The 72,089-nt window shown below is 38.3% G+C and overlaps 3 protein-coding genes and 1 pseudogene across 4 annotated transcripts in view; 2 read left to right on the top strand and 2 right to left on the bottom strand.

The window, feature by feature from the left end:
- Nucleotides 1-26,630: 26,630 nt before the first annotated feature.
- Nucleotides 26,631-29,736, bottom strand: LOC125409750 (olfactory receptor 10J1-like; annotated as a pseudogene).
- Nucleotides 29,737-48,293: 18,557 nt separating this feature from the next.
- Nucleotides 48,294-49,235, top strand: LOC125409698 (olfactory receptor 10J3-like). The gene has a single exon (XM_048448836.3). It carries the CDS (start codon nt 48,294-48,296, stop codon nt 49,233-49,235), a length of 942 nt encoding a protein of 313 aa, XP_048304793.3.
- A 16,121-nt stretch (nt 49,236-65,356) lies between these two features.
- On the top strand, nt 65,357-66,298 carry LOC125409697 (olfactory receptor 10J3-like). The gene has a single exon (XM_048448835.3). The coding sequence runs from the start codon at nt 65,357-65,359 to the stop codon at nt 66,296-66,298; it is 942 nt and encodes a 313-aa protein (XP_048304792.3).
- A 4,837-nt stretch (nt 66,299-71,135) lies between these two features.
- The window catches only part of LOC125409706 (high affinity immunoglobulin epsilon receptor subunit alpha-like), a 4,979-nt gene continuing 4,025 nt past the window's right edge, over nt 71,136-72,089 (bottom strand). For both annotated transcript variants that reach the window (XM_048448853.3, XM_085687682.2), the window contains one exon: nt 71,136-71,496. In XM_048448853.3, the coding sequence (XP_048304810.2) occupies nt 71,345-71,496 (152 nt within the window). In that variant the 3' untranslated portion in view covers nt 71,136-71,344. The remainder of the gene's footprint in view (nt 71,497-72,089) is intronic.

Here is a 72,089-nt window from a genome sequence, read left to right as displayed (position 1 = left end):
GAACCAGTACGTGATAGAATGTGTTTGAGCACTTCCTTTCTGCAGGAAGAAACTCATCCTTCTGCTGGATGTCCCTAAAAGTTCTGCCTTGGGTACCCAGAGTCAGGACACAGTAGTTAGGTAAAAATCTAGACTTCAGATCTTGGGGGCTGTGAGAGATAGAGCACATGATTCTTACCTTTAGGAGCATTGCAGGTGTAAGGAGTGTCTGAAGCAGCCAAACAAAAGAAAAGGAGATACATAGATAGTCAGGAAGCAGTAAGGTCTACAGCACTCATTAAGTGGAGAAATTGGAAGGTTGCCTGAGAGAAGAGCCACAAAGGGATAATATAGAGAAAGACAGACAGATGATGTAAATGCTGGCTTACCACTTAAAATTCAAAAGGGACACACAGATGGATCTAGAGTTGGTTTTCGGTCTTCAGTCTATGTTTGGTAAGCTGCTCCATTAAAAAAAATGATAGGAGAAATGTTTAAAGACTTTTGCCTACCAGATCTCCCTTTCTTCCTCACAAGTAGCTACATGGTAGACATGTGATGAAATAGTTCCAAAAAGGACAAAATAAATTTCCAATATCACAGATATGGCAGAACTAAGTCTGAAACCTGGATACTCTGACCTTTAGTTCCAAATCCTCTGCTACTGAAAAAAAAATCAATACCAGAACAAAAAAATTCTGTCTCAGGTGAGGGACTGACAGATGGAATGCTGATGCCAGAAAGTGAGTGCATTCTCTTTAGGAGAGTGGTATTAGACATAGGGATTTGTTTATTTTCTTAGGGGTTGGTTTGGATGTTCTCTGAAGAGGACTTGATGTACACTTGTAACACAGATATTAATACCTGGTGAGAAGGAGGAGATCAGGGAAGAATGTTGTTCCCTTTTTTGTCTTCTGCTCCAAGTGTGTATAGAATCCCTGAGGCAATATATCATATATTCACTTACACACACACACACACACACACACACACACACACACACACACACACACATGGCAAGGAAACATAATTTTTTGGACATAGCAACTAGATGACCAGATTATCTTTCTGAGAAGATACTGAACAAACCCCCTGAGCCAGGACTGTCATAAAAAATGGATCAGAGTAGCTTATGGATGGTAAAAATTGTTAGAACTACAAATTTTATACATTAACTAGATATCACTGAAATAGTTAGAAACACATATAGTAAGTAACGTTCAGTTAAAATGTGTTATCCAATGAAGACGGGGTACATGATTTAAACCTTTAAAATTACTCTGCAAGTGTCCAAACCATTCTTAATTTTTTGATAGAAAAATTGAGGCCTGGTGGGATAAAGCATTTGCCAGACACACATATCTACTAATTGGCAAGAAAAGTGAGGCCCTGGCATATATGACCATACATGTGAAGTATTTCCATTGGGAAAAAAAATCCTGCAGAATCAATATTCAAGCAAGATGTTTATGCTAGAAAGAAGGAGACACTGACTGTGAGAGCAATGTTGAATTATCAACATTGCTGCCTCCAAAGACACCCAGGCCCTGAGTAGCAGATGACAACTCTGGGATTACAAAGGCAGTTTTATTTACTGTCTTTGCCTGACGGTCAACAGATTGTTCTATTATTTAAAAGAAAACCCGCAAGGATACTATATAACACTTTAGGTCTCCACCAGCCATTGTGAAAGTTGTTGGGAAAGTCTGAAACTTCAATATCATTAAAATAGTTAGGAAGAAAAAAAGAGGGAGATGGAAGAAAACCAGAAAATCTAAAAATCAATTCTCTTATGCTTTTTTATTTTATTTTGTGGTGTTCCAATAAGCACTTACTTTTTGAAGACTTGGGATAGGACATCATAGGTATTTACTTAGGAGCTGGGGTGCCTGCAATTGAAAACAGAAAGACCTGGGATGGATGTTCCACGAAGTCAGAGTGGGAAAAGTTAAAAACCCCAAGGTCAGCAGATCAGCTTTTTCGGAGGGTCAGAAGGGTTTTCACAGTGCAGTGACAAATTCCAGGCTAAAGCTTTGGTTCTGTTGGCCCCAAAAGGTCTCTCAGCAGAGTAGACAGCTCTGGAAACCCTAAATCTGAGTGTGATGTCTGGGGTTTACCCTGAGAAACAGGCCTATCAAATCCAATATTGTAAAGACGTCCCTTGAGAATTGTTCCTGGGTACAGGAGAACTAGTGCAAGGCTCTACCCCAGGGGCCTCGTTAGGAATTTCACGATTAGTAGAGTAAAACTTTTTGTCTTTGATTACTGACTCACAGGAACAGCCCGTATTTTATAATCTGAAACATGTTTTGTTAACAAACCAGTGAACCCAGAATAAACATACCAAAAAAGTAATTATCTGTTATTCTATGTCTGGGGATGGTTTCCCCATTTACTGAATAAACAAATATTATTGAGGATCCACTTTCTGGCCAGGAAGTATGTTGGCTGGGGATACTAGCACAATAAATCCCTTAATGGTACTTGCTCCCATAGAGTTAACAAGCAGGGGAGCATAGCAAGCTGTAGTTAAGCCATCACTATGTTTGCATAAGTTTGAAGAAGGTGCATTGTTAAGCAGATGCAGTCCCTGTACAAACTGTTTTGTTACCAATGCATTTATGCCATTAGTATAGGGGTTTCCCCTCCTTTATCCAAAGTGAGTTGTCTAAGATTCATGGTTTTGTAGGAAGCTGCTAGTTCATTTCCCGACCACATAGTAGCTCAGACCCAAAATAATCACCCAGAAACCATATTATCTGCAATACTGTTTAGCCATTAGCTTAAGTGTATTTCTAGCTAACTCATATCTTAAATTAACTCATATCCATTAGTTTGTGTATCACCACAAGGTTGTGACTAACCAGGTAAAGTCCCAGTGTCTGTCTCTGGTGGGACTACATGGCTTCTTCTGCCTCTGCCTTCTTTTTCCAAGCATTCAGTTTAGTTTTCCCCACCTACCTCTATTCTGCTCTGCAAAGACCCAAGACAGTTTGTTTATTAACCAATGTTATTCATAGCATACATAGGGCAATCCCACATCACCTCCCCTCTTCTGTTTAAATAAAGAGGAAGATTTTAACTTTAACACAGAAAAATTACATATAACAAAACAGGTATCAAGCAAAAATTACAGTTACAATATTTATATCTACTTTATCTTTTATCATAACTAAGAAAAACTATAACTATAACTATCTATTCTTCAACTCCATCAAAGACTCCAGAAGGATATAATATTACCTAAGTTAGCAGCAAGTGCATTGTAAGCAACTTCCAAAACTACTACAATTGACAGAGAGAGTTTGCTGCCTGGACAGTCACCCAAAGTTCTTCTGTACCATCGGGGCATCCACCTTTAGCCTACAGGCCCATAGTATCTGGCACACTTTTCCATGAAGTAGGAAATTTCAAAGTTCATTCAGTCTATATTGGCAGTTTGTTAGTCACTTTCTTCTGTGTCTTGCAGAATGTCTGGCAGACTATTTCATGAAGCAGGAATTCCAAAGGACTGTCTCACTTTTAGGCAAGATCAGCAGTCATTTCTCTGTGGGTCTTTATTGTCCAGTTCATACAGTATACCATCAAGCAGTTCAAGCAGAAGCAGTTTCTTGCCCAATTGGCTAACCAATGCCATAAGAAGCCTCTTTGGTGTCCATCATCCTCTTGAAGTAGATTGGTGCTGCTAGGAGAAGATGTGCTTCATAGTCATAAAAAGTCCTAAGATCTTAAAACATTTTAAATCCCATATTCTGAAGGTCTCTGAAAGATTTGAAGAATACCTATCTATCCTAAATAGATCTCTGAATATCTAGAAAATATAACAAACAAGACTACAGCCTGGACTATTATAGATGATTATCTATTAACCTATTTTAGTTATATATTATATTTTTAAATGAACTTCACAAACATAATTTAATCAAGAGCAGAAATATATATATATATATATATATATATATATATATATATATATATATATAACAAAACTGATCTTAAATTTGTATCAATAAACCAAGATCCGTATCAATGCAAAGTATCCATCCTTATAACATAACCCCCTTTAAATTTAAACAAGCATTTATAAACAATAATTTAGGGAATTTGGGCATATTTCTCTCCAAACTGTTTCTTGTTATTTTGTGGAGGCAAACTAATTTTTTAGAGGGATGTTTACAGCAGCCTTTCAGAGGATCTTGGTCCATCAAAGCACATTAGTCTTAGAGGATTCCGCAGGTTCTTATCCTCTGTGAAAACAAAAGAAGAACCTCTTTTCCAAAGCATATTTTTAGACCCAAATTTTGAAGTCAAGATAACTTTATGTGAATTTATCTTAGCAGTCTGCACAATGAAATGTCTCTTTTTACTTAGCTCCTTCAGAGCCAAAAATTTTTTTAAAAACACAGTAATATACATGATCCAGACTCTCTGTGTATATTCCATCTTATTTTTCTGTACTTTATTATCTATGACTATTTGTACTCTGTCTCTTTAAAGATTTTGTTTTATTTTTAAAAACCACTTATTCCTTTTTATAATCCTTTATACTCTTTGTCTTCCCTCTCCCAAGCCTATGTGCATTTATCCAACACTGTGAACCATTTAGAGGTCTTTTAAAACTGAGTCTGTCTTTATTGTATATCTGTAATTATTTTTGACCAGGAGAACTTCTTAAAATGCTAAGCATCCTTACTAAGACAAAAGCTGTTTTTCTGTTTGGTCCACCCAGTCCAACATGGCAGGGGAGGGCAGAAGTGTGTTTAGTGTGAGCCATGCTCATAGCCCCAGTTTTCAGGCACATAGTGGATCTATGTTGCCATTAAGCAAGTTGAAGCACTCTGCTCACAAACCCCATTTAAATGCTCCATATCTGGACCTCTCCAAAGATTCAAAGTTCATACTGACATCACAGCCCAGGAAGCCACCATTTCAAAACTGCACACTTGTTTTTTGCTGCTGCTGAATCAGGAAGACTTCTCTCAAAGGAGCTGTAGCCATCTGAAAAAAAAATGTGACTAAGCTTTGTTTTTTAGTGTATACAATACCTTTTTAATCTTTCTCAGGTTTTATGTGGATTTAGTCGACCACGTTGGTATACCAATTTGTTGTAGGTAGCTGCTAGTTCATTTCACTACCACTTGGCAGCTCATACCCAAAATAGTCATACAGAAACCGTATTATCTCCAATACTGTTTGGCCAATGGCTTAAGCATATTTCTAGCTAACTCATATCTTAAAGTAACTCATCTCCATTAATCTCTGTATCACCATGAGGTTGTGGCTTACTGTGTAAAGTTTCAGCATCTGTATCTGTTGGGGCTACATGGCTTCTTCTGACTCTGCCTTCTTTTTCCCAGCATTCAGTTTAGTTTTTCCCACTTATCTTTATTCTGCTCTGCACAGGCCAAGAGTGTTTCTTTATTAACCCTTGGTATTCATAGCATACAGAGGGCAATCCCATATCTTTATGACTTATAAATTGGACTGTGGTCTGGATTTAGAAGATGGTGTTGTTTAAAGTATGCACTGCCTACCCAGTCATTCAAATTTAAAACTAAGAATATAATAAGGGTATTACTAGAAGGAAAAATTAGTACTGTAAGGGAAAAATATAGAGAAAGAGTTGTACTAGTGTCGCTATCTTTCAATGTTTTTCTGAGTCATGTAGTTTAATTTGGACTGTTGAAGGCAGGCTAGTCAATTAGATGAAGTTAAAGAAAGAAATTTAAGCCAGAGGGGGAAAAAGATGTGAGAAAGAATTGATGAATTAATAGAAGCTCATTCCAACATGTGAAGCACTCCAAAATGTGCAAGAAAAAGGTGACAGAGAGATGATGTTGGAACTAATGGTACTGAGGGTGCATAAGGCTTTGCACAGCCTCAGGCTTATTTTGAGCTAGCAAAGTTCTAAGGAAGTGATGACTCAACCATACATAAACTTCTAATTGAAATCCAAGAAATGAAACCAAGAGTGGCAGATTAGGACTCAGAAAGACAATTAGGCTACTACTGTGGCTGTCCAGTATGAATGCTTTGAGCTGGAGTGTTGGTAGATAACTCAGTGATGACACTGGATTGTTGAGACCCCAAAAGCTAACCCATCATAGGAATCTTAATACGTGGTCCTGAGTCCTGCCTTCAACCACCTGTCGCTTAGGAGCCAATTCTGAGAAAGCCATTATCTATGGAAGGTGTGGCTTTTCATAGAAATCCGAAGGGGTTGCAGTCTGAGCCTTTTATGGTAGCTTGACAGAATAGTGTCTAAGTCATCTTATAGAAAATCATAATAGTATCTCGCAATTCCTGGAGTAGAGATCTTGAAAAAAAGGTGGATCTCTCTCCTTGGAATATAATCTTGACACACATGTAAGTATAGAATATAGTGCTCCTATTGGGTCATAAGACATTAGTGGTAGAGCTACTCACATAGGATTCATTATAGAGCCTTTTCTTGTTCTTTATCTTGCTAATCACTAATAGTGTCATGGTTCACTCACTCACTCATTCACTCGCTCACTCACTCAGGAAATGGGTTAAAGTGGGATATATTCAATACATTGCCACAGTTCTATTTCATTTGATACATTTAGAAGTGATTAATAAATCACAATATGCTTGGCAATCACTGAACTCTCCCTAAAGTGGTTATTGTAAAAATGCTAAGGACAAGATTCCATTTCTTAATGTGACACTCAAGAGTCTTTAAGCAAAATTTTGCTTGTTACTTAGGGGCAAAATATTGACCATTAATATCCTGAATATAAGTGTGTTTTTTAATATCTGCCACTTTGATGATTGGATAGATGCAGTTCTCTTTAGGCAAGGCTACAAAAATCATCTATGACCTGGGTTTGCATCAATGTCATAAGAGAAATACTCAAGAGGATATGGCCAATCATGAGTTCTGAATCTATGGGCTAACTCTAGAAGGAGATTAATGTGATTGTTCATGATTCCCCATTATGGTAACAAAAGTCAGGATTTATTTCACCAACACTAGAGGTTAAAAATTATTATTATCATTGCAAAGATCCACTTTTCATTCTCTTTTTACTTTCAGCATATCATGATCAATTAAATAGCTTCAAAGAATTCTATAAGCCATTAATGCTAATTACTATTTTTACCATTTTCATTAACTACATATACCTTGCACTTCTGCTAGATGTATTGAGCCACCTGATTCTTGACTCATTGAGATTTTACTCTACCTAGAGAGTTCAGGTATTTTGTTATGGCTAACTCAAACATATTGAACCATAGTTTTCAGGTAAAAGCCTTTACTAGGATTCCCAGAGCTTAGTCCACACTTAAGTTAACCAAATGTGCAAGTTGCAAGAGCTATTCCAGTCTCCATGAACAGCAACATAGAGCTCAGAATCACTGTCTAAGTGCACACATAATACATATTGTTTATGTTAATTTCTGTCCCACAAATTTAGAATCAATTTTTTGCATTTACCATGCTGATGATACTATGGCTTAGAACCAGTTATGGATTAAAAGACAGTGACAAAAATTATAGTAGATAAAACATCTATAAAAGATGACAAGAAGAGTGGAACAAATGTATAAAATTTAATTACATTGTAATAATCATTTTTAACAAACAGAAATTGGCTAAAGGCATATAAATAATTGAAATTATCTTGAGTTTCTAGTTGGAACATCAAGAGTCTGTAAACATTTATCTGTGGGACTTCTCAACATCCATTTTTTAAATTTTTATAAATAAAAATACAGTTATGTAATTTTTTACTTTCCTCATTAAATTGCTTCTGGGTTCCTCCCATAAAACTTTCTCAAATTCACAGCCTTTAACATTTTTAATTGTTGTTTTATACACATAGAAATTATATATAAATATATGTGTGTGTTTGTGTATCATATATTCCTAAATATATGATATAATATAATCTGATCAGTGCATATGTTGCTTACATGCATATGACTTCTAAATATTTCTCCTAACAGTCACAGAAAATAGTATGTCTCATTCCTCAACAATGAAACTTCTCTTCACAACATATGGAGATCATTAGAGATAGCAGAACTAATCAAATGAAAAGAAAACAAGTGATCCTGCAGTGTCTAGCAATGCCTAATCCATTTGATCAGCCCCATCGGATCCTCACAACTAATGCAGCTAAGGCTCAGGGAACATCATGTAAGTGGGGGAGGAAAGAGTATAAGAACCAGAGGAACTGAAAGTTTGCTGTGATATTATTTCTCCTAGAAATGTTAGGGGAACCACACCTAGGAATTCTCAACAATGTGGCTGCCTAAATAAGACATGATAAGTATAACAAGTCTTGCTAATGCAGAAGGGGTGAACCTCATGATGCCCAAATCTAGACCAAAAATAAATGATAGGTAACTAATGAATACTTAGGGTGGGTAAAAATAATATTCTCCAGGGAAGAAACCTCCAATTTCTTATCCCGAACCAAATGGTCTGCCACCAAATTTTTACCCACATAGTAAAGTGATTAGGACCTTTTATTCTTGTTGCTGAAAGCTTTCTCTACACAACAATGCCTTGGTGTCTGAGGAATTAGTCTTTATTTGCAGTGGAGGCTGGGTAAAACCTGAAGATACACTCGCTCAGTGTGGTGAGTTCATTTGGGAGAGAATGGAGACAGCCATCAGCACTCAGATGTATATCTTGCTTCTGAAAAAACAATTCATAAGCCATAAGTTTAGCTTGCAGATATTGAAATAAGACAGGCACAGCTGAATACCCCATGCATTCCTATCTGTGAAGAAACAATGAATGTATAATGGAAAGCTTCAAAAACCTGAGTAGATGTGAAAACCTCCACCTGCCTCCATGCCAAAGAACTCCACTTTTATGACTGAGTTTCTCCTTGAAGGTTTCTCCAGCTTTGGTTGGGTAGAACAGGCTTGTCTTCTTTATTGTTTTCCTGACATTGTACCTTCTGACTCTGTCAGGCAACGTGATCATTGTGACTATTATTTGTCTGGGCCATCCTCTCCATACATCCGTGTACTTTTTCCTGAGCATCCTCTCCATCTCTGAGACTTTCTATGTTATGCCATCATCCCTCATATGTTTTCTGACTTCCTTTATCCCTACTAGTTCATAGATATCCAAGGCTGTGCAACCCAGTTCTTCTTTGATCTTTATCTTTTGGCATCAACTATTGCTATCTTCTAACAGCTAAGGGTTATAACAGCTGTGTGGCCACCTCCAATTATGTAAGGTATTCATTATCATCATTACTATAATGATCTACACTGTTATTTCTCTGCTGAACTCTTTGATATAAAGTTTAAGAAACAAGACAGTAAAATATTCTCTACAAAAGACCCTGGGTCTTAGGTCTTTTTCCTCTTAATAGGACTTTTTAAAGACATTTTCTTTGGTAATATATGTATGAATTAATTTTTCTACCATTTCAATAATGCCTTTACATATAGAGTCAAGAAGGGCAAATTAGATTGCAGTGATTGATAAAACTGGAGCTTTCTTCTGGGGCAGTAATACTTAACTGGGTCCTACTCTAAACATACATGAAAGTATGTGATTAAAAAAAATTCTTCATTTGTGCTACTCACTCCTCTGTACTTTTATATGCATTTGTGTGGAACTGAACACATTTTAACAGTGTTTTTGATTATTTGTACAAGTGAAGAAAGACTCAAAGTCCAGCAGTAGCCTAAATGACATGAACAAATGATTTTGAACACATATTGACAAAACTTCTTTGGTGAAGCTAAAGGTATCAGGTTGCAGACTTCGTGATAAGTAAATGAGGACACAGGAACATATACAGCTCTCTGTCAAAAGCACCTTTGTGTTCTGGTGTTGCAATTTTTTAATACTGCATTATAGTAAGGGTAACTTTAAAACTATGGAGGTACATCTTAGAAGAAGATGAAATGTTTCAGATGACCTAAGAATAGTGAGCACACACAAGGAAGGAAAAGGTATCAGCTACAATGAGAGGTGTGCTGTCCACAGTCCTGAGATTCCTATTTGACTGTGAAAACACAGACTGAAATGGAGGCCACATCAAAAATTGAATGGGTTTTGATCAATTATGGTTTTCTGTAATGTTTTCAGTATGTTGCAAAGATATATTTCTGTTGAAGGAGGTCACTTATTTGTTCCCAGCCACTTAGACCTGAAATGATCATACAGAAACCATATTAATTAAAACACTGTTTGGCCCATTAGCTTTAGTTTCTTAGTGGGTAACTATTGCATATTAATTTTACTCATTTATATTAATCTGTATATCACCACATGGCAGTGACTTACCGGGTAGTGTTCCCAGTGTTTGTCTCAGGTGGAGGATTCATGGCATCTCCCTTACTCCACCTTTCTCTTCCCATGCTATAGGCTAAGTCAATTTCCTTACTCATTAACCAATAAAAGCAATACATAGACAGATGGTGCGGGAGAATTGTCTGTAATCTGTCAATCATATTTTAAATAAATGCTGATTGGCCAGGCAGGAAGTATAGGCAGGAAAACCAGACAGGAAGTAGAGGTGATGCAATGAGAACAGGAGAATTCTGGGAAGCAGGAAGCTCCCTCCACCACTCCTGTGCAGACCACCAAAGAGGCAGGATGTAACCTGCCCAGCTGAAAAAGGTACTGAGCCGTGTGGCTAACGTAGATAAGGATAATGGGGTAATATAAGTTATAAGAACTAATAAGTATCCTGACCTAATGGGTCAATCAGTTTAAAACCTAATGTAGACTCTGTGTAATTTTCTTTGGGACTTGCCGGCTGTGGGGTATCGGGTGGGACAGAAACCCCAATAAGCCAGCCCTCATGTTACAGACAGATGGAACTCTCACATCATTTCCCCTTTTCTGTTTAAACAAAAAGGAAGGTTTTAACTTTAATATAGTAAAATTACACATAACAAAACAGTTATCAAGCAAGAATTACAGTTATAATATTAATATCTACTTTATCTTTTATCATAACTAAGGAAAACTATAACTATAAGTTCTTCAACTTTATCAAAGACTCCAGAAGGTTATAATATTATCTAAATAAATAGGAAGTGCATTGTAATCAGCTTCCAAAACTCTAGAATTGACAGAGACATCTTACTACCTAGGAAATCACCCAAAGTTCTTCTGTATCATTGGGACATTCATCTTCAGCCTATAGGCCCATAGTATCTAGCAGACTTTTCCATGAAGCAGGAAATTTCAAAGACAGTTCTGCCTATATTGGCAATTTGTCAGTCACTTGTTTCTGTGTCCTTCAGCATATCTAGCAGACTCTTTCATGAAGCAGGAACCATGAAGGACTATCTCACCTTTAGGCAAGTTCGGCAGTCATTTCTCTGTGGATCCTGTATGTCCAGTTTATAAGTCAGTCCAGGAAAGAGCTGTTACTTGCCCAAATGGTTAGCAAACTCTATAAGGAGCCTCTTCAATGCTCATCTTCCTCTTGAAGTAAAAGCAACACACAGACAGAAAGACCTCCCACACTATATTCACTTGATGAAGGGTGAAGTCTACACATAGGTCTGAAGATTTGTCCAGTGAGAAAGAACATGCAGCAAAAAAAAATGAAGAAAAAAGAAAGAAACCACTTCACTAATTTTGAGGAAAGCCAGATAGCAGGACAGGTTTACTGTTGCCACTCCTGTTTAAAAATGAAATCCTGAAATCCATAGCGATCCAAGGACACAGACCCAGAGACTGCATCTGAATTTGCATCATTCATGGCTTCTCCTGTGTGGGTTACCCTTTCTAAATAATGGTTAATCAAGAGGCAGAAGGTTTATTCCATTCACTCAGTGATAAAGGCCTGTCATTGCCATGAAATAAAGCAAATTGGAAAATAATCCCAAACTGTCTATTTTCAGATATGAGAGTTCTCATTATGATGAGTATGTGGTATTTTTCCATGTTGTATAGAGAGACATGATACAAACTCAGTAACTAAAATTGGTCCCTTTTTAATGGGCATTTCCATGGGTTTGGAACTCATTCAGGATCTATTTTCTTTCACCACTTTGAAGATGTCCTTCCATGCATTTTTATTTCCCATCACCAGTTTAAAGCATTCAGTTCACAAGTCCATTATTTTACATCCAATACTATTCATTGTAGTTTTTTATTGCTATAAAACAAACTCAGTGCCTTAAAATAACACACCATTTTGGCCTATTTCCTTACACAGATATCTGGGTATCATCTCCCTCTGTCTTCTGCTCAAGGAATCATGAATCTACAGAGTATGTACAGGGATGTGGCCATTGCTGCAGAATGGCATGCACTTCCAAGCTGCTGAGAGAATTAGGTCCTTGTGATTAGAAGACTGAAGTTGTTTTTTTTTTCCTTTCTGGTTGTCAATTGTGAGTATTATGTTTTAGAAATTTCTCAGGTGTTTTGCACACAGAATTCTCACTGGTATTCTTAAAACACAACACCTTGCTTCTTCAAAGTGACTGAAGAAGTATGTCTGCCTCCAGTCTGGTTACATGGACCTATCATTGTATACAATGTATAATAAGACAGTTTTTTTAGCATGGAAATGATGTCCTATCATCTTTGCTGTATTATATTAGGAATTGTTAAGTCCAGTTCTGTCCACAGTATAATGAAGGGCTTTACACACATGTGAGACTCATTGTGGACCATCTTTGGGAGAATCTGTAACATTTGAAGTCATGTTAAAGTTCTCTTGTCGAGTCCACAGAGCAATTTTTGTTGGTCTGTCCCTATGGTGTGCTTTGCCTTCTACTTGACTTTTAGTTCTTTTTTTTTCCTTCCTTCTGCTGCATCTGTAAAGTTCTGTTGCATTCTGAACACTCTATCAGGAGTCTAAGTTTTTCCTGATTAGGGACAAATGGTAAATAATTTAAGGGTTTGAACCATAATCTCTGCTGTGTTAAATTTTTCGAAGGTAACCACAATATGGCTATAGATAATATGTAAATTAATACTTATGGTAGTCATTGAAAACCAACTTGTATGGTTAATAAAATTAAGAATATAATATACTTTCTGTATTTTTTTTAAAAAAACTTTCATTTTATTTACTTTTTAATTGATTAAAATTCTGAACTCTTTTACATCTTGCTGTCTGTACAAAAACAGATGGTGGTCACATCAGCTGGCAGGCCATAGTTGCTTATCACTGCTTTATATAAATAAATTATAAAGACAAATTGAAGCTCTAGATTACATTATCTTCCTGTAGTAGGGATTTTATTGTACTCCCTGGCAGGTGGTAGTAGGGACAAGATCCCATTTATCTAACTGGGGACTAAGTTAACTTGGATCTAGTTTCAATCTTTGTGAGGATTAATTTGTTTCCACTGACTCTTCCATGTATAAGCACATATGGGGACTGCAGATGCTCTGTCAGTTTCTAGGTTCTTTTGACCAAAGACTACAAACACTAAATGACAGTTCCTAAAAGAGACCACAGAGAGTTGAATGTCAGACAAACACATTTATTTACATCCCTTCTTTTTAAATGTTTGATTCTTAAAGAATGTAATTATCTCTATATCACTCAGTGATGATAGCATTGTTTTAGGGATGCACTAGAATTGATTATATAAAAAATGATGCTCTTTTCTCTCTCTGTTCCCCTGGATCCAATCTGCTAGCCTTATCCCCAGTTCTGCAGCACATCAATCTTGATAGCCTACCCTGCCCCCAATTTCCATCTTCTATGGATTTCACATATCATTCGCCTCCTAATCTCCCTCCCCTTACTCATTGCATTGCCCTGGCTCTCAACCCCAGCAGTCACCCCCTGCTAACCCAAAAGTCACTCTTGCCAAGGAAGCAGGTAGACAGAGAATTTACACCATTTCTCGTGCTCCTTCAGATCCAATCACCCAGTCTTACCCCCAGATCTGTAGCATATAATCTACTGTAGTCTTCCTTTCCTCTCTGACCCTATCCTCGAGAGATCATGAATACTGTCTTCAACCTTCCTTCTTCCAGCTCATACCATTATCCCTGTTACCAATACCAGCAACATGTGAACACACCAGCTGTGTATCCCAGGGAAACTGGTCCATGGAAAATTTCCCAACAGGCAACACACAGCTGTAACGTTCCTCTAAAGTCCAGGGAGGAAGCAGAAACCAAAAATCAAAACATTCATCCAGTAGAGACAAAACCCGATATCATCAGCTGTAGCTGAGTCCTGATGGCTCCCTGGGTGGAGGGGGTGAGATGGCACGGAGTCAACATCATAGACTCTGGGAGTCAGGCAAGTGGCAAAGCAGACTCATTTATTGAGCAGTGGGGAGAGCCTTATATACCCTCCTCCCAGCACCCAGGCTGCATTCCAATCCATTGCCTTTGCATGGTTGCCTCTTGTTGACCAGGCATGATCAGAACCTCTGACAGTGACTGTTACTAGGCCCTCAGGCAGACTCCAGGTTGATTTTTCTCTCAACCTTGTAGGCCTTGTCTTCCTACATATGAACCCTTTTTTGCATGGTTGCTCAGCTGGAACCAGAGTTCTTTGCTCAGGCCTTGTTGACTCTGTCTCAGCAGGGCTCAGCAACTGGACTGTGCCTGTCTTAGACTGGCCTGCCAAACAGGCTCTGACCAGTCTTTTACTACCAGCCCTGGAAGAACATTCACTCCTCGAAAACTGCCAGGATGGGGGGATTAGAAGGTACCTTTTGAATTTCAGATAACCAGGCATGCATAACCTCCTGCAGGGAACTTTGAGAACGATGCCCAAGGACCACTAAAATCTGCAGAGTTGCCTCAGTTGTTATCCACTGCTGTTGAATATGCTGCAGAAGATATTTAAAGAGAATGATAGGATGTGGAATAAGAGGAACACTCATCCATTGCTGGTGGGAATGCAAACTTGTGCAACCATTTTGGAAATCAGTGTGGTGGTTTCTCAGGAAATTGGGAGTCAACCTACCTCAAGATCCAGCAATACTACTCTTGGGAATATACCCAAGAGATGCCCAATCATACTACAAAGCATTTGTTCATCTGTGTTCATAGCAGCATTATTTGTAATAGCCAGAACCTGGAAACAACCTAGATGCCCCTCAATGGAAGAATGGAAGAAAGAAGTGTGGCATATCTACACATTAGAGTAGTACTCAGTGGTAAAAAAAAAAACAATGACATCTTGAATTTTGTGTGCAAATGGATGGAAATAGAAAACACTATCCTGAGTGAGATAACCCAGACCCAAAAAGATGAATATGGTATGTACTCACTCATTAGTAGATTCTAACCATAAACAAAGGACATTCAGCTTATAGTTCACAATCCTAGAAAAGCTAAATAATAAGGTGAACCAAAAGAAAACCATATTTAGATCCTCCTGGAAATTGGAAGCAGACAAGATCACTGAGCAAAAGTTGGGAGCATGGGGGTGGGGATGGGGTGGAATAAAGGGGAGAGAGGGGGAGAAAAGGGAGAAGGGAGAAGGGGAGGATTGGGGAGAGCTTGGGGAGTGGGATGGTTGAGATGGAGGGAGGGTGGATATGGGAGCAGGGATATCTTAATTAAGGGAGCCATTTTAGGGTTGGCAAAAGACTTGGCTCTAGAGGGGTTCCCAGGTGTCCACAGGGATGTCCCTAGCTAGGTCCTTGGGCAGTAGAGAAGAGGGTGCCTGAACTGGCTTTCTCCAATAGTCACACTGATGACTATCTTGAATATCACCATAGAACCTTCGCTGGCTATGGATGGAAATAGAGACAGAGACCCACACTGGAGCACTTGACTGAGGTACCAAGGTCCGGTTGAAGAGCAGAAGGAGGGAGAAAATGAGCAAGGAAGTCAGGACTGCGATGGGTTGGTCTACCCACTGAGACAGTGTGCCTGATCTAATGGGAGCTCACCAAAGCCAGCTGGACTGGGACTGAAAGAGCATGTGATCAAACTTGACTTTCTGAATGTGGCTGACATTGGGGGCTGAGAAGCCAATGATAATGGCACTGGGATTTGTTTCTACTGCATATACTGGCTTTTTGGGATCTTAGTCTGTTTGGATGCATACCTTCCTAAGCCTGAGTGGAGCAGGGAGGGCCTTGGATTTCCCACAGGGCAGGGTACCCTGTCCTATCTTAGGAATGGAGGGGGAGGGGAGGAGGGGGAGGAAAATGGGAGGAGGGGAGGAAGTGGAAATTTTGAATGGTATTATTATTTTTTTGAAAGTAATTTTATTAAATTATACAAGTTTCCATTTCCGCCCCTCCTCCCACCACCCTCCCACTCCCCCCACTCCCTCTCCTCCTCCCTCTCCATCCCTAAGAGTAGTCAGGGTTTCCTGCCCTGTGGGAAGTTCAAGTTCCTCCCCCCTCCCTCCAGTTCCAGGAAGGTGAGTGTCCAGACAGACTGGATCCGCAAAATCCAGTATATGCAGAGGAAACAAGTCCCAGTGTCATTGTCAACGGCTTTTCAGAACGACTCCAGGCCAGCACATTCAGAGAATCCGGCCACATTCAGAGAATATGGTTGGATTGCATCCTCGTTCAGTCCCAGTCCAACTGGCCTTGGTAAATTCTCATTAGATCCGTCCCCTTGTATCAGTGGGTGATCGCATCCCTCGCAGTCCTTATTTCCTTTTTCATTTTCTTCATCCTTCTCCTCCTCATTTGGACCTTGGGGGGCTCAGTCTGGTGCTCCAATATGGGTCTCCATCTGTATTGCCATCCATCGTTGGATGAAGGTTCCCTCTGGTCTTGCCTTCTTTGCTCATGTTCTCTTTCCTTCTGCTGTTTGGACCTAGGGAGTTAAGTCCAGTGTTCCAATGTGGGTCTCTGTCTCTATCTCCATCCATCGCCAGATGAAGGTTCTATGGTGATAAGCAAAATATTCATCAGTATGGTTATGGGCCTAGGCCGTTTCAAGCACCCTCTCTTCTGTCCAGAGAACAATCTGGGGATCTCTCCTTGGACCTGGGATCCCATTTATAATCAAGTCTCCTGTAAACCCTAAAATGACTCCCTTAGTTGAAATATGTTCTTCCTTGATCCCATATCCATCCTTCCTCCCTCCCCCCCATCCCAGTCCACCGAGCTTTCCCCATTCCTCCCCTACTTCCTTCTCTCTAACCCTCTCCCCTTCCAACAACCCTCCCACCCCCCCCCCATGCACCCGAGGTTACCTTATTTTTAAATAATAAAAATTAAGAAAAAGAGAATACGGATTAACAATACCACCCTGCCAATAAAGACATATGATAGCACACAGGAGGGATCACACAGCCTTTTTATATTATGTCAAACTTTTCCAAAACATGAAGAGTCAAAAATAATAACCTCAGCCCTTATCTGATCTAGTTGAAAAAATTCATGTGTTAGCTCTAATGAATAATACAGAAATTTAGTTGGGCCCTTAATATATTTAGCCAGCTCCTGGCATGCTGGACTAGCGTTCATCATCTTAAAAGGTGTCATACAAAATGAGGAAAAGAGAGTCACAATTGAGTCTCATCAAGGTATTTAAAGTGCCAGTTTCTTCCTCTAATAATAAACCAGTTTGTTTGGGAGAGCAATGAGAGCAAGAAAGGGGAGTATGTACATTACCTATCCTAGGTTATTTTCTCCTTGGTGGAAACAGGCTGGTTCATGGATATATATCTGGACATACATCTCTTACCAGGACCCATATTGGTGTTATGGCAGTGTGAGGAAAAACACAATCACACCCTCTCCCACGGGTTAGCGGGGGGGGGGGGGCGGCTAGCCATTGCCATTGGAGAAAGATAGGATCTCTCCATCTTACCAGGCTCAGCAGTGTGTTCCTTGGCAGAGATGTACAATGAGTGTAGGACAGACTGAGCCCCTTGTCATCAAAACTGAGAATGTCTATATAGAAAAGGCCAGATGGAAGAGTCCTGTTAAAGCCAGATGAGGATGTCTCCTAGCCTCTGGCAAGATAGTCCTGGTCAACAGCTCCTTAAGAATGCTGTTTGTCCTTTACACAATGGCTTGCCCCTGTGGATTGCAGGGAATGTCAGTGGTATGGGAAATCTTCCAGGACCACAGAAAGTCTTTGAATTGTTGAGAGGCATAGGCAGGGACATTGTCAGTCATAAGTGCCCAAGGTCTAGCAAATATGGGTGTCTATTAATTTGAAATTCTTAATAACCTATATAGCTAAAGACTAATGCTTCATAATATAAAAATGAACAATCTTTTACCAGATATGCAGAATGAGAACAATAACCTCAAAATTATAATAATATATAAAGATATCTTGGTCAAAGTTAGAACTGTATAGTGCAATATGACAAAAATACCTTTAAATTATATCAATATACTAAATATCTTAAGTAGATATGGAAACATGCATACATACAGTATAACAAAAATACTTTTACATTTGTGTACAGAAACATTGTAAACAGAAATAGGAATATACACAATAGAACAATTTAATTTTGAATTTGTGTCAATATACAAATTACCTTAGACAGGAATACAAAAATAATTTTACATATGTATCAATAAAGAATAACTATACCAACATAAATTGTCTATAATTAATAACTGCTAAAAATAGTTCATAAGTAGATGCACTAATCTAACTTATCATATCCCATCTTTTCCCCTCTTTTCTTTCTTAAAAGAGATCCCCAAGTTTAAACTTCAATGCTCTACCTCAACCCTATTACAACTTATAATCAACCTTTAACATAACAATTATCTCTCTGTCTCCTCCATAAACCTAAGAAAACAAAATCTACTGGGAGAGGGAGCAGTGTTTTCTTAATACTACTTCCAGTGGTCTCGGTAGCTACGATATCTCTATGGGATCCTATAGATCATGTGTGTGTATATATATATATATATATATATGTGTGTGTGTGTGTATATATGTATATGTATATATGTATGTATGTGTGTATATTAAAGCAAAACACTAAAACAAGGGTTAGATCTCAAGAGCACGAACTGTAATATTGTAGCCCATCTCTGATGGGTAAGGCTTTTCTGAAGTTCTAATCAGTAAAAAGTTCTCCTGGCTCTTTAATGAGACTGTGGAAGTAAGCTGAAGGTTCCCATGGGGTACATGCCTGTAGTGAGGAGGGCGCCACTTATTGGTTCCTGGCTGCTTGGCTAGCTTAGACCTGAAAAATCACACAGAAACTGTATTAATTAAACTGTTGCTTGGCCCATTAGTTCTAGCTTCTTATTGACTAACTTTTATATTAATTTAAACCATTTCTATTAATCTGTGTATCGCCATGTGGCAGTGGCTTACCGGCAGTTTCCAGCATCTATCTCTGGTGGCTCCATGGCTTCTCTCTGACTCCACCTCCTTTCTTCCAACATTCCAGTTAGCTTTTCCTGCCTAGTTTTGTTTTGCCCTTACCATAGGTTCACTAGCCAATAAAAGCAACACATAGACAGAAAGACCTCCCACACCACAGCCTTAAAGGCCTTGAAGGTCAGATAAGAAACCTGTTGGTAGTAGACTTATTGGATCAACTGTGCCTGATAGATAGAATGAACAAAGTTATCTTGTCCAGTGAGCGTGTCAAGGGTCACTGGAATATTAGCTAAGAGATTTGTTCATGCTCGAGTTTCTGCCTGATCATCGTAAGCCAGTTTTCCAACTAAGAAACGTGGCTGGCTCCAGAACAGCTTGACTATAGTGGAGGCGTAGCCTCCTGCTGCAGGAGTGGAGCTGATGGGTAAGTGGCACCTGTGGTCTTTTAACTGTGGCTGTGCTCTCAGAAGTTTCGTGGGGCTTGAACTGTCTGTCTCCTCATCATCAGATGTCGTAGAGAGATCAAACATGGAGGTAAAGGAGAGGTTACCCATTTTGTTGAGGGAGATAGCAGGCAAGCAGCAGTCAGAGAGAAGATGGCGGTCAGCAGGAGTAGATCGTTGTGTTGGACATTTATGCTTTATGGTTAATGGGGGACTTCCATGGTTATTTATGCTACGGCTGTATGCCCACATGGTGTCTCCAGATGAGGGACAGTGTTTGGGAGCCTAGGAGCCAAGCCTTGGTTCCCCCTCCACTATGTGGAGGTACCTGGTGAACTGAAAAACAAAAAAAGTTCCTGAGAGAGAGAGAGAAAGAGAGAGAGAGAGAATGTCCCCCAACACCTTTTTGCCAGAGGGACTGAGGGGTCTTCTCACTAAAATACACCATCTTGGGGGAGCTGTCCAGAGCTGCCAGTAAGGAGAGAGAGACTCCTTGTTTCTCTCTTGTTCTAGTCTAGGAGACTAGAACTTGTTTAGGCACCAGGTGTAGCTGGGTCCTAACAGCTCCCTCTGGGAGAGGGTGAGAAGGCACGAAGTCAATGGCATAGACTCCGGGAGTCAGGCAAGTGGCAAACAGACTTATTTATTGAGCAATAAGGAGAGCCTTATGTACCTTCCTCCCAGCACCCAGACTACATTCTGCTGACATTATATGGTTGCCCGTCATAGGCGAGGCATGATCAGAACTTCTGACAGTGCCTGTTGCTAGCCCCTCAGGGAGACTCCAGGTTAAGGCATCTCTTGGCCTTGCAGGCCTTATCTTCCTACAATCACCTAGACCTATAACCATCCCAATGCCAAATGCCTAGATGTTAGTGTAAAAATGTAATCAGTAACAGCCAGGACGTGATATCTCCAATGGAGCCTAGCTGTAACCCATGAAAACATCTTCAACAATCTATATGAAGATGACAGAGGCCATTAAAGAGGGAATAAATAAATAATTTATATAAATTCAGGAAATTACATACAAGCAGAGAAGGATTTGAATAAAATTGCTCTAGATCTTAAGACAGACGTGGAATCAATGATAAAGACCCAAACTGAAGGAAGACTGGAAATAAACAAAATTAGGAATTTGAACAGGAACTATAGAGTCAAACTCCAGCAACAGGATTCAGGATATGGAAGAAAAATCTCAGGCACTGAAGATATGATAGAAAACATGGATATATTGGTTAAATAAAATGACAGTGAAATTTTCAGGCAAATGGATGATGACACTAGAAAAACTTATCCTGAGGGAGGTAACTTAGACTCAGAAAGACACACACGGTATGAACTCACTCATAAGTGGATACTGGATGTAACGAAAATGGGTGACCAGACTACAATCCACAGCTCCAGAGAAGCTAGGTAGTTAGGAGCACCCTAAGAGGGATGTACGGATCTCCCTGGGAGGGGAAATAGCTGAGATCTCCCAGGTAAACTGAAGGAAGAGGGGACAGTAGAGGGGAGGGGGTGGAGGATGAGAGCATGAGGGAACAGGATAGTTAAGTTGGGGGAGGGATGGAGTGGGAGAGCAATGAAATAGAGATCTTGACAGAGGGAGCCATTATGAGGTTAGGGAGAAATCTGGTGCTGGGGAAGTTACCAGTAATTCACAAGAATGACCCCAGCTAAGATTCCTAGCAATAGTAGAAAGGCCTTTCCCTGTAGTCAGATTGGTGAATGCCCTAACTGTCATCATAGAGCCTTCATCTAGTAACTGATGAGAGCAGATACAGAGATCCACAACCAAGCAAAGCACCAGGCTGAACTCTGAAAATCCGGACAAAGAGAGAGAGAGGGAGAGAGAGGGGAAGGATTATATGAGCATAATATAATGTGGGCATCAAGATAATGACAGAAATCCAGAGACAGTTGAACAAAGTTCCTGCAAACCTGGGGGTGCTGAAAGCAGCAAAACTGATCCCCTCTCTCCGTGTCTATCATGTGGTGGCATAAATGAGGTAGCAATTTGGAGAGATGGCCCTGCACCTAGCCTGGGCAAAACAGTGGAGCTGGCCCTGGAGGTGTGAGTGAGAAGGACCCCAGGGTATGAGAACAGAAGAACAGGCTGCCTTGGAAGGGATGACTGAGGCAATCATCATCCCATGGAGAGCTTGTACACAGGGACGTGATGGGGTGGATGACAATGGGAAAGCTGGTGTTCTGACCAGTCTAGCTGACATCTAGGCCTAATTTTTTTTTTATGCTTTGAGGGAAGAGGTTTTAAGGATGATTGTTGAAGCAGGGGAGGGACAGATGGGCGAGATCAGAATGAATAATGTGAAAAGCACAAAGAATCAATAAAAGTTAATAAGAAAAAAGAAAGAAAATAAGGCCTTTCCTAACGTGCAGATCTAACCAACAAATTCTGAAAACACAGTCATCTCTTCTTTCTTTTCATTTTTTATTAAGAAATTTTTAAATACAATATTTTTTCATTTTACATAATTATCCCCATTCCCACTTCCTCCCCTCCTCTTGCTTCTGCTTCCCTCTCCACCTTCCTGACCCTACCTCCCCATTGATTCCTCAGAAAGTGTAAGGCTTCTCATGGGGAGTCAACTAAGTCTGACGCTTTCCCTCCTCCCTCCTCTTCCCCCCCTCCCCCTTCCCTTCCACCCTCTTTTCTCCCTGCCTCCTAATTATCTCAGGAGGTCTTATCTGTTTCCTTTTCCGGGGGGAATCAATGTATGTCTCTCTTAGGATTCTCCTTGTTACCTAACCTCTTCGAATCATGGACTATAGGCTAATTATCCTTTGTTTACATCTAATATCCACTTATGAGTAAGTACGTACCATGTTTGTCTTTCTGGGTCTGAGTTACCTCACTCAAGATGTCTTTTTTCTAGTTCTATCGATTTGCATACAAATTTCAAGAGGTCATTATTTTTTTACCACTGAGTAGTACTCCATTATGTAAATGTACTACTTTTTCTTTATCTATTCTTCAGTTGAGGGCATCTAGGTTGTTTCCAAGTTATGGCTATGATGAATAATGCTGCTATGAATGCACCTGAGCAAATGTGCTTGTGGTATGAGTGAATCCTTTGGGTATATGCCCAAGAGTAGTATTGTTGGGTCTTGAGGTAGATTGATTCCCAATTTTCTGAGAAACTGACATACTTATTTCCAAGCTTACACTCTCACCAGCAATGGAGGAGTGTTCCTTTTACTGCACATCCTCTCCAGCATAAGCTATTACTGGTATTTTTGATCTTAGCCATTCTGATCTGTGTAATGGTATCTCAGAGTTGTTTTGATTTGCATTTCCCTGATGGTTAAAAATGCTGAGCAATGTCTTAAATGTCTTTCGGCCATTTGCAATTCTTCTTTTAAGAATTCTCTGTTTAGATCTGTACCCCATTTTTGTTATTGAATTATTTGGTAGTTTGATGCCTTTATATATTTTGGAGATCAGTCCTCTCTCCAATGTGTGGTTAGTGAAGATCTTTCATCATACAGTAGACTGCCCTTTTGTCTTAGTAACTGTGTCCTTTGCCTTACAGAAGCTTCTCAGTTTTAGAAGGTCCCATTTATTAACTGTTGCTTTTAATATCTGCCCCTACACATATTTGTATAATGCTTTGGAACCAGTCTAAAGACACTGCTTCTGGGAATGTGATCATGGATAGACAGACTGCTTTTTGTTGTAGCTTTTTATTGAATGTGTTATTTGACAACCTCAAATATGTAAAAAGTACATTGTCATCATTCTGATACCCATCTCCTCCATTCTCACTCTCATCCCCATTACAAACTTGGTTCTTAATCGTTCCCCGCCTCACATTTGTAGCTTTTGTTGCTCTGGTTTTGGTACCAACTGATTAGAGATTCTGTATTTTAACAGGCTTTTGCTTATTGCTTTTCCTTTTTTTAGGAAGAGAAAGAATCTCTGCCAGCCCAATAGCTGTATTAGCCATTCTGAGGAGCTAAACCTGTGAAGAAACAGGGAAATCACCTCTCTCACACTAGGAAGATGGGAAGAAACCCCACTCTACATATTGGATGGATATGTAGCTGGCAGACAGGATTAACCTCCAGTAAAGGATATTCAAACTCCACTTGGATGGAGACTTGTGTACTGTTGGAGAACTATACTTTGAAAATGGGATTTTCTATTCAAGAAAAATGAGCTTATGACAGGAACTTCTATACTTGAAGGCTCCAAATGAAAAGTAAATAATTTATGAATTTCAAAAAACAAGCAAGCAAGCAAACAAACAAACAAACTGTGTAGAAATCTTATGGATGGCAATCTAATGCTTCTCCTCTTTTTCCAATTGTTATTATTATTCCACATTGTTTCGGGGGACATTATCTGCCCCGGGGAAAGATCACAAGAATCCAGAGGGGACAGCAACTGCATTTCAAAAGGACTTTTAAGAACTCATAACTGAAACGTTTTTGTTGAAAACTGAAAGAGGATTTAAGTTAGGCAAACTTTTCTAGAGTGGAAAGCCTCTTTTACTTTGGAGAGAATGATTTTGAATATCAAAATGTGAGCACTAATATATTCTATGTGTGAAACATAATGTGAACTATGGGGGTGAGACAAATTCAGGGTTTGCTGTTAGAATAACAAAAAGAATACAACCTTTGGAGAAGACAGCCTTGCTGTTAGTGGGATACTGGGGGAACAGACTCTCATCCCTGCCCCCAGGTAAACTCTGATGCCTCATCAAGGACAGAAAGGAGTCATTGAAACAGGGGAGTGTGAATGCTCCTCACTTTCCAGAGAAGTCTCTCAGAAAGACTTGAGTCCTGGTAGGGAGGGGTAGGTAAGTGAGGTGTTAGGTGGATGGTTTGAGGATGCCATGTTGACTCTAGTTTACTATATCACTCACTATATCTCAAGACCACAAACACAATGGAACAGTTGAAGAGTATATGAGGGTGATGAAGGCATGGTGGACATAGAATGGCCACTGACTGGTCATAGCAAGACACGAAATGCAGGAATCACTTGGCATGTGGGTCATGTACCTTCCTGGAATCTATCAAGTGGAGGAAGAAATGAGGAAGGATGAGGTTCCTTTTCCTTCAGTGTAGGGAATGTTTTCTGGAACTGGGTTTACTATAGGGCCTTGTGAGGAAAAGCAGAGAGAAAGCAAAGAGCAGAACCTCAAAGTATTTTTGTTACTCAACCTGGATTTCTCATCATTGACTAACTGGGTTTACATAAAAACTCTAGGTAGTTTTTCCTGCATCAGGAGTATTAGGAGTTCTAAATGACAATGCAGATGGAAGGTTGGAACTTTCTAACATTGATTTACCTGTATACATATTATATTGCATACACTACAGCTTTGCATATTTTATTCCATATTTCTGTATTTTGACAACATCTAACAAAGAAAATAATGTGTACTCATGTATCCTTTGTGGATATTGAAGTTAATTTCTCAGTACAATAAAATATTTGTTTTGCTCAATAATTATACCTGCTAATTATTAATTCATTCATCACTTATTTTTTTCTCAGAAATTGAAACTAAAATTTACATCCATTGTTCTCCTTTTTTCCTTTTTTGAGGAAAGGAAGAGTAAATAGTCTATTATTATTTCATTTCTGACTCAGTCAATTAAATTTTATGGAAGTCTTCATGTCAGAATTCCTTACTATTTGCATTGCTCAGTTTTTCAATGGTAATGGATAATTTAATATATTTTACAAAGGAGTTATCCTGGCTTAAATTTCCACCTAATCCTTTTCTTTGGCTTGATAACTTGGCTTATAAGGGGAAGAAGGAGACTCAATTAGAAGAACTTTTTCTAAATTCCCTCTGCTCCTCTTAGCTCTCCTCACCATTTTCTCACACTCTGACTCAACTCTCAAGAAGTCTTCAGAAGATTTTTTGTTGTTGTTGTTTCTGTTTTTGGTTTTTGGAGACAGCGTTTCTCTGCAGCTAGCCTGTCCTGGAACTAGCTCTTGCGGACCAGACTGGCCTCCAACTCACAGAGATCTGCCTGCCTCTGCCTTCCAAGTGCTGGGAGTAAAGGTGTGCACCACCATCACCTGCCCCCCCCAACTTTTTGAGATTTCTTCTTAACCTTTCCTGATTCAGCAGTTTTACAGAATTCTCAGCAGTCTTCTCCCTCACAAGCAACCTCTTCCTTTTTGTGACTTAAAACAATTTTTTCTATGAAGGATATTTTTATTATTAGCCCCAGAAACCCCTCTCCTCCATCTGTCTTCTCTTCAATAAGAAGCAAAGAATAGCCCAAGTCGCTTGCATTCTGATGATATGACCAGACTCTCAAGACTATCCTACACTGAATAGAAAGCTTTTACATTGAATGTGTCCTTCCCTCTTCAGGACATTTACTTAGCTCCCCTTCATTAGAAGTTCCACCTGTGGCAGAGAGGAGACCTAGATTTCCTTTGGAGTTCAGATGTGACTACTTGAAGATATTTTGTCTGTGAAGTTTTAGTTCATTCCAGATCCATTTCTTAAAAGATCTCTTTAGTTTTGCATTGCTTATCTTATTAAAACACACGGCAGTTAGATGTTTGTATATTTCTCTCCTACTCACCTCTTGCTCAAGCATCTAATTTATATTATGAGAATATTCCATTGAGTAATGTTTAATGTGTGGTTTGTAATTCAATGAGAAATATATTGGTTCCTTTAAGCTTGAAATGAACATAAGATCATACTTTGACCTTGTAATTATCTTCTGGAGTAGGGCCAGTGGCTGTCTGTGCACAGGTCTTGCAAGTGACCTGTGTTTTTATTATGTTAACAAAGAGACTGAGGAAATAAAACAAAAATTATTAAAGGCTGGCTTCCAGTTCCACTTTTGCCCTCTTCCTGGCCTTGGCTATGATGTATGAGACTCCTAATCACATGAAACCCTGGCTATATAACTTTTCCCATCAAGTTCCATAAGAAAAAGATGAAACTCTTTGGACATAAATTAACAACTATGATAGCTATTTCCTACATTTTCTGCAGAGCATCCTGGACTTCTTTGTTTCTCAGACTATCCACAACAGGGTTGAGTACAATATAACAGTGTAAGTCACTGAGATCAGATAGTCCTGGTCCCTGGTGTTCTATGACTTGGGCTTAAAGTAGACAATGGATGGTGGTAATAATGAAGACATAGGAGATGCATAGGAAAGTGGCAGGTGCTGTGATTGCCTGGAGACTGAGAACTGATGTCAAGATGTCTTTGATGACTGATACTGCACAGCCACATGCAAAACAAGTTGGGCATCACAGAAGAAATATTTAATCAGTGAGTTGCAAAAGGGCAGCCTATAAATGGACACAGCCTAAACTAGTGAGAGAAGGAACCTCATAGCACAGACTGAAGATGCCAGAATGGCACACACCCTCCAAGTCATGATGGCACTATAATGAAGTCCATTGTAGATAGCCACATAACAATGATAACCCATGACTGCTAACAGCAGACAGCTGGTGATTCCAAATCCAAGGAAAAATAGAGCTGTGTCTCACAGCACTTCAGGAAGATTGTGTGACTTAGAACCACAGGTTACCAAGCATTTTTGGGGTGATGAGCAGGGAACCGAAAGTCTCTTCAGAGAACACTTAAGAAGAAATACATGGGGGGTATGAAGGCGGTGGTCAATATGGATAATGGTCACAATGATGACATTGCCAGCCAGAGTCAGGATGTACAGGACAAAGAAGACAACAAAGAGTGTGAGTTGGTATTCTTAAAAATTGGATAAACCCTAGAAAACAAACTCCCTTATCTCTGCACTTGGCTCTCTTCCTTGAGGACCTTAGATCCAAAAGATAAAGAGAAGGTCAACACTGCGTCTTCATGTCAGGAATGACCCTGAGTACCCTGCAGAGCAATGATCCTATAAAGTAGAATTAATTCAAAATGCATGGATGGAGCTGTAAGAAAATTCAATCCATAAAGTCCTCATTTCCTAAGAACAGCACCCTGAACCCATTAGAACTTATGTTTTAACTATATGTAAATAAGAGGAAGTTATTGTAGGACTTGCTTGCAATTGCAATACTGGGGAGATGGAGACAGGCAGAAGCCTAGGGTTCACTGACTTGTTGGCCTAGAAGAGAGTGCCAGGCAAATAAAGACTGACATAAAAAACTAAAAAAAGGTAAGTCTAAGCTGATGATGTCTAAACAATAATAGCTGTGGTTGCCACATGGTTTCCACACCTACACACATGCTTACACATGCATACATATCTGCATAAACATGTGCACCTGCATGAAAAAGAGCATTCACAAAATGAAATTAAATAACAACAAAAAAGTCAACTCATTTAATCAGAAATGGTAGACTGGCTCCTTAAACTAGAAATGCAGGTAGAATTTAATTGGCTTCACCTAAGAACCTGACGTAAAGTATTCTTTCCATGTACATCTTGATCTTTTACATAATGATTGTGAATAGGCCATGAAATTTGCTTTGAATGTCTCTTAAAATTAGATTATCTTTTAGAAAATAATCACATTCTTAGAGTAGAGCATAAACAACTTATAAGTTTTCAAAAACAAAATAGATAATTTGAAAGAAGTTGATGTTTGGGATTCTAACCCATGGTGACAAGACCTCACAGTGATACCTGGGAACTATTTAGAACAAAATAGTAATAAAATAACACTATACCAAAACATGTGTGATTTACACAGAAGATTACTAGATGTAAAATTATTCCTTAAGATGTTTATTTTTAAAAAAGACTAAAATAGCAGAATGTCCATCTCATAATTTTTTTTAAAGGGAAAAATTAAATTAGGAAGTAGATGGCAATAACATAAAATAAGAATAAAATGATAAGGCATATAAAGGTAAATGTTTATAAGTTTGAATGTAGGATGTCAGTGAAATTAATTAAGAAAACAAAAAAAGACATGAATAAACTTTTAAAATAATCAATAAAGAACATAATTCAAGAAGATTTAGAGTAGGAAAAAGAGGGAAAGTAGCTTCACAATTTTATTTCAATATAATTTTAGGAAAATGTAATGGTTACATTCCTAGAAATTTGTCACTGGTATTTAATTGAGAAAACTTGTATTTGGCACTATTGGTAAGCCAAAAACCTGTGGCTAGTCAGATTCTAAGCCCCATTGGAGGACCTACAGTGATCGTTTTTTAAATATACATATCAAATTGTTTCCTAATGACATATTCTTATACTCATAGATGAATGCTTATCTCAGTCCCCATCAGAGAACAGTCTACTGAAAGTAGGTGGTGATTCACACAAATATTTAGACCTGGCCAAGGTTTAGATTAGGCTCACAAAATGCTCATCTAATTGCGGGAGAATTGTCTGTATTCTGTCAATCATGTTTTAAATAAACGCTGATTGGCCAGACAGGAGGTATAGGCAGAAAAAACAGACAGGAAGTGGAAATGATGCAAGGAGCGTAGGAGAATTCTGGGGAAGATGAAGTTGATTCCTCCCACTCCTGCCCAGACAACCGAAGCAGCAGGATGTGAGCTGCCCCACTGAAAAAGGTACTGAGCCACATGGCTAACATAGATCAGAAAAATGGGTTAATCAAGATGTGAGCGTTACCTAATAAGAAGCCTGACCTAAAGGGCCAATCAGCTTTATAACTTACAGAGTCCTTTGTGTGATTTTTCTCTGGGACTAAACAGCTGGGGAGCCAGGCAGGACAGAAATCTGAACAAGCCAGCCCCCATCATGTTACATCTAATGGTGTGAGAAGTCCATCTGTAGATGTGTTGCTTTTACTGGTTAATGAGGAAAGCTGCTTTGGCTTATAGCAAGGCAGACTATAGCCAGGCTGGAAGAGATATAGAGAGGGTTGGTGGCATCAAGGATATGCTATGTAGCTTTTGAAGGAGATAGATGCTGGAGAACCTTACCAAGAAACCATGAGCCTCGTGATGATAAATAGATTAATGGAAATGGCTCAATTCAAGATGTAAGAGTTAGCTAGAAAAAATGCATAAGCCAATTATGACAAAGCAGTGTTGTAATTAATGCCATTTCTGTGTGATTATTTTGGGTCTGAGCAGCAGAACAAACGAGCAGCTTCCTACATAATCTAGATCACCTCTCATCCTCGCAAGGCCCAGGCCTCATTGCAGCAGAAGGGACAGAAACAATGTAAGAGCCAGAGTTGACAATGAATACAGGAAAACTGTGTCCTCCAGACAGAACAAGACAGTTGCACAAAAGAAGTCAGAAGAAATATCACATACACAGTCCTTGTGCAAGATCCGACAAAATCTCAACTGAGAGAAAGGAGGAGGCATATATGAAATCCAACGGCAAGCAGATTAGCTATTGTAAATTGGTAGCTTCTTGGAAAAGAATATTCAGCTTTCTTTAAGATTGAATGCTGTCTCTGGTAAGTTTACCATGCATCAGTGGAACGTCACACATCTAAGAATATATGAGAAAGCAAAGTGAACTTGATGGGTTAAATAGGGATACAAACTTGGGTGGATAGGGAAAGGGTATGTCTGGAAGTAGTTGTGGAGTAGTGAAAAATGATCAAAACATACTGTGTGAACTTCTCAAAGAAACAGTAAGTAAACAAATAAATTAAGCCTCTAAAAAGCCCTGTGTCTTGGTCAAACCTAATTCTCAAATTTACAAAGCCTAGAGTCATCAAAAGGAGAAACTAAATTGAAGAATTGCCTAGGTCAGGTTGGTCTGTGGTCATGTCTTTGGGAGGCTGTCTTAATTATCAATTGATGTAGGAAGGCCCAACCCACAGAGGGCAACAGCAATTCTCCAGTAGTAAAACCAGATGAAATCCAAATCCAGGATTATGGAGCCCTGCCCCTATGGATACATCTACAAAGCAGTCTTGCAACCAAGGCTCACTGAATATTTCCAGAGTGGGCAAAGGATTAGGGACTTTGTTGTTAGATTTGGGCCCTTACTAATGCTAGAAGCTACACCCATGAAATGTCACCAACTAGACTGTTTAAACGTGATATAAATAATGTACACCAATGGACATGTAAAAATGAATGGTGGTGGGGCACAAGGCTTCAGCCACATACGAAGAAACACAGACAAGGGAAGAATGCTGAGAGAGACAGACAGTCATCTCCTGAGAAGAATGTACAAATTGGTGTCAAATGGTCAACCCTGAAAACGCACATAAAAGACTGAGCAGTTTATAGGTAGGAATATCTATGCATGTAATAGTGATTAATGAGATTAAAGGCCACGGATCTGAAAGAGAAGAAGGGAGGGTATATGAGAAGGTTTGGAGGCAGGAAAAAGAAGAGAGAAATAATGGAATTACATTATAATCTTGTAGGAGGAAGCCACTTGTTGGTTCCCGGCAGCTCAGTCTCGAAATAACCACACAGAGACTATAATATTTATTTCACTGCTTGGCCCATTAGTTCTAGCTTCTTATTGGCTAACTCTTACACCTTAATTTAACCCCTTTCTATTAATCTGTGTATTGCCACGTGGCTGTGGCTTCCGGGGCTGAGCAGCTGGGAGCGAAACAAGTGGACTCCACCAACATAATCTTAAAAATAAAAGAAAGAATAGCAATTAGACCTTGAGAGCTTGTTTGGAGGTTCTGGCAAAGAAGTGCAGCTGCAGCTACTCATATACTCTTGACAGAAGACCAGTCTTTCTCTATTTGGGGAAGGTCGTCCGCTTTGACCCAGTGTGCAGCTTCGGGAGCGACACACATGGAATGGTGAGGGAGGAAGGTGACACCTGCCTAGCCAGCCAAATCAGCCGAATCAACCCTGGCAATCAATGGAGTGACAGATGTCACAGACAGGTTACCCAACAATGAGGACACTAAGAGAGACTTACATAGACTAATCTACATGGGAAGTAGAAAAAGACAAGATCTCCTGAGTAAATTGGGAGCATGGGTACCTTGGAGGAGGATTGAAGAGGGGAGGGAAGAGGCAAGAAAGAGAACAAAGAAAAATGTAGAGCTCAATAAAAATCAATTTAAAAAATTAATCACCTTAGATACAAGAAAAAAAAGAACTCCAATTAGAGGAAATATATGAGAAATTTCATTCAAAATGTCAATATTAATAAAATTGCAATGTTACATTGTCATAAAAACAACTTTAAGGCAATCTGCCACTGAACTGAAATATAGACAGATTCTTAAATGAAATGTTAACAAATTAAATCTATCAGTATATAAAATGGTCAAACGATGAAGATTTGTTTTGGAGTGGAAAGTTTTTTAAAATTAGAAGTATCCAATTACATTTCATCAAAAAAGTGTTTATGGGGAAAATGCAAATGATTATTTGGATTGCTACTGATACAGGCTACAGATTTCTTTTTCAATATTTGTATTTGAGGAGAACCTATAGAAAGCTGAGAATAAACTATTTCTTCTCAGCTGATAAAAGCAGGCAGCAGTCCTACAGTCAGCATCATACTTGGTCCCAAGGTCATGAAGGGTTTTCTTCATGTTTACACACAAGACAAACCTGATGTCTTTTTCTACTTCTCTTCAACATTATATTAAGTGTTCTAACCAGCCCTGAAAGGTAAGAAAAAGAAAATTAAGTATCAAAGATTGGGAACGAAGAAAGAAATAAAACTAGATTAAAAAATAGATTACAATCATTATATCAAAAGATGTTACTGACATGTTGTCAGAATTATTAAGAGACCTTAGCAAAGTTTTGGCACAAAGCTTTTTATGTTAAACTTTCCTACATTTTGGTATTAAACTATAACAAGTTAAAACTAGGAAATAAAACATTTACCATCATTTCAAAAATATCAAGTACTCACAAATAAAGGCATTTATGAAAAAAAAATTCCAAACTTTAATGAAGCATCCTAAAGAGGTTTGAAATAAATGGCTTTGTTTATGAATTCAAGGAGAATCCTTCATTGTTTAACCTAGTCCCAATTTGATCTATGGAGTCAATACAGGTCACTCCAATTTTAGGTTGATTATTTTCAAATTTGTTTTTAATTTAACTAATACTAGTATGTAATATGTATACACAGCATTAAAGTCCCAGGAGCATCTAAAGAAAAGAGAGGATTTGCCTTTCAAGCATCAGTACTTATGTTAAGGTATGAATAAGAAGTGGTGCTGAAACAGGGCAAAGAAATGACAGAGAGGGAAGAAAAATGAGTGCTGAACAATAATGAATACATATTACATCATAGGTAGGGGTTAAAAAAATCTCCTTCACTCTAATCTCAAACTGTTTTCCATTTATATATTCCTCTCATCATTTATTCTTGACATTTTATTTACTGTTTGATCCTCTTGTCACATGTGATTGCAATTACTTGTTTGACTATCAAATGAGCTCCTTGATTACAGAGCACATACTGGTTTAGATGTATACTTCTAGATCCAATCCCAATTTTTGACTTCGTTTAGACAATTGACAAATACTTGTTAAAGCAACCAGTACGTGATAGGTTAATGGCTTTCAGCACTTCCAGTCTGCAGAAAGAGACTCATCATCCTTTTGTTAGATGTCCACAGAGACTCTGCTTTTGGGATCCAGTGCTAGAATTCAGTAATTACGTAAAAACCTAGACTTCAGAACTTAGGGACTGTGAGATGCGGAGTACATGATTCTTACCTGTAGGGTCATTGCAGGCATAAGGGGTGTCTGAAGTAGCCAAGCAAAAGAAAAACTAATAGATAGATAGACAGGAAGCAGTAATGTCTACAGCACTCATTAAGTGGTGAAATTGGAAGGCTGCCAGTATAGAGAAAGACAAACAGATGAAGATGTTGGCTACAACAATTATTCAGTAGGGACACATAAATGACTCTTGAGTTGATTTTCAATTCCCAGTTCACATTTAGATAAGTAGCTCCATTTCTAAAAATTATAGGAGAATAGTAGGTGGACTTTTGCCTACAGGACTTTTTCTTCTTTAGAAGTAGCTACATGGTAGACACGTGAAGAAATAATTCCAAAAAAGACAAAAGAGTTGCTAGAGTCACAGATATGGAAGGGTAATTCTGCAGCCTGGATATCCTAAGTGTAGCCCCAGACCCTCTGCTACTGAAAAATCTCAATACTGGAAGAAAAAACTCGCCTTGGTGAAAGGACTGACAGTGGAATGGTGATGCCTGAAAGAGAATACATTCTTTTTAGGAGTATAGTATTAGACATAGGGATTTGTTTATTTTCTCAGGCATTGGTTGGGTGTTTTCTGTAAAGAGTCACAGTCATGGACTTGGTGTTACACACTTGGTTGTTTGTTCACTTGCTTAAGACATGATTTCTCTGTGTAGTAGCCTGAGCTGTCCTGGAACTAGCTATTCTAGACCAGGCAGGCCTTGAACTCACAGAGATCCACCAGCCTCTGCCTCCCGAGTACTGGGATTAAAGGCATGTGCCACCATCACCTGGTCAGTGTTATATGCTTCTAACATAGCTCTTAACACCTGGTGGGAAGGGAAGGTTGGGGAAGAATTGTGTTCTCTTTTACTTCTCTGCCTCAAGCATGTGTAGAATCTCAGAGGCAATGCACTATATATTCACTTAATGTACACGCTTGTATGGGTTGGGCCAAGTATATTTATTTTTCTGAAGTAGGGACTAAATACCCAGATTATGTTTATAAAAAGACACAGAACAAGTCCCGTGACTCAGAACTGATCATACAAAATAAAATCAAAGTAGCTTATAGATGGCAAAAATTGTTAGAACTACAATTTTGGCCCATGAACTAGATATGGATGAAATAGAAACAACCTACAGTAACTAACATTTGGCTAAAGTGAGCTCTTTGGTGAAAGATTATGATTTAACGCATCAAAATTTCTCTGTAGGTACACAAATCATTCCCATTTTGTTGATAGAGAAATTGAGACTCAGTGGAGTAAACTTGCCAGACTCACATATTTACTAATTGGCAAGACGGGTGTAAGGCCACACCCATATGACCACACATGTCAATTATTTTGATTGAAGTAAAATCATAAAGAACGAATATTCAAGCAAGATGTTTGGGCTAGAGGAGAAGTAGAACTGGCTGTGAGAGCAAATGTCCAACTCTCAGCATTGCTGCCTCAAAAGACACCCAGCCCCCGAGTAGCAGATGATGACGCTGGGATTACAAACGAGGTCGGATTTACTGTCTTTAACTGACGGTCAACAGATTCTTCCATCATTTAAGAGGAAACCTGCAAGGATGCTATGTGTCATTTTACTTCTCCACAAACCACTGTGAAAGTTATCGGGAAAGTCTGAAACTTCAATATCATTAAAATAATTAGGAAGAAAAAGAGGGAGATGGGAGAAAACCAGAAAATTTAAAAATAAATTATCTTATGTTTTTTATTTTTGTTTTATTTTGTGGTGTTCCAACAAGTGCTTACTTCTTGAAAACTTAGAACAGGACATCATAGAAATTTATTTAGGAGCTGGGGTCCCTGCAATTGAAAACAGAAAGACCTGGGATGGATGTTCCACGAAGTCAGAGTGGAAAAAATTAAAAAAAAAAAAGTAGGTCAGCATTTCCGGAGGGTTGGATGGACTTTCATAATGCAGTGACAAATTTCAGACTAAAACTTTGGTTCTGTTGGCCTCAGAAGATCTCTCAGCAGAGTAGAAAGCTCTGGAAACCCTAAATCTGAGTGTGCTGTCTGGGCTTTATCCAGACAGCAAAACAGGCCTATCAAAACCAATATTGTAAAGATGTCCCTTGAGAATTGTTCCTGTGCACAGGGGGCACCTAAGAACTAGTGTGAGGCCCTACCCCAGGGGCCTCGTTAGGAATTTGGGCAATTAGTATAGTAAAACTCTTTGCCTTTGTTTAGATGGGAGTTTCTGTCCCAACTGATCCTACAGTCATTCAGTTCCAAAGAAACACACAGAGGCTTGTATTAATTATAAACTGTTTTATTAGCTCAGGCTTATTATTAACTAGCTCTTACGAGTTAAATTAATCCATAATTCTTATCTATGTTTAGCCACATGACTTGGTACCATTTCTCAGTAAGGCATTCTTATCTTTCTTCCTCTGCATCTGACTGGTAACTGCATCTCGTCTCTGCCTTTCCTCTTTCCAGAATTCTCCTAGTCTGATTTTGCCACCTATACTTCCTGCCTGGTCACTGGCCAATCAGTGTTTTATTCAGCCAGTATCCATGACAAATCATTACAGTGTACAAGAACATTATCCCACAGCACCTTTGGTTACGGACTCACAGGAACAGCCTGTATTTTAGAAACTGAACATGTTTTGTTAACAAACCAACGAGCCCAGAATAAACATGCCAAAGAAGTAATTGCCTACTATTCTATGTCTGAGAATGCTTTCCTCATTCATTGAATAAACAAATATTATTCACTTTCATGCCAGGAAGTATGTTGACTGGGGATATTAGCACAATGAAACCATTAATGGTGCTTGCTCCCATAGACTTACTAAGTAGGGGAACATAGGAAGCTATAGTTAAGCCATCACTATGTTTGCATTAGTTTGAACAGGGCATTGTCTAGACATAGGCAGTCTTGTAGAAACTCTTTGGTAACCAGACAATGCATTTATGTCATTAGTGAAGGAGATTACCCTCCTTTAGCCAGAGAGAGTACTCTCTATGATTCATAACTTATGAGATGGACTGTGGACTGGATTTAGAAGATGGTGTTGTTTAAAGTATACACTGTCTAGCCCAGTAGACAAATTTAAATCTAAGAATATCACAAGGAATTTACTAGAATGAAAAACTAAATGCTGGAAGGAAAAAATATAGAGAATAAGTTGTGCTAATGTGGTGATATCTTTCAACATTTTTCTTGGCCATAAAGTTTAATCTGGATTGTTGAAGACAAATATCAGTCAACTAGGTGAAGTTATAGAAGGAAATTTAAAGTAGAAGAAGAAAAGGTGTGGGAAAGAATTAACGAATTAATAGAAACTCATTCCAACATGTCAAATACTCCAAAATATGCAAGGAAAGGTGACAGAGAGATCACATTGGAGCTAATGTTTTTCACAGTTTCAGGCTTAGTTTGAGCTAGCAAAGCTTCTAAGGAAGTAATGACTCAATCATACATAAACTTCTAATTGAAATCTAATAAATGAACCCAAGAGATGCAGGTTGGCACTCTGAAAGAATTATGGGACTACTCTGGTTTTCCAGTGTGAAAGCTTTGAGCTGGAGTGTTGGTAGACAACACAGTGATGACATTGGATTGTTGAGACCTCAAAAGTTAACCCATCATAGAAATCTTAACACATGGTTCAGAGTCCTCTCTTTAACCACCTGTGGCTTAGGAGCCAATTCTGAGAAAGTGATTATCTATGTAACGTTTGGCTTTTCATAGAAATCTGAAGGGGTTACAGTATGAGCCTCCCTGACAGCTTGACAGAATAGTGTCTAATTCATCATGTCAAGAATCATAATAGTCTCTTTCAGTTCTCAGAGTAGGGAACTTGAACGAAGGGGCTTATCTCTCTCCTTGGTATATACTCTTGAGATACATGTCAGTATGGAATAAAGTGCACCTACTGGGTCACAAGGTATTAGTGGTAGAATTGTTTACATTAGGCTCATTTCAGAATCTTTTCTTTTTCTTCCTCTTGCTCATAACTGATAGTGTCATGGCTTACTCAGGAAATGGGTTAAAGTTGTAGATATGCAATGCCTTTCCAACACATTTATCTCATTTGATATAAAGACAAATTAATATGCTTGTGAATCACCAAACTCTCTGTTAAATGGTATTATAAAAACACTAACGCCAAGATTCCATTTCTTTGCTTTGCTTTCTTTCTCTCTCTTGTGTCTCTGTCTCTCTTTCTTCCTCTCTCCTTCCCTTCCTCTCTCCCTCCCTTGCCTCCTCCCTCTCTTCCTTCCTCCCTCTCTCTTCTTCCTCTTTTTCTTTTTTTCTTGCTCTGTGGACCAGACTGGCCTTGAACTCAGAGATCAACCTGCTTCTGCCTCTGCGTCCTGAGTGCTGGGATTAAATGTGTGGGCCACCACTATCTGGCAAGATTCCATTTCTTAATATGACATTCAAGAGCCTTCAGCAGAACTCTGCTTGTTAGCTATGGATAAGAGTCAGTTCATTCCCACAGGGCAGGAAACCCTGACTGCTCTTAGGGATGGAGAGGGAGGAGGAGAAAAAGTGGGGGGAGTGGGAGGGTGTTGGGAGGAGGGGCGGAAATGGAAACTTTTATAATTTAATAAAAAAAAGAGTCAGTTCAGAAACAATGACCAGTCATATCCGGAAGTTAAGTGTATCTTAAAATCTGCACTTTGATGAGTGGATAGGTGCGGTTCTCTTTAGGTAGGACCACAAAAATCATTTATAACATGTTTGCATCAGTGTCATAAGAGAAATACTCAGGAAGATATGGTCTCCAAGAATTCTGGGAATATGAACTGACTCTAGGAGGAGAAGTAGGTGAGAGGTAATGGAATTAAAGTCAGGATTTAGTTCATCACACACAATTAGTTAAAAATTGTGATGATCATTCAAAGATCCATTTTCCATTCTCTTTTTGCTCTCAGCTTATCATGATCAAGAAAATATCATTGAAGGGTTCTGTAGGCAAATAACTATTTACTATTTCTACTGTTTTAACTAGCTAAATATACTCTACATCTGCTAGGTGCATTGTGCCACTTGATTCTTGACTTATTTATTGAGATCTTGTTCTGCCTATAGAGTTCAGGCAGTTTCTTTACAGCTACCTCACACATATTCAACCATAGTCTTCAGGGAATGTGGAGGCCTGAACATGTGAGCCTATTTCCACCTTAACCAAAGGTCAGAGAGTTCGGACTTACCTCTAGTTCCTTCAAGGCTATTGTGCTTCATCTCAAAGACCCTACTTAGATTTAGAGCAGAGGTTATTGTCAACACTTGACAAAACTTGTACTTCAGGAATAAAGAAGTAGATGTGTTATACCTCAAACAAAAGTCCAAGGATCCTACGAAGGCTTCAGTTCACTTAAGAAGTTCACTTTGGATTCCACCCAGGGAGTGGTTTGCCTATAGAAAGTTTTGGTCTAGGGTGTGAACCTGATTTGTTTTGTTCTAGCAACTGAATGTTTAACTATGGACACAGCCCTCAGCCTTCCGTTTCTATGTTCATTTATGTTAATGTAGTTTTTGTCTTACTCCTGCCTTTTGGGGATCAGGGGTATTTTAAGTGGGCAAAATTTCAGTACTAACTGGAATTTTCTCCTGATACTATTCTATGTGTTTCTCCATTTTATTTTTCTTTCATGTCTTCATATTCATTATTAATATTTTCTAAATCCCCACACCTCTACCCTGACAAGAGGTATTTTTGCTGATGCTAATCCTTGACAAATGGCACCAAAATGTGGGCCTGACCAGTGAACCCCAAAACTCACAGAAGTGTGGACAGGTGTACAAGGGCATATGTAAGGGACTCTGCTAGAAAACGTCACCACAGGTGGAGAGGTGAATAATTAGCACTCAAAAGTAAATAGTAGATGATAAAAAATGAAAGAGAAAAGCAGAGCAAAAAATTGGGAGTAAACTGTAAATATTTGTAAATATGAGACAAGGAAATAGTATTCAAATATCTGTACAGTCGCTTAGATGTATTTTGATAATAAGAGGAGCTGAAATGAAGCAGAAACAAAGGCAGAGATTTCTAGAGTTTGCAAATATTATATGCCTACCCCCACACTGGCGGTGTATCCGCCACCACTTTCAGGTTGCTCCAGGTCTTGGAGAGGACAAAATAAGACCTCGCCTTCTCCCCTGCAAGTGACTTTGGTCACCTAACCACAACCTCTATTGCTACTGGGCTGGTGAAAAGAATGAAGGGAGTATGGCATTTGACCTAGCAATGGCCTAGATTTCTGAGGAGATTGTGGCAGTCCATGCACACTCTCTGCAGCCAGCTGAGTCTGATCCATGTTGTGTGGTGGAGCCAGGAAAAGAGTCCTGGGAATTTCTCTAGTGCCAAGTTTCTTGCTAGCCCCATAATGGCTCCCTCAATTAAGATATCTTTTTTTTTTTGCTCTCATCTCTGTCCTTCCTCCATCTTGACTATCCCATTCACTCAAGTTCTCCTCCCCACTCCCTTTCTCCCCTTGTTCTCCCCTTATGTCCTCCCTACTCCCTTTACCCTCAAACTCCCAATTTTGTCTGGTGATCTTGTCTGTTTCCCCTTTCCAGGTGGAGCTATGTATGTTTTTCTTAGGGTTTATCTTGTTACTTAGCTTCTCTAAGATCATGAACTATAGACTCAATATCCCTTGCTTTACAGCTAGTATCCACTTATGAGTGAGTACATACTATGTTCATCTTTCTAGGTCTAGGTTACCTCACTCAGGGTAGTGTTTTCTAGTTCCATCTATTTGCATGCAAATTTCAAGATGTCATTGTTTTTTTTTTTTTGTACCACTGTGTAATACTTCATTGTGTTAATGTGTCACATTTTCTTCATCCATTCTTCGGTTGTGGGTCATCTAGGTTGTTTCTAGGTTCTGGCTATTACAAACTGCTGTGAACATAGTTGAACAAATGTCTTTGTAGTATGATTAAGCATCTTTTGGGTATATGCCCAAGAGAGGTATTGCTGGGTTCTGAGGTAGGTTGATTCCCAATTTCCTGAAAAACTGTCATAGTGATTTCCAAAGTGGTTGTACAAGTTTGCATTTCACCAGCAATGGAGGAGTGTTCCCCTTACTCTACATCCTCTCCAGCATAAGTTATCACTGCTGTTTTTGATCTTTGCCATTCTTACTGGTGTAAGATGATATCTCAGAGTTGTTTTGATTTGTATGTCCCTGATGGCTAAGGATTTGAACATTTCCTTAAGTATCTTTTGGCCATTTGAGATTCTTCTGTTGAGAATTCTGTTTAATTCTGTACCCCATTTTTAATTGGGTTATTTGGAATTTTGATGTTTAATTTTTTGAGTTCTTTATTTATTTTGGAGATAAATCCTCTGTCTGATGTGGGATTGGTGAAGATCTTTTCCTATTGACTTGGCTGCCTTTTTGTCTTATTGACTCTGTCCTTTGCTTTACAGAAGGTTCTCAGTTCCAAGAGGTCCTATTTATTTATTGTTGCTCTCAGTGTCTGTGCTATTGGAGTTATATTTAGGAAGTGGTCTCCTGTGCCCATGCATTGAAGGCTATTTCCAACTTTCTCTTCTATCAGGTTTAGTGTGGTCATATTTATATTGAGGTCTTTAATCCACGTGGACTTGAGTTTTATGCATGGAGATGGATATGGATCTATTTTCATTCTTCTACATGTTGACATCAGTTATGCCAACACCATTTGTTGAAGATGCTTTCTTTTTTCCATTGTATATTTTTAGCTTCTTTGTCAAAAATTAGTTGTTCATATGTGTGTAGATTAATATCTGGGTCTTTGATTCAATTCCATTGATCAATGTCTCTGTTTTTTTGCCAATAACACGCTGTTTTGATTACTGTAACTCTATAGTAGAACTTGATGTCAGGGATGGTGATACCTCCAGAAGTTTCTTTACTGTACAGGATTTTTTTGGCTATCCTGAGTTTTTCGTTTTTCCATATGAAGTTGAGTATTGTTCTTTCAAGGTCTGTGAAGAATTGTGTTGGAATTTTTATGGGGATTGCATTGAATCTATAGATTGCATTTGGTAGGATTGCCATTTTTATTATGTTGATCCTACCTATCCAAGAACATAGGAGATATTTCCATTTTCTGGTATTTTCTTCAATTTCTTTCTTTAAACACTTAAAGTTCTTGCCAAATAGGTCTTTCACTACTTTGATTAATGTTACCCCAAGGTATTTTACAGTATTTGTGGCTAAGGTGAAAGGTGATGTTTCTCTGATTTCTTTTTCAGCTTCTTTCTGATTTGTATATAGGAGGGCTACTGATTTTTTTTTGAGTTGATCATGTATCTTGCCACATTACTGAAGGTATTTATCAGCTGTAGGAGTGCCCTTGTAGAGTTTTTTTGGGTCACATATATACTATCATATCATCATCAAATAACAAAAGTTTGATTTCTTTCTTTTCAATTTGGATCCTCTTGATCTTCTTTTGTTGACTTATTGCTATAGCCAGAACCTCAAGAACTATGATGAATGGATATGCAGAGAGAAAATAAAATAATACTATTTAAAGCTCAAGAAGGCCTTAGAACTTTTCATGCTTGCAATCTGTGCACAGGTTGATCAGCTGAAGATGAGAGCTGATGGATTCTTGGTGTTGGTGTGCAATCTGTCTAAACCAGTAACTGACTCCTCAACTGAGCATCCACAGGAAAAACCTTGTGAGGGAAGCTGAAAATGGCAGCAGTAATGCCAATCAACAATGGTGATGATGGCAAGCAGCTAAGAAGGCCTAAGACTTCATATACTACAGTGTCTCCTCACAGACCAAAGAGAGGACAAAGACAGACAGCACTGAGGCTTTATAACATGAAACAAAATCCAGAAGAGCTACATTTTCAGTTGACATGAAAAAACAAGCGTTTCATATTTTATACCTCATATATAATGTGTCAACAATGATTGTTAGAATAGCTAGTTCTAGGTGCAATAAGATAACAAAATGTGCATGAGTGGAAAAGTTTTCATATAATGGTGATGACAATTAAATTAGAAGTATAAGATCCCTGCAAAAAAATGAGTAAAGAATTAAATATATGCAAAAACTGTCTCGAATTCTGAGGCTATAACAACACAATAAACTTTTTTAGGATATGGAAAGTTGAAAGTAGTATATGAAAAATGATCTGGTTAGACTGAGATACAAGGTCAAGTTGAGCTGAAGGCCTCAGAATGAGTGTAGTTTGTGAGGTAATCTGTGCGGAGGTAAATCAAAAAAATAAAAGGTTTAATTCAGGGACAGAACTGATGCGTTCACCCAGAGATTTTAAAATTGATTCTAGTGTCAAAGCATCAGAGGTCACCCCTGTGTTTATGTGTGTGCCTAGCAGTAGGAATATTTGCTCAAACCCTACTAGGTAACTGGTTTACTTCTTAGAAGTCATAAGGCCTTACACTCCTGTCTGTTGGTACTAGAGAATTTGGCTGAAAACATGGCATAGATCCCAATAAGGACCTGTGGTCTTTCTGAAGGAAAACTTTCACTTTCAGGTGAGAGCCTTTTCACCCCTGAGACTGTTCCTAATACCTCAGTCAGATCTGTTTTCCCCTGTGTTATACTGATTAGGCAATGAGCTGCCTCCGTAACAAGGTCTCAGGGTAATTTGTTGTTTGTATCTTGACTTCTGTTGTTGTCTACTGGGGAGAAAAAGTGTTACTTTGGAGAGAGACACTTAACAATTGGCACAGTGGTTTAGTATCTTATTGAGAGCACCAGGCCATATTACTTCTAACTATCCCACCACTGATTTACTCCACCAAGTTGGACTGCATGTCTTGTAGAACTTGCTGTCCTTCATTTTGATCTCAGACACAGAAAGAGTGAGCTCAGCATTGTCTCTATCTTTAGTGGTTGCCTTTATGTAGGACATAATCAGGGGTGATCAGAGAGTTGTCAGCAAAGAAGAGGTAGGATTAAGCCATGTCTTGTGTATAAGACACTAGCGACTCTGTTAAAATGAAACTCATAGACTATTCTGCATCCTGAAGTTTAGGAATGGGTGGATTTATAATGATATTATGAAGGGCATTGACTAAAAATTATAAATTATAAATCATTTTATAATCCAGTAAGATCTGCAACCTATTATTTCAGGTGGTCACATTTCCAGGGTGGTGGACGGACCTCACCTGTGAGCAGAGCCTTGCAAAACCTGGAAGAAAGAGGATACCTGGTGAGTCTAATTTTCCTTAGTATTTAGGGAGGGACACTTCACTGGAGGACATGTTCAGCTGCCACACAGACAACTGAATTCTGTAGAAGATGGGTAACACCACCACTTATGCGTGAGAATATGATTTTTTGGAATTTGGGAATCTAGATGAATCATTAAATAATACAGAGGTGTGAAATAAAATCCACCAAGGGCCTCTAATTGGGTCATATTCTAAAGACTCTTCAAGGTAATATCCTAGCATATGATGACCACCATGGCCATTTTTTCTCCCTATCACCAGCATAGTCCTTTTTTGTGACCATTGAACATAGTGAATTGCAGAAGAAATTATTTTGATGAATAAAATAAAAATGTTTTGGACACAACAACCAAAATGCATAGGAGACATTAAAAATTTAGTAGTAAAGAAAACAAGAGGCCATGAATTAGAGGTAGAGTGAGGAGAGGTATGTGAGTAGGTTTGAAGGCACAAAAGTGAAGGGAGAAATATCACAGTTAAATTATAACCTCAAAAATATACAAAAAAATTTTTTAAAACTCCTGAAACAATAGAATAAAATTTTTTTCTTTATGAAAACCTGGAGATATTTTGTTTACGTAATATTGGGCCATGGGCAAGCCTTGCTTTTACCCTTTGTTGTTTATTTGATAGAAAGGACTCAAAGACTCACAGACACTTTTTTAATTTAGTGGTTTCTTTCCATCTTTACATTACTTCCTATTTTTCCTCTTTTCTGTCCCTCCTCATCTAAATGTCCTAGACACCAATTATATACTTTTTTTCTTGCCAATGCATTTAATGTACCACCCCATCCTCTGTTCTCTTCTGATTATTGTGTCTCATGGAGTCTACTACATATTTGTCCTGGAATAGAGTCTTTAAAGACATTAATAGTTACAATTGATTAATGGAGTCATGGAAAATGGAAGCAGGGACACTCGAGATCATAGGCACGAATGAGGTTTTTCACTAAACAAATGGGAGTAATTTTAGAAATAGCATGCATGAATTTCAGTGTATGCACATACAATGAGACTGATTTATTGCTGATAGTTTCCAAACTCTGATCCTTAATTCAACAAGGGATCTGGGAGCCACTGAAACATGTTCCTATCTGTTTTAATTAGGTTATTCTGATCCAAGGGAGAAATAAAATGAAGGGCATCCCCACTGAAAGGAATAAAGCAAAGCTAAAACTTTCTCACTTATTCTATACCTTAGTGAGGATAGCATAGGTGCATACATCTGATTGTTGAAACTTCGGAGAGGAATTTTTTCCTTCCTTTTCATTCTTCTCTCATCCATTACATCCCAAATTAAGTTTTCCCTCTCTCCACTCTTCCCAGTCTTTCTCTCCACTTCTTCTCTCCTCCAGATCCACTCCTCCACTATTTCTGTTTTTTTTTTTTAAAGAACACGTCTCCCTGGGATATCAACCCAACAAGAAATAAAAAGTTACAATAAAACTTGGCATAAACTCTCATATCAAAACTGCATGAGGCAACCCAGTTGGAGAAGAGGAGTCCCAAGGTCAGGCAAGAGTCAGAGACACTCCACTCCTACTGTTAGGAGTCCCACAAAAATATCCAGCTACAAACCCATATGTATATGCAGAGGTCCTAGCTCATACCCATACACAGTACATGATTGTTGTTTTAGTCTCTGTGATTCCCTATAAGCCCTGGTGAGTTGACTCAGTGAACTGTGTTCTTAGGGTGTCCTACAACCCTTACCTCTTCTGTGGGGTTTCCCTGGCTCTGCCTAGTGTTTGTGACTCTCTGCATTTGCTCCCATCGGTTGCTGAATGGTGCTTCTCTGATGACAATTGGGCGAGGTACTAATCTATGATATCCTGCTGTACTCATAGATTTATTGATTTTTTTCCCTAGCTGTGTTTAGTTCTACTCTGGGTCTCTGGGCTCTCCAGCCTGTGGTTCCTGGTCATCCAGGCAGTCAGACATGGGTTCCCTTTAGGAATGTGGGCAATACAGAGGGGTTATAGTAAAAAAATGTATTCAGTATTCTGTGTTTGTGTATATATGGTGTGTGTGTGTGTGTGTGTGTGTGTGTGTGTGTGTTTCTGTATGTGTGTAGGTGCATGTGCTGTGCATATATGTTCAGGTCATATGACAATTTCGTGGAGTTGATTCTTTCCTTTTACCATTATGTGGGGTCAGGGATTATATTCAGGTGGCCACATTTGCACAGTTAGTGCATTTATCAATGAACCATCTCCTAGCCCCATGAAAGTTTAATTATTTGACTATGAAAAAATCCTATGTGCACACGGGAGAGAAATGATAAAACTCATAAGTCAAGTTAAAGATATTCAAATAATTGTTTTCAAATCCCTGAATTTTTAATTAAATCTCCTACCTCCAAGTCTACCATAATGCATTCTGGCTTATTACAAAGTGAAAAAGAATCTCCACTAATAAAATTCATAGTTTTAAGGGCTTCCTGTGTATACAGCACCAGATCAGATTCTTCACCAACATTAACCTGGTTAATGTCCATGACAGCTCTCTGCTATATTACTATAATCAATTTTCAAGTGAATTTGAATATTACGCTTAAAAGTTTAGAAAACAATTTTAGATATTATGCAGGAGTATTTAATGACCAGATCCTTTAGAAAAACATGATTGAAGCATTCAGGAGTAAGATGTGAGCTTTGATCAACCAAATGAGGAAAATGGGTTTAGAGACGATGGTAACAACACAGGAAATGATAACAGATGTGAGCTGTTGAGTGTTGGTGAGAAGTAGAAAGAAGTGGGTGGATGCGGGAAAGAGACCTTTAGGAGATATTGCCTTGGGATGAATGAAGAAATTGAAAGGGAAACAATTCAGTAGATTCTTGACTTTCTAGCTTGTCTAAGGGAACAAGGTTAGATTTTCCCCCAGTGGAGTCTTCCATGCTGAGATCATTATGGGAAGAGAGAAAGTATAGATCAGCTAGCTCCTTTCTCCACCAAATACATCATAGAATGAAGAAATGAAATGAACATAAGGCAATGGTTTTTTTTTCTGTGATTAAATGAATTTTCCTTTTCTGGTGCTCATTTCATCCTTGAAAGGAAAATTTCAGGCTCATTTATGCTCTTTCCTTTTTGGGACTAGATCTCAAGAATTCCTATACTACCTTATAGAAACCATGTTTTGTGGTGTGAGAGGATTGTTATGGCAGGATCTCTGGGAAGACAAGGAATAAGCATGCAACTTTTTCTATTTTTCAGAATGACAGTGGGTGATGGGCACCAGGTTTATTGAGACTAGGATGGAATTTTGTAGAGAACAAATCCTAATTTGGATTTAATGGGAACTTGGATTTAATTTGGATTTAATGGGAACTTGCCATTAAATGCAGTTGATATGATGAAAAAATACCATATATGATGGGTTTTATCCTTCACTAGATAAGGGTTCATTTGATCTCAGGTGTCATAATTCAGGATGAATTGAGAAGAACTAAAGAGTTGGTCATATTTAATATCTCAACTGCTTTTCCCATGATCTAGATATACTTCTTCAATACCAACAAGCTGAGTCTTGATTTCTTTAAACAGCTTTATCATGAAATAAAAGCAAAACAGTTTTACCAAAAGATAATGGATACCTACCAAAGTGGGTGTATTTGGTATGTACATGTGATCAGTTGTCCATAGGCAATCATTCATGATATCTTAACCACCACCAAGTAAAGGCATATTTATCACCTTAAAGGACTTTCCATGTTCCTTGATGTCCTTTTCCCCAACCTTTGTAGTAAGACAGTTAACATGAGATCAATACCTTCAAAAAATTTTAAGTTGACACTGAAATATTATCAACTATATGCATTGTTCTGTAGGGATGCTATGACAACCTGATTTTTGTTGTATAACTGAAATACTAGAGCAGTTGAATTACCACTCCATAATTCCTTGGTCTTATCCTCTGATAAATACCATTCTTTGTTTTTATCATTTGACACTTTAAAAACTCATATAAATGAAACTACTCAGTATTTGTTCTTCTGTGAGTCACCCATTTAATTTGCAATATAATGATAATACATCCATTACCTATTTAACTTGCAATGTCATGATAATACATATTTATCCATTATATCACAAAAGCAGTATCTAATTCCTGTAATGCTGGATAACGTACTGTTGTAAATGTATGTCAGGTTTTCATTTCTCAGGCTTACGTCTAGGGACATCTAAATTGTTTCCAGAAGTTGTCACACGGGCGTTGAGCCACAGTAAACACCAATGTGCAAGAGTCTGATGCTTAAAAGATTTCTTTCCAATTAAGGTGTGCAGGAAGTTGCTCACTATCACTAGTCATGGGGGAAATGCAAACCTACAGTCCAAGGAGATACTTGCTAAGAGCGAGGAGATTTGATGTTACAAACCTATCGTGAAGATATAGCAGGAGTTGGGAGTGGTTGGGAAAAGCTGGAAATCCTGTATGTTGTTGGTAGGAACATAAAATGATGAAGTCAGTATGGAAAAAAGATCATTAAAACTTAAAGATAGAACTATCAAATGCTTCAGCAATCCAATTTTCTGGCTACATTGATGAAAAATTGAAATCAGGTCACTGTTTCTACACTCCCCTTTAACTTGACTTTTCATATTATTTCTTTCTCTGCCCTGAATCCAAGGATCCTTCTCTAAATACTCTACCAAGGAACTACCAAGTTCCAAGGAAGAGGGTGGGCACAGGGGAAAACTGCACAAGGCACCAGTAGCTGAGTTCTGATGACATTGGTGTCTAGAGTCCAGCCTAGGCAGCATATGCTTCTTACTAAGTATCTTGGCCCTGCCTACTCTGTTTTCTGCTTGACTCATCATACTTTTCTTTCCTTTGTCAAGCTCCCTGAATCCCCTACCTTCCTCCATGCCAAAGAAGAACTCCACCTTTGTAACTGAGTTCCTATTTGAAGGTTTCTCCAGCTTTGGTTGGCAACACAGGCTTGTCTTCTTTATTGTTTTCCTGACATTGTACCTTCTGACTCTGTCAGGCAACGTGATCATCGTGACTATTATCCGCCTTGACCGTCATCTCCATACACCCATGTACTTTTTTCTGAGCATGCTCTCCATCTCTGAGACTTTTTACACTGTTGCCATCATTCCTCGTATGCTCTCTGGCCTCCTTTCTCCCTACCAGGCCATAGATATCCAAGGCTGTGCAGCCCAGCTCTTCTTTTATCTAACATTTGGCATCAACAACTGTTTTCTTCTCACAGCAATGGGTTATGATCGCTATGTCGCCATCTGCAATCCTCTGAGGTATTCAGTCATCATGGGTAAGAAGGCTTGTATACACTTGGCATCTGGATCACTGGGAATTGGTCTAGGCATGGCTATTATCCAGGTTACATCAGTGTTTGGCCTGCCCTTCTGTGATGACTTTGTTATTGCTCATTTCTTCTGTGATGTGAGACCTCTGCTGAAGCTGGCCTGCACAGATACTACAATCAACGAAATAATCAACTTTGTTGTCAGTGTCTGTGTCCTTGTCTTACCCATGGGCCTTGTCTTCATCTCTTATGTTGTCATCATTTCCACCATCCTTAAGATTGCCTCAGCTGAAGGTCGGAAAAAGGCCTTTGCCACCTGTGCCTCCCACCTCACAGTGGTTGTCATCCACTATGGATGTGCCTCAATCATCTACCTCAAACCCAAATCCCAGAGTTCCCTTGGGCAGGACAGGCTCATCTCGGTGACTTACACTGTCATCACTCCTCTGCTCAACCCAGTGGTATACAGTTTGAGAAACAAGGAGGTCAAAGAGGCTCTACGAAAGGCCATTTGTCTTAGACCCTTTTCCTCTTAATAGAATATTTTGGAAGATGTTTGTTTTATGCTTATGCTATAAGTATAAGTTTATTGTTCTGCTCTTTCAATAATGTTTTTATGTATAATGTCAAGAAAATCAAATTAAGTGGAACTGATTGATAAAACAGGAACTGCTTTCTGGGGTGGTAACATTTATGTGGGTCCTACTCAAAGAATATACGGAAGTGTGTGGTATAAAAACTTTGTCACCTGTGCTATTCACTCCTCCTTGATTTTATTTGCATTTCTGTGGGACTGGGAGCATTTTAACAATGGTTTTGGTTATTTACACAAATCAACAAGGACTCAAAGTCTAGCTGTATCCTAAATGATTTTGAGCACATCTTGACAAAACTGTGGTGAAGTTAAAGGTGTCAGGTTGCAGCCTTTGTGGAAAGTAAGTAAGAAGACAGGAACATACACAGCCCTCTGTCAAAAACACTTTTGCATTCTGGTTTTGCAGTTTACTAATACTGCATTATAATCAGGGTAACTTTAAAACTCTGGAGGAACATCTTCTAAGAGGATGGAATATTCCACTTGACCCAGGAATAGTGAGTACACATAAGGAAAGAAAGAGTGTCAGTTACAGTGAGAGGTGTACAGTCCACAGTCCTGAGATCCATAACTGAGAACACAGACTGAAATGGAGAACATGTTAAAAGTTGAATATGTTTTGATCCTTTGTTGTTTTCTGTAGTGGTTTTTGTGTGTTGTAGAGAAATGTTTCCTTGTTATGAAGTGAAGTGTACACTTATATCTGAAGAATCGGAGCTAGGAGATTCCAATGAGAGAGAACAAGCAACATCTGTCTTGCTAAACCTAGTTTAGCTCACTAAATATGGTTTCTTCTAGCTCGATCCATTTACCTGTAGTTCATGATTTCATTTTTCTTTACAGATGAATTGTTTTTCATAATGTATATGTACCACAATTTCATTATCCAATTATCAGTTGAAGGACATATGTGTGGTTTCCATGTCCTAGCTAGTATAAATAGAACAACAATGTGGAGCCCAATCGCATAGGATACAACTACAAAGCATCTTCCACACCTAAGGCTTAGGCAATATTACAAGAGAGGGAACAGAAAGATTGTAAGAGCCATAGGTTCAGAGAGTTTGCTCTGAGACTGTGTCTCCTAGAAGTATCAGAAGCTACACACCTAAAGTCTCACCAAAATAAAACTAAGCATGAGCTAAAAAAAGGGACAACAAATATAGACATGCCAAAGTGGATGGGGGAAAGCCCACGAGACCTGACTCCTACACAAAGAACTATGGAAAATTAAGGAATGCTGAGACCTGGAGAAATACTTTTACTCAGAGAAAAGCACACCTATTTATTATCCAATACCAAAAACATATGTACAATTAACCCTGCACAGACTCAGCAGGATACAGTTAATAATTTATATGTTATATATGTTACTTATAACATACATATGTATATATAACACACATAACAAATGCTATGTAGTATATTATATATTCCTAAAATATATACTGATAAATATATCATTTTTGTATATATATTTTAATTACTGTTACATGAATATATGCATCTATACATATACAAAAACTATTTTTCTCAATTTGAAGAGAACAAGGAGAGGAATATGGGAGCCTTTGGTGGGAGTAAGGAAAGAGAAATAATGTAATTAAATAATAATTAAAAAATAAAGGAAAATAGTTTAATATATTTTTCTTACTTTCAAGTAAAGGGAGATATATGTTGACAGAAACCCGGTAAACGTATAGTTTACTTTTTAGGATGAATTTAAACTCTAGAAAAACACAGTTGCTAAAATTGTAAGCACTTTAACTACAACTTAGATAATAGTTATTAATGAACAGAACTCCAAAATTTCACAAAAATTATAGGTTGTTCCTAAACACTTTTTGGTTAATTTTCAGAAGACTTTAAGATCTCTGCTTTAAAAGAGAGTTCAATACAGTCCACTTTGTCTATGATGGAATGCGAGAATGGATGCTTTGATATGAGGAAGGAGCTTCTCTCTCACTGTTGTCATCTATACTGGGGAACAAATGCCCAGAGGTTCTTACAACTTGTGTCTGATCCTGTGGTATGATTCTGTAGAGGTAATACATCTCTTATGAAATGCTGGAGATTGGACAAGACTGTGGAAATGAACAAGTCTTTTCATCGAAATAAACATATTTCACTTTACAGAAATATAATGATACGTTGAGTTTGGTCTGGAATGAATAGTCCTGCGTTTGTGCCTAGATTTGTAGCATTGATGGTGGTTTTATTTCTGTAACATTTGGTCAAAATACATTTAAATATGGTTGCCTCCAGTTCTGGTGAACTTGGTTCAAAGCTGTTGAGTCTAAGTCTGATGGTACATGTAATACTAACTCTTTTCTGAAGTCATCTGTTGGATATTGGAGTACATCCCCAGCTTGTATCAATCAGGGCTTGCATATACATTTCTCCAAGTGGTGGGAGAACACTGAACTGAGGCTCTCAGTGACTCCCCATCAGGAATAATTCTTGCTAAGGAACCCTAGTCTCTAAGTTTCTACTTAGTTTTGGGTGCATGTTGCCACCGGTGACTTTCTATTTCAGGGAATTGAACCTCTTTGATGACTATGAAGCGATATCCTAGTTACAGAATGAGTGCTCATCTGAGATAGTTTGAGTTTTTTTTTTTTACTGTGACTGTCTATCATTTCTTTTGCTTTTCATCCCTTCTTTCTCTTTGACAGAGTATCAGGGAGCACCCAACAATGAACTTGATGCATTTAAGTGTATATCTCACCTCTAAAGTATGTTACCAGTGCCTCTAAAGTATACTATTTAAGATTCCATTTCTAGAACAATGATTGGCATAAGACAATTGCTCAAATTTTTAGCTATGATATATTGTAGTAAAAAGTTTTAAAAATGATTCTATCATGTTTATTGAGCTAAATTCACTGTGACTCAATTTAGTTGTCAACAACACAATATTATCTTCTTGAAAAAAAACTGGTTATGAATAAAAAGATCAAGAAAAACTTTTTTCTTTTTTCTTTTATTTGGCTTCTATCGATTCCTTCTGGACAGTTTATTTTCACTGCAGCCTGATGTCTCTACGTCTAGAAGACAGTTTCAAGCATAGTGATGTGCTAAAATTCAGCAATAACGAAACGTGCTCAAAGGATGCCTACCCTTCCCAATGTGTGAGAAAGAAAGAGCACATCATGTAAACGATGTCAGTGAATGTGCTTGATAGTTTTATGTCAGCTTGACACCTTTTTCCACAACTTCTTTCGGTCATGGTGTTTCATCACAGCAATAGAAACTCTGACTAAGGCCAGTTGGTCTGAGTGTGGTATCATTATGATAGACACAACTATGTCATTGTAGGGAGGATTTTGGGAGGACTTTGGAATTTTGTGTAAGAAAAAACATTGACCATTCAATGCTTGGTGGGATTATCTGAAGAGGCTGGAAAGATAAGACTGTTGAAGGCAATGCAGAGGATGGAGGCCAGACATATAAAGATTCAGAGTGAAGTTTAAGGACTATTGGGGCCATTTGTTATTTTCAATTAAGATTCTTGTGGTTCTGGTTAGCTGGGTCTGCAGAATAAACTGTGATTTTTTTTATTTCTATTTATTTATTTATTTTGGTTTTTTGAGACAGGGTTTCTCAATTAAGAAAATGTCTCCATAAGATTCTAAGTACTTTAAGAAGCAGATTGAGAAATTTATAAGGAGCCAGCCATTGAACAACATTGCTTCATAGCCTCGGCATCAGCTCCTGCCTCCAAGATTTGGCACTGCTTAAGTTCCCGTCCTGAATTTCTTTGATGATGAACTCTGATGTGGAAGAATAAGCATAGACGCTTCCTCCCCAACTTGCTTTTGCTCATAGAGTTTCATCACAACAGTAGAAACACTAACGAAGACAGTGAAGTACATAGTTTCCATGGACACATCAGCAGAGCACAGCTTTACAGTGGGAGTGTTATGGCAGTTGATGAAGCACCAGATAGGAACATAGACTTGGTAAGTAGTTACCTAGAGCTGGGCAGGTAATCTAATGCTAGAAGACAGCTCAGCTCTGTTTGGTCATTCAGGTATTTGGGTTTCCAGTTGCCTCTGCCAGGCTCATCAGAAAGCATCACTTGTGGGTTCAAAAAGTGCTCTTTCTCCTCTTTTTCCATTTAATAACAATTAGGGTGATCATGTCCTCTATCCAATGGGTTCAATTTCCAAACACGCTGTCTAGGTGAATGATTTTTCTATCTCTGTACTGGAGGTTGACTATGGACTTTTTCTTTCATTGGCCACAAGGGAAGATATGGAGAGAGTAGATAACCTTGTCTTGTTCCTGATTTTGGTAAAAACTACTTTGAGTTTCTTTCCATTTAATTTGATGTTGGCTTGCTATATATTCTTTTACTGTATTTAGGTATTTTCCCTGAATCCATGATATCTCCAAGACTTTTACTATGAAGAGGTGTTGTATTTTGTCAAAGGATTTTTCAACTTTTAATGTGATGATCATGTGGTCTTTTTCTTTCAGTTTGTTTATATGCTGGATTACATTGACAGGTTTTTTTTTTCTTTTTTTACGTGCTGAACCATTGTTGGATCTCAGGGATGATGCCCACTTGATCATGATGCATGATTATTTTTGATATGTTCTTGGATTTGATTTGCCATAATTTTATTGAGTATTTTTGTATCAAAGTTCATGAGGAAAACTGGTCTGAAATTTGCTTTCTTTTTTAAGTCTTTGTGTGGTTTTAGTGTCAGGGTAACTGGGTCTTTCCTGATTGGGAGACTTTAAATGACTGCTTCTATTTCCTCAGAAGTTATAGGTCTGTTAAAATTTTTTATCTGATTTTGATTTAAATTTGGTGTGTGATGCCATTCATGAAATTTGTCCATTTGTTTTAGGTTTTCCAATTTTGTGGAGTACAAATTTTTGAAGTATGACCTAATGATGTCTGGATTTCCTTAGTGTCTGTTGTTATGTACCCCTTTTCATTTCTGATTTTGTGAATTTGAATATTCTCTCTCTGCCTTTTAGTTAGTTTGCATAAGGATTTGTTTTTCTGTAGATTTTCTCTAAGAACCAACTCTTCATTTCATCAGTTCTTTCTATTGTTCTCTTCGTTTCTATCTTATTGACTTTAGCCATCAATTTGATTATTTCCTGCCACCTACTCCTCTTAGATGAATCAGCTTCCTTTTGTTCTAGAGTTTTTAATGTGTGTTGTTAAGTCCCTAGTAAGAAATTTCTCCAAATTCTTCATGAAGGTATGTAGTACTATGAGCTTCCTTCTTAGCACCTCTTTTATTGTGTCCCATAAATTTGGGTGTGTGTACATTAATTTTCTTTGAATTCTAGAAAGTCTTTAATTTCTTTCCTTATTTTTTTCACTCAGTAGTAATTCAATTTAGAGTTGTTCAATTTCCATGAGTTTGTAGGTTTTCTGTGGTTTGGGTTGTTGTTGAACTCCAGCTTTAATAAATGGTGATCTGATCAAATACAAGGGATTATTGACTTAGTCATGAAATATCTTGTTTTTCCCATCTATGATGATTGAAAGTTTTGCTGGGTATAGTGGTTTGGTCTGGCATCCATGGTCTCTTAGAGTCTGCAAGAGGTCTCTGTTGGTTCTTCTGATTTTTAAAGTCTTCATTGAGAAGTCTGGTGTAATTCTGATAGGTCTGCCTTTATATGTTACTTGACCTTTTTCCTTTGCAGCTTTTAATAGTCTTTCTTTATTCTGTATGCTTAGTGGTTTGATTATTGGTTGCGAATGTGACTTTTTATGATGCAATCTATGTGGTGTTTTGTAAGTTTCATGTATCTTTATAGGTATGCCTTCCTATATGTTGAAAATTTTTTCTTCTATTATTTTGTTGAATATGTTTTCTAGGCCTTTGATCAGGGATTTTTCTCCTACTTCTCTCCCTATTATTCCTAGGTATGGTCTTTTAATAGTGTTCCAGATTTCCTGAATGTTTTGTGTTAGGAATTTTTTAGATTTTACTATTTCTATGACTTATGCTTCTATATCCTTTATCATATCTTCAATTCCTGAGATCCTCTTTTCCATCTTTTGTAATCTGTTGATGATGCTTGCATCTGTAGTGTCTGATTGCTTCCCCAGGTTTTCCATTTCCAGAATTCCCTCAGTTTGTGTTTTCTTTATTTTTTCTGTTTCCATTTTCAAATCTTGAACCATTTTATTTGCTTTCATCAACTATTCTCTTTTTTCTTGGTTTCCTTGACATTCTGTAAGAGATTGATTTCCTCCAGTATTTTAGTTGTCTTTTCCTCCATTTTGTTAAGAGATTTTTCTATTTTCTCTTTAAGGATCTCTATCATCTTTATAAACTTATTTTCCCATGTTTCAGCTGCATTGAAATGCTCAGGTCTTGCTGTCTTAGGAAAGCTGAATTTTGATGGTGACATATTGACTTTTCTGTTATTGATTTTGTCCTTACACTGGAATTTAGCCACATAGATTTGGGGTGGTTATAGGTCTAGGTGTTGATTTCTGTGTTTGTCTTTGTGGAATTGGTGTTTTGTTCCTTGTTTTATGTTTTCTCTATGTTCTTCTAGCCTATATGGCTAACAGTTATGGTGATTGATGAGTCTTCAGGGACAGAAGTGTGTCTTTACTGGTGTTTTGGGGGCCTGTATTGCTTGATCTGGTTTGGCCTCTGGTAAAGCCAAAGTCTTCTTAGTCTCTAGATCCAGCATGGCCTCCATTAAAGCCTAAATCTTCTTCTGGGGTACCTAGGACCAGCCTGGCTGCTGATAGAGCTGCTGGTGTTGTTTTTCTAACTGGTGTGTGCTGTGTTTCGGTCTATGGAGTCTCGTGGTGTTCTAGAAAAGGGCTTCTTATCCACTGGTGAGGGTGGTTGTCTTCTGGAGTTGGGGAGCAGATCTAGATGTGAGGCTGGAGGCTAGCTAAGACTGTGTAGGCTTGAGAAAGGGTCACTAGGAACATAATTTTGGAGGGCTGAAGTTCCTTTGGTAATTGGGTCACTCACTGATTAAGGAACTTCTGTTCCTTAGTGGCAGAAGTCCATTGGGATTAGAGGTAAAGACCCAGTGTCAGCAATGCTAAGGATGAACTGAGATCATGTTGGCCTAGAGAAGGGTCATGGTAGACAGAATGCGTGATGGGTGAATATAGTTCTGCAGACAGTTGGGCCACTCACCATTTTTGGCTTGTGTGATCTCATCCTGCTTGAAAGAAGTCTTTTTGGTTTGGTGGGAGGGCCCAACCTCAAGGCTAGAGACAAGTTGGGATGACATGGGCTTGGGGAAGTCTTTTCAGGGGTCACATTAATGGGGTATAAGTTTTATTTGTTTGTAGAACATACTTTCGCTTTGATATAGAAAAAATATTTTATAAAATATGAAATCTAAACAATAAGTATAAATGGATAATTTAAGAAACACAAAATATTGACGTTCTAGTCCAGTTTCCAATATTCTTTCTGGAATATAAATGAGTTGTTATGAAGGAAAAAAGATTAAATAAAGAATTGGACACAGACACAAAACAAACCTCAGATTTAGATACACAAATGAGCTTACAAGAGACCTGGGAGATCAGTGATGCTGTATGAAAAGAAACCCATTTTTCTCTGCATGGGGAATAGAGCTCCTGAGCATCCGTACCTGAATAATCACAACATAGAAACACAGTGATGAAGTAATGAGTGACAAAAATTTAGGGATGAAGGAAACCTTAGATATGACCTTGTCCTAGCTTCTCTTTTCTAGAGAAAAATAGAACCTTAGTTATTCGTAAAACATATATGTTTTAACTTCACAGATAGGAGCAACTTGAACATATGCTCTGAACATGACAGAGTCCATGAATTATGCGAATTATGATACTCAAGATTCTACGGATTCTCAGGAGATGTGTGTCAAGCTGGTCAAGTCTCAAAATTTCTACTCACAGGAAGAATTTTGCAGTTTGTATTAAGGAACATTTGGCCTTAGACCTATGTCTGAGAGTTTGTGCTGTTGTCCAGGGGCTGATATACATACACATTGTGGGGAACACTGTGGAGAAACACAACCTTAATGAATGTGGTCTGAAAGCTGAGTCCTGAAATATGACCTGCAACAGTATAAGAACCTTCCTGTGGATCCCTGAAGGGCTACTCCCTAAGGATCTTGTCTTATCTTTCTGAACTGTAATAATGGAAAAAAGTGATCGATATTAAAAAGAGATCTCCTATAAAATCTGAGCGTAAAGAATGATAAGGCTTGGAACAAGGAAAGACAAGAAGGAAGGGAAAAGGGGAGAACAAAAGTAAGAGACAAAGAAAAAATATATTCAAGAACTTTCTCTGTATTTGAAACCAAAACGTTCCTTAGTAAAAAACAGAGTTGTAGGTCTTATGAATATCAATAAGTTTCTTTTCCAGATATTCTACCTCATGGCAGTACAATTTAGAGTATGAGTAATTTTAAAACCATCTTGTCACTGACTACCTCATGTTCATAACTATTTGTTCCCCTTTTCCTTAGTTCTTTCCTTGACAATTATCTCAGGGACAGGGAGAATATGGTGGTAGATCTCCATAGAAGTTAGAAGTTATAAAATATTTATAAATATGCGATACAAAAAGCATTTATAGATACAACCTCTTAATTGATTTTGAGATGAGTCTAAGAGCATGGTGGGATTACAGTTATCACTCCTTTAAGAAATGAAATCCTGAGGTCATAGTAGCCCCAGGAAGACAAACTTAGAAAATGGATCTGAATTTGCATCTTCCATGTTTTCTTCTGCCTGGATTACTCTTCCTAAATGATGGTTGATCAAAAGGCAGAAACTTAACACCATTCACTTAGCGATAAAAATTTATCTCATTATCATGAAATATGTAAATTGGAAAATAATCCCTTAAGAGTCTGAGTTCAGATATGGGAGTTCTCATTAATATGACTTACTGGACTTTTCCAAGTTGTATAAAGACATGTGATACAAATTCAATAACAAAATTTTGATTCCTTTTTAATGGGTATTTCACTGAGTTTGGAACTCATTCAGCAGCTATTTTCTTTCACCAGTTTGAAAATGTCCTTCCAATAATAATATAATATAATATAGTATAATATAATATAATATAATATAATATAGGTGGAAAAACTAAACTGAATGCTGGGAGAAAGAAGGCGGAGTCAAGTGATGCCATGTAGCTGTCACCAGGAACAGACCACCTTGCCAGTAAGCCACAGGCACATGGTGATATACAAATTAATAGAAATGGGTTAAATTAAGATGTAATAACTAGCCAATAAAAATCTAGAGCTAAGAGCCCAAGCAGTAATTTAAATAATATAGTTTCTGTGTGATTATTTTGAGGCTGAGAAGCCAAAAGCAAACAAGTGGCCTCTTACTACAACTGATATCTTATAACACAACACCTTGTTTATTCAAAGTGTCTGAAGAACTATGTATTTCTCCAGTATGGTTATGTGGACCTTTAACTTTAACTTCTTTTTTTGTGCCTTTAACTGTATGTATCATTCTATATAATGTAGAATAAGACAGATCTCTAGGTAATTCATTTTAACATGGAAGCAATATTCTATCATCTTTGCTATACTATATTAGAAATTTGGCAAGTCCAGTTCTGTCCATGGTATAATAAAGGGTTTTACACACAGGTAAAACTCATTGTGGATCATCTTGGGGAGGGTTTATAACATTTGAAGTCATCTTAAAGTTGTATCTTGTTGAGTTCACAGAGTGATTTTTATTGGTCTGTCCCTATGGTGTGTTTTGCCTTCTGCTTGACATTTAGCTCTTTGTTCCTTTCTTCTGCTGCATCTGGAAAGTTCTGTTGCATTCTGAACAACTATCAGAAGTCAAATATTTTTCCTGATAATGGTCAAATGATAAATAATTTAAGGTTTTTGACCAAATCTCTATTGCATTAAATTTTGCAAAGGTAATTCAAAATGGCTATAAATAATACATACTATTAAGCCACTGAAAATCAACTTAACATTGTGATTACTAAAATTAAACTATCACATACTTTTTGTTTCAAAAAATCTTTCCTTTTGTTTGTTATTAATTGATTGTAAATTCTGAACTCTTTTATATCTTGCTGTCTGTACACAAACAGATGTTGGTTCCATCAACTGGCAGGCCACGGTTTCTTATCCCTGCTTTATATGAATAAATTATAAAGACAAATTGAAGCTCTAGATTACATTATCTTCCTGTAGTAGGAATTTTATTGTACTCCCTGGCAGGTGGTAGTAGGGACAAGATCCTATTTATCTAACTGGGGACTAAGTTAACTTGACTCTAGTTTCAATTTTTGTGGGGGTTAATTTGTTTCCACTGCCTCTTCCACATATAAGCACACATGGGGACTGCAGATGCTCTGCCAGTTTCTAGATTCTATTGACCAAGGACTACAAACACCAAATGACAGTTTCTCAAAGAGACCACAGAGAGATGAATGTCAGACGAACACATTTATTTACATCCCTTCTTTCTAAATGCTTGATTCTTAAAGAATGTAATTATCTCTATATCACTCAGTGATGATAGCATTGCTTTAGGGTTGCAGTAGAAATGACTATATAAAGCAATAAAGAGTGGAAGGCTGAAAAGAACCCTGGTAAAGAATCAATGACTCTAGGTCTCCTGCTGAACTCAGTTTCTTAAACACACACACACACACACACACACACACACACACACACACACACTTCTTGCATTAGTGTGAGGTGATGTAAAACAATGGGAAGAACTCAGAGTGTGTTGCAAAATCTGGCAGAGAACCAGAGTCATTTTACTTTATGATGTCATCACTAAGAGATGAATAAACAAAGGTCTGAATGAGAAAATTCATCACCTTAAACATCTGTCTACTCAACAAAAAGCATGAAATTACATTCTATGGAAAATGTATCAGTCCTCCTATTCTCTGTTCAGTATTACAAACTGACTTCTTAGTTTGTTATCTCTGACAATTTCACTATCATTGAAAACAACTTCAAGGTTGAATATTATAGAATCTAAACAGCCTCACAAATGTGAAAATGAGTCCTTATTTTTGTTTATTTTAAAATTATAGATTAATACCTATTTGGGCTATGGAAATCAAATGATTGAAGGGTATCAAGGATAACCAGTGAGACTCAGGTTTGGGGCCAACTTGAGCAAAAACTTCAGAATGAGTGTAGAGTATGAGGTGATTGAGCAGAGATGAGAAATATCAGTTTAAAAGTTCACACAACAGATTCTGGGACAGGATTAATGTTTCCACCTAGACACCTTAAAGTGGCTTCAAGTGTCAAAGTACCAGAAATCATGCCTGTGTATGTCTGACTCTAAAGATCCTTGCTCAAACTCTATTTGATAGCTGCTTCTGCTCTCTTCTTAGAATTCACCAGACCATAAGATCCCTTCTATTGGCATTGGAAAAATGAACAGAAAGCATAGCCTAGATCTCAACAGGATGCTGACCCAGTCCTAGATGGAAAATTAACCTTTTAACCAGAGAGATAGCTCCTAATAACTCAACCAGCTCTCTTCTCCCAAGGGCGAGTGTCAGGGTTACATAATGAACTGCTTCAGTAGCGAGGTCTCAAGACACCATACTGTTCATAGCTCATTTTCTTCCATTAATCATTAGGGAGTAAAAAGGGTTATTTGGGAGAAAGATATCCAAGATACCACCAGAAGTTTGAGCTTTATTACCCTCCTCCCATTTAGTGTTACTGCTTTGTGATCTACAGACAAGCTCACAGCGGGTAGGACTAGAAAACCTGGAGAAACTTAGACTTAGTCTTTTGTTTAGGTGTCGTTCGCAGGATGGCTGGTATTGTCTCTCTCTTCTGAAGTAGCCACTTTCAAGTGTGGTTTCTTGGAGGCTTGTCAGCATGTCGACAGACCAGGGGGTTCTTAAACCTCAGTAACTCTGTAACAAACTCTGTGTGTTTGGTAATATATAATTGTTTTTGTTAAGTAACTTAAAGTTGAGTAACTGGCAGGTTTTAGATATTTTTAAAAAAAGCATTGACAAAAATCTCAGGAACATTTTTGTATCTGTTAGTAAAAAACATCTATAATATATTATTATAGATGATAAAGATTTCAAAATGATGGATGGGAATTGGGCTTGAACACAGCTCTCTAGAAGATCTGAGAAGCTATCTACCTGGTGAGTCTTAATTTATTTTCTGTTAAGAGGGGGAGCACTTACAAGAAACAATAATTTGTCACATCTCCATCCCAGTGGCAGTCTATAGAAGAAGGCTATCATGGCCTCTCATATGGCCTATATGGGTCTGTCTGGAATACAGATGAATATATCATATAATATGGTAAAGAGAGAATAAAATACTTGAAGGGCTTTGCATTACGTCTTTTGTCCAAAGCATTTCAAGAACACAAGTTCCATGACCCCAAAGACCATCCTGATTTGTTTCTCTTCCACTATCACAGTTTTTATACTTTCAACCATTGAATACGTTGTACTGTCAAAGGCGCGGTTTTCCTGAAGGTAACCAAGCAAAGTTTGCTTTCAGCAAACTGATATGCAAAGGTGATTATTGAAGCATTCAAAAAATGCATCAGTAAATATATTCCCTTCTCTAAAATGACATAAACAATACACTCATCCAAAAATTTTCAGAGACAAGACTTGGTGCTAACTTTTATGCCATCTCCCTGATAGACAAGAAAGGCAATAAAAGCCCTCTAAACTAGAGCATTCTCTGATCCCTGTGCTTTCCGTCCAATTGCCACTCCCTCCTTTACCATTTCTCATCCTGTCCTTCTTACTTACATATCCAAGGCCTACATGAGTACCTCTACTCTTGTCAATGTCTCTAAGTTACTTACTCTTCTCTGTTTAAGAGGCAATTACATAATGCTAACAGGAGGTAAATTTTTAGGCTGTTAATAACTTTGAATAAGTAGACTGCAGAAGGAAGGAAAAAAATATTCAAGGCCATGAGCATAAAAGTACAGGTCTGGAAAATGCCTTTCATTCACTGAAATAAAATTAAGTTCTAAGAATAATGAACAGAAATTTCAATGTATGCAGGTATAATGGAAACCTGTTGTAAAGGAGTCATGTCCAAATTATCAGTTGCATACCAGACAAGGATCCTGATGAAACTGCCCAGTGTTCCCAGTTACAATAGTTGGCTAATCAGCCACCATAAAGTAAAATTTTGAGCACCATAAGCAAACTGTTAGAAACAAAATTGAAAATTGTATTTTATCTAATCCATACCCATGATAGGGCAATTCATATACCTATTTGTGATTCTGCCCGATGTACCTCCAGAAAGATTTCAAAGGCAAATGAGATGGGGAAATTAGAAAATTTATAAAATCAGGTTTGAAGTATTCAAAGGATTGTTTACAAGTACAGAAAGTTGTGATTGAATTTCAACTGGCTATGTTGTCACACAGGAAGGAATAACTACTAATAAAATGACTATTTATTATGGGCTTCCTGTTTGTCAAGTACCAGATCAAATTCTTCATCTGCATTAGACTGTTTAATCCGTGCCAGCCCTGTGCTTTATTACTATAATCAGTCTGCAAGTGAATTTGGAACATTGTGGTTAAAACTTTGAAGTGATTGAAGGAATTTATGCAGGAGTGTCCAATGAGTAGGTTTTCGTGAAAATATGATTACAGCATTCATGTAGAAGTGTGGACAATGATCAGCTCAACTGGAACGCGCAACGTGGATAGAGAAACAGTTTCAGTGATACAGGGCAGGATGATGGGCATCGGGTGTGGAGTGCTGGGGGAAGTGGGAAGAAGAGGGAAGACTGGGGTATTTCAGAAGACTATGCCATTAGGGCAGTGTGTAGGGAAAGAAAAGCATTTCCAGAACCTCAGATTTCTGGATGGAAGTAAAGGCTAAACCTGGTCAGAATGGGAGGGTATTCCGTCCTATTATAGCATCCTGTTCTGACTTCACCTTGGAGAAGACAACAGGTAGATGGTTCAGTTTTTTTTTTTATTCCTGACATTGTGTGAAATGTGGAAAAATAAAACATATCATAGAACTTCATTTCCTTCTTGGTTTAAATGAGTTTTCTCATTGCTTCCACATAGGAAAACCTATTCTTGTCTTGTCGAAGACTCTCAGTTCATTTTATCCCTCTTCTTTCCTTTGGCTAGAATTCTAGGAAGTGGCAGAATACATGTATTGAAACACTCTGAAGCCATTTTCAAGATGCCAGAGAACAACTATTACAGGTCCTGTAGAAAACTAGGTAGTGGCTTTGCTTCTTTTTAGGATCTTTGAGGATGACATGGTTAGATGGATGACAGGGCTAGGGAGGCAATATCTAGGACTAGACCAGGGCTCTGAGGTGGAAGGCTCCTTCTAGGGAATGTATCCAGCATGGGGTATTAGCTGAAATGTAGAAAGAATATTAGTTTCACACAATTTTATTTTTATCTTTATCTTTTACTAAATCGCTGGTTCGTATTCTTCCAGGTAGAGCTTTTCACATCAAGTATCATACTTTCTTTTGACCTAGATCCAGTTCTCTCAAGGTCAAGTAGTTTATTTAGAAATAATTATATTTCATTTTTTATTTTTGTGTGTGTGCACACATGCATGCATATGTCTACATGTGTGATGCCCACATGCACATGATGGTGTGTGTGTAAATCAAAAGACACCTTCTGGGAGCTCCACCATGTGGGTACTGGGACCAAGCTTCAAGCTTGGAATTTCATCACTGTGTCATCTTTCTGGAGCTATTTCTTTATTTCTTAAGGCAATTATCCTGAAGCATAATTGATATGCAATAAACCATGAATATTGAAAAATACAGCAGTTAGATTTGGACACCACAATTATGAAAAAGACATATCCTTGAACTTCAAACATTCCTTGGAGGGAATGCTTTATTGTGTGTTCTACCCTCTCAAAACGTTTAAAATTTGTAGCACAATGTTATTAACATAGTCATTATGTTATACAGAAAAATCTTAAGAAGTAATTCACATTACATACTGAAATGTTATAGTTGTCCAACAATTTTCCAGTTTCTCTATTCCAGTTACTGATAATTACTGATAATGCTAATTTACCCTATATTATTTTGAATACATTAAGTAACTCACACAAATTGTCCACCTCTGTCTTGCTTGTTTCACTTGCTTGATATACTTTAGATGAATCTTCATTGCTACAAATTTCAGAATTCCTTACTTTCAGAACAAACTATACCCTATTAACTAAATGTCATTTTTCTTTTGTTTTGTTTTGAGACAGGGTTTCTCCGTGCAGACCTGGCTGTCCTGGAACTCACTCTGTAGACCAAGCTGGTCTTGAACTCAGAGATCAGTCTGTCTCTGCCTTCCAAGTGCACCACAACAACCTATTTTAAATATTATTTTTAAGTCATTTTTTTGTCTACAGACACCTGAGTTGTTTCTCTAGATTAGCTATTGTGCATAGCACTATAATAAATATGAAAGTAAAGCTAACACTTTAGGTTTGTGGTTTAATTTAAGTAAGCATACAAAAAGTTATTTAACATCATTGATTTTTGAAAACTAAAATTAAAATATGCAACTAGATGTAACATCATAAAAATTAAGGTGTATATAAAACAAATTATAAGTATTATGAATTTGTGACTAATAATAAATAAATATTTTTAATATGTACAAGTGTTAAAAAAGGCTTGAATGAATGGAAGCCTTGTGCACTGTTGATGGAATATAAACAAAGCAAAATCACTGTTGAAAACCGTGGTAGAAATTTCATGAAGTTAAAATAAGATTAACATGTGACTCAAGAAACTGAAGATAGAATATTTTTACAACTCTCTTTTAATTTTGATCTACTTGGTTTTTTGTCTCCATCTGTGCTCTCAATCTCATGGTCATGTTGAAAAGTTCTACAGTCCCAAAGGAAAGGTCGCACAGAGAGGAAGCGTGAGCAGTTCTCCAGTAGCTGAGTCTTGAGACTCCGGGGCCTCCAGCCTTGCCCAGGGTAGACACATTCCTCACTGAAGACCTTGGTCCAGCCGACTCTGGTTCATGTTTGACCCATCACAGCTTTCTGTTCTGCCCCTAGCTCCCTGAAGTATACACTAGTCTCAATGTTAAAGTCAAACGCAACCTTTGTAGTTGAATTCCTCTTTGAAGGTTTCTCCAGCTTTAGTTGGCAGCACAGACTTGCTTTTTTTGTTGTTTTTCTAACATTGTACTTTCTGACTCTGTCTGGCAACGTGATCATCGTGACTATTATTCACTTGGATCACCATCTCCACACTCCCATGTACTTCTTCCTAGCCATATTGTCCATCTCTGATACCTGCTATACTGTGACCATTATACCACGGATGCTTTCTGACCTCCTCAATCCTTACCACACAATTGCCTTCCGAGACTGCGTGGTTCAGATCTTCTTTTATCTAACTTTTGGCATCAACAATTGTTTCCTACTCATGGTCATGGGATACGACCGTTATGTGGCCATCTGCAACCCCCTAAGGTATTCAGTCATCATGGGTAAGAAGTCTTGTGTCCACTTGGCAGCTGGGTCACTGGAAATTGGCCTAGGCATGGCTATTGTCCAGGTTACATCAGTGTTTAGCCTACCCTTCTGTGATGCCTTTGTTATTCCCCATTTCTTCTGTGATGTGAGACCTCTGCTGAAGCTGGCCTGCACAGATACCACTATCAATGAGATTATCAACTTGGTTGTCAGTGTCTGTGTCCTTATTTTACCCATGGGTGTGGTCTTCATCTCCTACATTGTGATCATCTCCACCATCCTTAAGATTGCCTCAGCTGAAGGTCGGAAGAAAGCTTTTGCTACCTGTGCCTCCCACCTCACAGTGGTCGTCATCCACTATGGCTGCACTGCAATCATCTACCTGAAGCCTAAGTCCCAGAGCTTGCTTGGGCAAGACAGACTCATCTCAGTGACTTACACGCTTATCACCCCTCTACTGAACCCTTTAGTTTACAGCCTGCGGAATAAGGAGGTCAAAGACGCCCTACGTAGAGCCATATGGCAAAAGCCACTTACATCTTAACTGGGCTCGTTTGCAAACTTAATTTCCTTCAGTTTGTGAATATGCACTTATTTTAAGTTGTTTTTAATAATGCCTTTACTTATGGTATCAAGAAGACCAGAATGTACTAATGGTTAATAATCTAGAGGCTTCCTTCAATGCCATCAGAATTCTCTGTGCTCTGCTCTAGAGGAATGAGATGATGATTTTTATATATTTAGTATAAGTAGAAAGAAAAATTATAAACCTGGTTACTTATATCCAGAGGCATGACAGACTTTTAATTGAAAGCTTTGGTCCAGCTATGTGTGTCATGGTTGACTAATCACTTCCCTGCCGAACTCCTTTAAACCTAGACCTTGCTCAAAGCCAGAGGCAAACTGCTTTGTGTATAGACCTGTTCATATATGCACATGGCTGCACTCTCCATGAAAATATTGTGAGTTGAAGTCATGTATCACACAGTTACTTTCAAGCCAATGACAGACTTCATAGATAAAGGCAGAAACCATAAAGCTTGTTGTGTACCCTAAGCGGGTACTACGTGTGGTGTGTAGCTACACTCTGCGATATTGTCACAATGACAAAACTGCTTACAAATTATTTCTCAGACTAGATCCTCATTGGTAGACAGACAAGACTGTATCAATTCAAATTTGCTAAAACACGAATTCATCAAATTTCTAAATCTGATATATATAACAATTATGGAAATAAGTGTAGAAAGACACGTGTGTTGTTGCTAAGGCTGCTGGTGCAGTCAGTATAAACACATATCTTATATCTTATATTCTGTTTCATGAATATTGCATTAATACTTTGTGATGACTTGAAGGATTTTTCAAGATACTTAAAGTATGTCTTTGAAGTGCAGGGCATCACAGTGGTAAGAAAGTAAAACAGCACCAGCTACAGAAAGTACAGGTGTGAGCTAACCACAATCCTATTATGCACACTTGAGTCAACTGAGACCCAGAATAAGACACACTGACAAGGTTAGCTTTGTCTACTCTTTCAATTCTGAAATAAAGAAAATGGGTACGGAAGGGTAGACATCACTGTGGAAAGAACATCAGATCCGCTGTTTGATAGTTGTGGAGCACACTCAGAGTAGTGAACAATCTGTGATTTAATTTAAGATAGCACGCATCTTTTGGGAAAAAAGAAAAGACGAGAATATGAAGTCTACACAGGGAATGAACATGGAGTGCTATGTCTTTACGACATGTCCAGATTTCCAGAAATGGTGAAGGTGGTTCCTTTTGGCGGAATTGATTAAAAGACATTTTAAAAAAATGGCTTAGCAATTCTGTTTAAGTAAAAATATAAAGTAAAGATGGGATGGGCAAATTTGTCAAAGACTGATGTACATCCCCACACATGAACTCTCTGGGTAACCTAGAATCCCAGAGTGAGGCTCTCAGTGAGTCCCCTTCAGGAATTTCCTTGCTAAGAATCTGCATCTCTGGGTTTTTATCATGTTTGGGGGATGGGCTGCCTTTAGTGGTTTGTGTGTTCCATGGTGTCTCCTCCCTATAATGATTACAAAGAGCTATCTCGGGTCCAGAACTGCCATCTGTGAGTTGGTTTAGAGCTTTTGCTGGGACCGTTTCACACTTCAGCTTTTCTCTTTCACCCCTGCTTCTTTCGCCCCGGCAGAGGTGGGGGTGCCACATTCAAGCCTCTGCCCTTGAGTTTGTCTCCTGGGGTCACCAATCTGCAGCTGTATTTTAGAATTCTGTTTCTAGAACAGCTGGCATGTGTGGAAAAACTAATTTTCAGCCTTAACGTATTCTAGTGCAGGTGGATGAGCTCTGTTCTTTCAGTTTTAAAATATATTTTTGCTACAAGTGCTGAGTTATATCTATCAGGACATAATAATTTTAAAATTTTGTTAAAAATGTTTGTGTCTGAATTTTCTGTAATTTCACCCGACCCCACAATATTGCAGAGAGGTTTACACCCACAGTCTGTACTGTACTGAACATCAAGACTGACAGTACACCTATGCCTTCTCAATTTTGAAAATGGAAGAATATGGATGTTACAAGTGGTATATATGAACAAGCTTGATAGCGATTCTGAGAGAATTAGTAGAGTATGGCTTTAATAGAAAATACTGTGACAACTGAAGCACCATATGGGGACAAGGACTTGTTAAGTAACAGTCCAGACCTGGGCAAGTGATTTAGGGCAGGAGACAAACTTTAAAGTCATCCATAGACCTAGGCTGCCTTGGGAGCTTGTGCCCACCACAGCAGGGAACTGCATCTCTGGATTTAGAGAGGTGCCCTTCTGTGCTTCATTTCCCATTTGATGAAGAGGTGTTAACCTTTCTTCTAAGAACTTACTTCCCAAACAGTCTTTCCTGGTACATCTTTTGCCACATCTTTATTCTGGAGGCATTCCAGGAGTTCATCTTCCAATGTCACAAGCCAGGAGATGTTCGTCTGTTTTTCCATTCCCTAAGTATCAGAAACTCATAAGGATTTGTGATTATGTTTTAAGAGAGAAAAAAAATGTTGCTTTATGCTCTGTCCTGGACAAATTTAGTACAGGTCAGAAGTGACCAAGTAGGACAAACAGGTAAATCAAGAAAGGAAATTTCTTGACTAACCTGTATAACATACTCACTCTTTGACATAGATCAAAATATTTCACATATATTTTAAAGAGACACTTTAAGAAAGAGTATAATTTGGGGTCCACAAACTATTAGAATAGTAATATAATTTTCTTAGTTACTTCTGAAATAAAATGCCAATGGCCGTGAAGGCAAAAGAGATAAAACAGAAATGGCAGGCACCGATCTAAAATCACCTGGGAATTTATAAATGAGAATCAGCACACCAAAGTGCTGACAGATCCGGGTGTCCAGTGATGAAGCATGAAAGGAAATCCACCCTGGCACTGGGCAGGAAATGACTGCTGAACACCTGAGTCTAGATGGTCACTGCATGTAAATGAGTAGCAGTGTCTGAGAAAAGGGAGACTCTAAGACCACATTGTCCAGTCTCTTCCCATTCAGGAAAAACAGAATCTCAAAGACTTACCAGTGGCCTGGCCCAATCCCAGCACCTAGTGAGAAGCAGCTTTGACTTCCATTCCTCTGCTCCACCCATGGCCATCCCAAGCTTGACTGGGGATACAGGGAGGCAAAAGTTAACCGTGATAGTCAGGATTTTAGATAGTCCTCAGATGTCTCTTGAGCTGATCAAGCCTGGAATTTCAGCCCACATCAAGCACCTCTCAGTTCCTAGCTCTGAGTATTTTGCATCGCAACCAAGTCTGAGATAAAGGAGGAACTTCCTGTTTAGCTCAGTGCCAGAATCACTGACGCTGTAGGAAACTCTGTGGAACAATGTGTCTCGATTGTGTATATTGGCAACAGTGGTCTGAAGGCTTTATCCTGAAATAAGCCTTGGGCAGGAAGCAGAGAAAGTTTCCCATAAAATCACCCAGGAGTTTCCGGTGGGGACTTTTCCCTGCCTCTGTCCCAGAAGAAATCACTTCCGCATTCACCACACCTATTTATATGAACCCACGTGCCAGGGATGGAGTCATTCCTTACCATATTAATTGAGGAAAATGTTGGGGAGGGAGAAGAGAAGGGGATTCACATACTATATGCATATGCCCATCTTTTATTTTTTTTTAAAGAAAGCTGAAGTAATTACTATGTATATCCCTCTAACATTTCTTGATAAAATGAAAATTTCAGGTTTAGGCAGTGTTTACAAATTGCCCTCATATTGTTTCCCACAATGTCAGTAGGTGTAGAGTCTGGGCAAATTCAACACCCTCTGCTCTCATGGGATGTCATAAGTGGCAGTCCAGTGCTGACAGCATGGACCCTGTCTCTTAGAGGTTTTCTTAAGTCCAAAACTCATTTTCTACATGAACATAGGCAAGAACTCAGACATGATGCCTATCCTCATTCTTATTTTAGATATGAAAAACCTGACTCATAAATATAAGAGCAGATTTTCTCAAATCATAAACCTAGAAAGTAAAAGAATAAAGATTTTGATTCATGTCTTATACTGTATGACTAATAATGGATATCTCTGCAGGGAAGAAACCTAACCCAGTTCACACTCTGAGACAGACCCAGGCCTTCACTAAATGGTTTGGTAACAAAATGAAAGAGATAAACACAAACCTATTCCCTTTACCCAAGAACTTATTAGGAGAACTACACCAGTGGTTCTCGTCCTTCCTAATGCTGCAACCCTTCAATACAGTTCCTCCTGTTGCAATGACCCCAACCATAAAATTATTTTCATTGCTTCTTAATAACTGTAATTTTGCTACTGTTGTAGAATATAGTGTAAGCATATAACATGCAGGATGTGTTTTCATTGTTACAAATTACCCAAAGGGGTCATGATCCACAGGTTGAGAACCTCTGTCCTGGACTATAAGCAGTGTTTATCATTTACTGAATTTCTCAAAAGCCATTGCCTTGCTCCTCTCATGGAGATATGATACAAGTTGCAACTATAAGATTGGTTAACCAGACAAAGCTAGATTGATTACATATGAATCCTGGTGTGAACTTCCCATGCTTTGGGGTCATCTTAATTTTTATCAAGAATCAAAATCTCCTAGCAATGGAAAGCAGCATACAAAACATTGCCAACCTCACCTATGTCCTACTATGTCTTCTTGCTACCGCTTTCCTACAATGACCAGGAAAGGTTATTATAAATTTGTGCCCTCATGGGTCTTTCTTCTAGAAATAAGCAAACAATTGAAGAAGTCCAGAATCTCTAAAGGTACCATGCCACACAACTCCACACTTGCTTTATTCAAACTGTGCTTCCCTTTTACAAATACAAATAAAGGAATCAACTCATTCTTTAAATTATTAAACCGAAATTTATTGAACATTTGCTATTACATGTCACTTAACCAGCTGCAGACAGTTTAATGAAACATTTATGCAAATCCTGGGACACAGACCTTTCTATGGATACTGTGAATGACCTTTGACAGTTGAGAAGCTATGGAAAGAATGCAGCAATGGCATCAGTTCCTTTATGTGCCTAGGTTATGCATTAATATTTAAGGTTTGTTGCGTTTTCTTGCTGTCTGAATCTTCAAGACTAGTTTGAACTGTTCCTGAGTTGAGAACAGTAACACCGTGTCCACAGCAAACAGAATCACCACCAGCAACGGGATAATAAACTGTAGCCAATGATGCTTGCTTTTGTGAACTAGAATGGAACATAGATACAACAATTACACAATTCAGATTAGAAACTGAAAGGGGATTCTGTGATCCATCTTCCTTAAGGGGGACACAAGCATGATTTTCCACCCTTATTTCCCAATAACCCCCTGCCTATCTGTTCTTCTAGTCACTGAAAGTCATGGAAGCTGATGATTTGGAAGTACAAAAGGAATCAGCATGGAGCCAAGGATAATTAAACATCAGAGCATAATTCTAAGTTTGGCCAACTTCCTTTTTTTTTTAACAGATAGCAATGAGCACGCCAATATAAAAATTTCTTCCTTCAAATGTAAGCATTTCAAAGTTCCCCTCTTACATGACATTTTGGAAGAATGGCTTTTTCTTATAAGCCATAAAGGCCCCACCTGCACACGCAGCTTGCAGCAAGGTTGATTTCCCTTCCCCACCATCCTCAGATAAAATGGACTTGTCAAACTTTTTGTATGCTTGCTTCCTTAAACTTTTCAAACCACTTCCAATTTGATACATACAAGCACGCTTCATAGAAGCAATTGATAATTTGCTAATTATATTATTTTGTATCTGGACAGTACTTTACAGTTTTTAAAGCCATTT

The sequence above is a fragment of the Myodes glareolus genome, chromosome 5 (genome assembly GCF_982192425.1).
Source record: "Myodes glareolus chromosome 5, mMyoGla1.1, whole genome shotgun sequence".
NCBI lineage: Eukaryota > Metazoa > Chordata > Mammalia > Rodentia > Cricetidae > Myodes > Myodes glareolus.
The sequence above is the reverse complement of the archived record's forward strand: the minus strand, read 5'-3'. Positions and strand labels throughout refer to the sequence as shown.

What these genes read in the sequence shown, in the direction of transcription:
- LOC125409698 (XM_048448836.3), top strand. Translation starts at nt 48,294, where the DNA reads ATGCCAAAGAAGAACTCCACCTTTGTAACTGAGTTCCTATTTGAAGGT.
- LOC125409697 (XM_048448835.3), top strand. Translation starts at nt 65,357, where the DNA reads ATGTTAAAGTCAAACGCAACCTTTGTAGTTGAATTCCTCTTTGAAGGT.